Source organism: Epinephelus lanceolatus, chromosome 11 (assembly GCF_041903045.1).
Source record: "Epinephelus lanceolatus isolate andai-2023 chromosome 11, ASM4190304v1, whole genome shotgun sequence".
In the NCBI taxonomy this organism is placed as follows: domain Eukaryota; kingdom Metazoa; phylum Chordata; class Actinopteri; order Perciformes; family Serranidae; genus Epinephelus; species Epinephelus lanceolatus.
The window spans coordinates 12,241,205-12,313,293 of NC_135744.1; the positions used below are offsets into that span (position 1 = coordinate 12,241,205).

Genomic DNA, 72,089 nt, shown 5'->3' on the forward strand with positions numbered 1-72,089 from the left:
CATTCTTGTGAACGCAATATCTCAAGAACACCTCAATGGAATTTCTTCAAATTTCGCACAAATGTTCACTTGGACTCAAGGATGAACTGAATTAGTTTTGGTGATCAAGGGTCAGAGGTGAAGCAGCCATCTCATTCTCAGGAACGCGATATCTAAGAAACGCCTTGAGGGGATTTCTTCAAATTTGGCACAAATGTCCACTTGGACTCAACAATAAACTGACATTTTATATCCAAAAGGTCAAAGGTCAGCTTCACTGTGACATCACCATGTTTAAACGTCATATCTCAGGAACACAAGGAGAGACATTTGGTCAGATACTGAATTGGTGACTCTAATCTTGAAACTGTGGTGATTCTATAGATCTTCTGTGGGTGAAGCATCCATGTTTTCACTGACATGAATGGAAACTATGGGAGGATTTTTTTTGTATTTTATGTTTGTTAGATTAGTTGTTTGTCTATATTTATATCTTCATGTACTTTCGTTCTCGATGCTGTGTGTATACGTATGATAAAGTATATCAACAACCAGAGTCAAATTCCTTGACGGGTTCATTCTAATTTTGAAAATAGTTTACATGTTATAATGATGAGTTTGAAGAGGAGGATGTGGATGTTTTTCTCTGTGGTCGTGGGGACATTTTGTGGCTGATGCTCCTGCCTGACACTCATCAGTGTGAATGTTCAGCATCTTAATTAGTGGCGATGGGACACTCCTCCCTGCTGAAGCCCCACTTTGTGAAGGCAGGTGCAGCTTTAAATGACTTGACATTTTTTGCAGTGTGCAGAAGGTGGCAGGTTGTGATCCTACAACCCACATCTCATATACATAATCCAGCAGGCAGGCGGGCCCCTGCTCTTGTTGAATGGGGGGACTCTCCCTTCCTCTAGGGACGTTTCAGGGCTGAAAGAGAACCCTCACCACCCGGCTACCGGGGGCCGGTGGGCGCAGTGAGAAAATGAAGACCTCTGCGCCCCTCTAAATCCCCAGGAATTTCTCATTAAGCGAGGGTCCCGGGCTGCCGAGGGCCCTCTGGGCCCTCACCCACCCCCGTGAGGGGTCTCCCTCTCTGGCAGGGAGAATGGAGCTCTCCACTCCACTTTGTGCTGGCTGCCGGCTACCAGGGCCTGTTATTCACCTTCTCCTTTCTCACCAGCACAAGAGCTTTCTCCCAATCATGCTTTCAAAGCCCTCAGGACTTCCTCTTCCTTTCATTCACTTTCTACATAAGTGTGTGTGTGTGTGTGTGTGTGTGTGTGTGTGTGTGTGTGTGTGTGCGCGTGCGTGTGTGTGTGTTATAAGACCCAAAAGAGAGAAAGGCATAATTGAATTTGACATTTTTTTAATGGTATCCTGAGATATTTTTGTCTGGAGGCGCCAAAGCTGGAATGAAGCGGACTCTCATTTCAAAGAGTGTTTTTTTCTTCTTTTTTTCACACGTTGTTCACGAGTACAAGGAGGATTAATGAGGATTATGTATATGAGGAGAGGTAATGAGTTTTGATGAGAGTAGAGAGGATATTTAGTGTAAGATTTCAAAACATCTCAGCGAGTCAGGATTTGGCAGCTTCAGCTGCTCCTGACTTTTCCTGTTGTGGAGTCACGTTATCCTCATATTTTTCTGACGGCAAACACGGGACACTTTAAAAAGGACCAAACATATTACAGGGATTTTGTTTTTTAGATAAAAAATGTACAAATAAGTTGAAGAGACAAAACATCCTGTTTGTGTGTTTGGTTCTTTCCAAAGTGAAGCTGTTACCTCCCCTGTGTGGAGAAAAGCTGCTGCTACAACAACACTGACTGACTTCAACCCAAAAACGTATTTTACCTGCTCATGACTCAATATAGAAAATATTAATTTGTTTTAAGATATCCTATAATTTAAGAAATAATCTACAGACTTTTATACAGGGTATGTTTCATACAGTTTTCACGGTCCTTTGAATTTTGTGATCATTTTACTCAGAAGTCTTTTTATCATTTTAAAACACATTAAAACATGTTATATATTGGTATGAAATATATTTACTGATGTGCTATTACCTTTTATGTAGGTCCTCATGCTTTTAATGTACTAATTAATGCTAAATAAAACATGTTTACTTTAAATCTCTGTAGCTTCTCATTACTGAAATATTTTTCTGCATATTTTGGTTTATTTATTTTTACTTGTTCCTTTTTAATATTTACTGTTCTTCCTTGTGTGAATTTTGGTTTCCATATAAATAAATAATTTTAAAAAAACGTAATATTATTTTATTTCTATAACGGCCCAAACCAAACCCAACTTGGTGTGTTTGCAACCCGCAACATACGTGCCAGATGGGAGATTATTCAGCTGAGAGGAAACTATTAAAAATTAAAGTACATTTACTCAGGTATCTTTAATAATAATGGCTTCTACTTCTTCTTCTTCTTCTTCTTCTTCTTCTTCGTGAAGGTGCTGGATTAAACAAGTAGATCAGTAAAAGGACTTTAAAATCAGTCTTTACAGATACAGGTAGGAGCCCGGTCTCACTCCAAAGTCGCTGAAATCCAGTGCTTGGGTAGTGACTTGCTGCATCAGAAACCAAGGAAAAAGGTGTCCTTTAACGTCGGCATGGTACGTGGCCTGTCGCTGTTACAGTGTAAGGGTGCACGGCAGCGTCAGGGGGAAACGCAGCAGGACAAGATATATTTCCAAGGTGGCAATCTGAATCTCCTGCAAGGGCCCACTCTCTCAACGGGCCCCTGCACCTCAGGGGTCCCAGTGTAATTGCACTGCCTGCACTGTCTATATTTACGCCCCAGCACCCGACCCATGTAACCACATACTGCAAGTTTAGGAGCCATTTTATGCACTCAGAGAAGACACATCGCTCTGCTCTGAACTGCACCATTGTCTAAAATATGACAGACACATGATTATACAACTGTGTATACGTTTTATAGCTGAGACAACTACATGGCTTACCCTTTTTAAAGACTGCTCCCAAAGCCCGACCTGCTTTTATTCCTGTCAAAGGTAAGATGGTCGTTTAGAGTAAGTCCTAGATGAAATTTAGATTGTAAAAATAAAAAATTTCATTAAATATAAATGACATATTTGGCTGTAACTCTCCTGTATATATTTCTTTATGAATTTATATAATTCTGTGTTTATTTCAGCATTAAGTTATTTTTTGTTCATTTATTTCTGTAATTATTAATTGGTTTATTCCTCTATTTACATTTCAGTCTGTTATCCCTTCATAGAACAGAGGGGGGGATTCATTACACAAGATACAAGTGGTGTGATACTGTAACTTACAAACACCTGGCAGGTGTAAAGCAATGGTTCCACTGGGGCTCGAACCCAGGACCTTCTGCGTGTAAAGCAGACGTGATAACCGCTACACTATGGAACCATATGATCTTCAAATTTGATAACATGTAATGTAATAAAGGAATAGTAAGAGAAACATACAGAAGTAAAAGAAAGTGCAGATGGGAAAGAAGTTCATACCAGCGGTGATGTCACCTCAGGGTGTTTTATATTATATAACCACTTAATCTTCATTCAGTTTTTTAAAACAACATGTCAGGTTCAGTTGACACAAAAACGCGTCCCTTGGGAGCTTGACGTAATATTTTCATGTTAAATCAACCGTTTTGAGTTAATTTAACTAAAATGTATGAAGCTGATTTCACTTAATTAGTTCAAGGCCAATTAAAAACACGATCTTTGTGCACTTAACATATTTTCTTCAATAGAAGTTCAGTAGAATTAAGAAATGGCTGTAAATATGTGCACTCAATGTTTTTATGTTCATATGACAGAGGATTTAATGCTCAAACAACAAAAAAGCTATGTTAAACTGACATTAAATTCCTGAGGTCATATCACAGTGAGAGGAGCCAGTCTGCATGACGGTTTTTACTTTTGATACTTATTACACTTCTGTACTTTTACTTAAGCAACATTTTGAATTCAGGACTTCTACTTGTAACGGAGTAATTTCAGACTTCAGTATTTCTACTTTCACGTCACTGACTTCTTCACGTCGCTCTAAATAACAGCGATGTCTTCAGAGAAACAGAAGTGGAATGAAACTGAGACCAAAAAAAAAAAAGTTGATAGAGAGAGAAAGCTGTCCCATGCAGGCCAGGACAGCTGACAGCTGGGTTCAGCAGGGGTCAGGGGTCGGGGATTGGCAGCAGTGGGGGAGTGAAGTGGAATCTAAAACAACAGGAAGACACACACACACACACACACACACAGACTGACACACTGACACACACACATATCCGGGAGAGGAGGCGAGCGTGGGCCTCTGGCCGGATCTGTGGTGTGACAGACAGTTGACTAAAACTTCATCAGTGTGGTGTGAACGCTTCCTCCCACATATCTGTGTGTGTGTGTGTGTGTGTGTGTGTGTGTGTGTGTGTGTGTGTGTGTACCACTATCTTTATTAGGACCAGTTTCAGACCTTGGACAGTGACCACATTTTAGTAACGTGAGAAAATTTTAGAATAAGAAAACAAAAAAGAAAACCAAACTTATTTTGAGGTTAAATTTGAAATGTCTGGTGACGACTCTGTGATTAAAACTATAATATATAAAGACAGCTCCCAAACCTCGACCTGCTTTTATTCCTGTTTCAAAGGTAACATGATCACCTTGCTCTTTATGCAGAGTGCTCACTACAGGTGATGGTTATTTAAAGGCCATTTCCTTCTGTATGCATTAGTTTGGATGCTACAGTTGCATAAAAGCCATGATATGGACCCTGGTGCGTCATGCCACACACTGCCTCCCACTGGCCAGGTGTTGTAAGTGCAGCACAAATCTCTAAAAACCAAGATGGCCGACAGAACACAAAAAAAATGTTGAGCAGCTCAGGAGTTGATCACCAACCCTACTACAATAGGAGACAATTACAGGTAATTAACATTTGTTTTATTCATCTAAAAAGTTATACAGTTGTTAAGATTTTTCATGTTGGGAGGAAATTAAATTAATCATCTGTCCACTAGGTGGACATCATGCAGCACTGGCGATATTTTAACTACCATTACTGCAACCTTGTACCTACCTTGCAATTTTTGTGAGAAAAAATATGTCGACATGATTTTGGTATTTTTGTAGAAAACATTCATAGAAAAATATACATAGGTAAGTTAAGAGGAAGGAGCGAAATGAGGGAGGGGGGTACAAGATAAATTTTAATAGTTTCATATATTGCATCTTTTCTTTTATCGGTTTACATTTCTTAAGTTTAAAACTTAAACGCATGCTGTCACCCAAATGGACATGTAAAAAAACTCCTTAAAAAATGAATGTTTAAAAAAAAAATGAACTTCAAATTTTTGTTTTTCGTGACTGAAAAGGAATATAAACACTTAGGAAAAACATCATGACTGAAGTAGTCGTAATCCATGCATGAAAGGGCGAGAGTCAGTCCTAAATATCTATGTAATTGTAAAAATTAAAACATATTAAATATAAATGAGATTTATGGCTGTAACTCTCTTGTATGTATTTGTTAACAAATTTAACTATTTCCCTGTGTGTTTATTTCAGCATTAACTTATTCTTTGTAATTATTTTTTGGTTCACTCCTAAATTGAAATGTACTATGTCACTCAGTTCTTCCTATATAGAATGGAAGGACAAGTCATTATGCAAGGTACACCTGAAATACTCCTCTAACCTACATACACCTGGCAGGTGTAAAGCAATGGTTCCACTGGGGCTCGAACCCAGGACCTTCTGCGTGTAAAGCAGACGTGATAACCGCTACACTATGGAACCATATATATATACCACCAAGTTAACATTTAGAACAATAAATTAATATTAAGTGAAAATTGCAGAAGTAACAGAAAAGGGCGTGCAAGCATGAAATTAGTTCATACCAGTGGTGACGTCACCTCCAGGTGTTATATTTTGTTCAACCACTCCGTCACTTTAACCTCCATTCATGTGTTGTAAAACTAAACCAGCCTGGGTGAAATATTGTGTGAAGAGATCCCAGCTCACACTGACACTGACACAGACACACACATATGTGTTGGACACATTATTACACACAGACTCCGTTCCATAGTGTGTGCCGTGCTGCCCTCCAGTGGACAGGACGAGTCCTTACAAGGGATTTGTATAGAAGAAAATATTAGTGATACAAAGGCAGTGGTGGAAGAAGTACTCAGATCCTTTACTTTAGTAAGAGTAGAAATACAGCACTCTAAAAGACTTTGTTGACATTAAAAGTCCTGAATAAATACTGTTACTTTAAGCTCAATTTACTCAAAGTATTCTAAACTATTCTGGTTCTGTTGCTGAATGCATGTAAGAGCATTTTAATGTTGTAGTTTCTCAATGTGGAGCCAATTTAAGATACTAATCTACTGGGTAGATTAGTAGAATTATACTGCATAATATCATAAAAGTATATATTTTTTTAATGTGAAATGTAACTAAGTGTTAAATACATGTAGTGACATACAAAGTACAGCATTCACCCTCTGAGATGTAAAGTAGTAAAGTACAATCCCAACACCAAAAAAGCTGGGATGCTGTGTAAAATGTAAATGCAATGATTTGCAATTCCTTTTAAACCTTCAATGCAGTACAGAGACGTTAAATTTAATGTTCAGTGTTTTGTTTTCCTTGGGAATATACACTCATTGTGAATTTGATTCCTGCAACACATTACAGAGAAGTTGGGACAGGAGCAAGCACAACATAGAGGGTCACATTAATAAAATTAATAAGTTGTCCAAAAAAACTGTCTGAAAGACATTATTAAAATGTCCAAAAGAATGTTGATAAAATAACCGAAAAAGTGTTTAAAAATATCCGGAAAAATCTCAGAAAAAAAGTTAATAAAATGTCTGAAAAAAATGTTAATAAAACGTCTGAAAACATGTTGATAAAATGTCAACAAAGTTACAACAGCATCATAAAATAATTGAAAAATATTTAGAGCTAACAAAACAAAAACTGTTTGGGTAAATACACATTTTTACAGTCATAAGGATCAGTATATCTGCTGTCCAGTCCAGTCTTTTTGAGTCCTGTATAGAGTCCATTTTTCCCATTTTCTTTCTAGTTGTGAGTCTTGTTGTCTCAGTATGTGTCAGTTTCTCTGTTAAAAAGATTTCTTCCACAGTTGTTTGCCATTGGTCCTTCGTTGGTGGTGTTTCTTTACCCTTGTTCCTGGTGATAGCTTTCTATTTTGCTAGCAGCAATATTTTGATCAAATATTTATAACTAACAATAACATTTTCTTCAGAAAATGTACATAGATAAAGCACCAAACAACTTTTAGGAACCTCATATCCTGGTATGAATCAGCAATGAACTTAACTGGGGGGACTCCAATGAACAGGGCTCGTGGCACTGGAACACTTGATTGAGAGGGACTCCTCTAAAATTATTGGATTATTGGATTTCATCATGACAAAAAATAAAGAAATCAGTCTGGAACTCAGAAAGAAGATAGTGGATGCTGTACTGCCAGTTCTTAGCATTTCACAGTGTCTAGAACAATTGTACAAAGCACAATGAGACGTATTCTGTTGGAAAATAGTCAACAACAATCCCCAGCAGAATCCACACTAAATGTTTGTGTACGTTCAAATGAGAAAATGTACGTATGCCATGAAGTATTCTGATTGATAAAAACATGCGTGCATCTGCCAGGAAGCAAATTTATTTTTTAAATCCCAAATCAACTTGGAAATGTCCACACGTGGACTCAGCCTCATATCCCGCCCTCTACACACCTACATTCAATCATAAATACTGACCAGTATTTGATTTGAGATTTAAGGTGCCGAAACTTTTGCAATCAAAAAGTGCTTATGGAAAAGTTTTGAGCTCCACTATTAAATCAGCAGAGTCCTTAGCCACCTCTGTTGGCCAGTCTTGAGTTTCAGTATGTACAATATGATGTAGATGCAAAATAACATGAAACAGTGAGTGATTTCTGTCGCTAAAGCCAAATGCAGCAGTAATGACCAGTCATGACACATCTACTGTATGCCGGCTCTTCTCCTCCTGACTCAGCTCTGGATTCTATTCTGGTAACATGAGACTGAGAGGGTTCTTATGTTCTCATGGCATAGATCTGCTTTTCTTCAACAGGGTTTGAACATGTGTTGTGTAGATACATGGAATACAAGTTGCACAAACAAATAACACTGCTGCATTTCAGTGTTATGAACAATCTGGCTTCAGTTCACCACCTCACCATCTTGGTCACCGATTTCCCGTCTTCAAAGTGTACTTACACATGGGTCAGAGTTTGCCTAAATTTACCCACATTACCTTGTTTTTCTTTATAAATCCCAATTTATGCTTAGAAAGTGGCATATGCACTTTTCAAGCCCTTTTTGTGCATACACAGTGGGTATAAATAAGGGCCCCAGATCTCTGCTAAGATTGATTGTTGCTGAGCAACACATTGTCACTCTGACCTCGTCACATATTGACGTTTGGGTCATGGACTTTCTATGTCCACATACGACCAGCAAGGTATCCTGGGTGCATTGGTTGTTGACTCTCTGGGACGCCGTGTCAACTTCATCCTGTTACATGCACTATGTCGGTACAACACTGTGTATTGACGTTTTTTTGCCATCAACAAACACACGTGGTTAGGTTTAGGAAAAAAGAACAGGGTTTGGCTTTAGAATCTTACAGGGTGCCGTAAGTCACTGCCCAAGCACTGGATTTGATTGGGCTCTGCTGAACTGGCCTCTTCTGGACTTGATGTTTCAAGGAGGACTGTTGTAAGGACTCTTCATCGTGATGGGCTTCGAGGTCATCCTCCAAGAAAACTCACACAGCTGCACATCGAAGCCAGGCTGAAATTTGCCCGTGAACATTTGAAACATGGGTGTGAGTTTTGGAAGTCTGTACTCTGGTCTGATGAGACTAAACTTGAGCTGTTCGGGCACATGAATGTTGCTTTTGTCTGGCGAAGGAAGGACAAAGCCTTTTACCCTAAGATCTCAGTTGCCACAGTAAAACATGCTGGTGGGACCATAATGCTGTGGGGCTGTTTTGCTGCTTCAAGCATAGAGAGAGAGCAGAGAACCTTGTTCAGGTGCATGGCATTGTGGAGAAAGAAGATTATGTTGACAGTTTGAAGGATAAGAAGAGAAGAAGAAATCTGCTGCCAGTCTAACTTCAAGTCGACGCTGGGTCTTCCAGCAAGACAGTGACCCAAAGTGTACATTCAGGGTGGTCCAGGACACCAAAATCAAGGTCCTGGAGTGGCCCTCTCAGAGCCCAGATCTCAATCCTATTGAGAATCTGTGGCGGGAGCTCAAGGTTAATGTCCTTGCTCAAAAACCACACAGTTTGGATGAGCTGGAATAATATGCCATGGGGGGACAGGCTGAGATCCCTCAAGAGACATGTGCCACCCTATTCAGGAACTACCATAAGAGGCTGCTGCCAGTTGTGAGTCAGAAAGGTTACAGGATCTGAAGGAAACATACAAATTGTCATCCAGCTCCCTTTTTCTATATCTACAATTAAGTTCTGCTATACAGGCTGTAAATATCTTGAGTGACAGCCAACTTGTTATTCATCCAATAATGAACTTAATTAGGAAACTATCTGGATTAGCTTGAGGACATGTTTCTTTAATTTAAAATAATTTGTTAGAGCACACACACTTCAATAAGAATTATAGCAATTTGGAATAATTTGGAGAATGTTTCCCGTTCCTCACAAAACTTAAATTATGAATTAACGAGCCTGATTTTCATATTACAAACTTATTTGACACTAAAGCAGTGTTATATGATGAGTATATCTACTTCTCCCAACTGTGTGATTTGAATCAATCGAGGACTTTCTTACATTTCATGAGAGAGTGTCCATGGGTTAAAAGTTTCTGGGAGCAAATAATAAAATGTCCATCTGAAATGTTGGGTGTTAAGATTGACTGCTCTCCAGCATGTATGCTGCTTAATGATGATTCAGGGCAGCACTTTAACCACACTCAAAGGGGCAGCTATGGCTATCAGCATGCATTTTCAGCTGAGCAAAAAAAAAAATTATCCAGCTGATTTTTACTCAACTCATCCACAGCCAGGTCAAAACCATGTGTGATCATTCTCAGGGTCCACTTTTCTGACCGAATTTCTGTGCAGTACAGACCGACAAGTTGATCAAGCGAGTCAACACCACCCATTGCTTCATTGTATAGCTTGACCACCTCTGGATGGGACACCTTCAAAAATCAGGCCTGCTTTTTGTCCCACTGCTGCACTTTATCCATTCTGCTGACATCATCAAAGTTGGAGGCCATGACAACTGGTCTATAGTCAAACCATTTGACCAGTGCCACCTTTTGTTTGCCTGATGAAGGTCTAGTACCGAAACGTCGTGAATTAATTATTTATTGCAAGTTAGACAGTGTGCGGGAGTCCTTTTGCAACTTTTTGGTCTTCTCTCTCCAACGCACCTGTCTTTTTTAATAGATGTGCGAAGTGTTTCCTTTGCTCTAAACCAGTGCCACCTTACCATCATAGCTTACAACTTCATCACAGTTTCCTTGCGGCTTTTTAGCCATGTCTTTGTCAGACTGTAGAGGAGGCCTGGCAAAGCAACAGACCCTTGATGCCCCAGCAGTATGAATTCTCCTCTCAGCCAGCAGCTCCAGAAGATTGTAAGTTGTGAAATAATTGTCAAAGTACAACTTGTGGTTGGCCTCTGTGATTCGCTGGCTGATTTGGTACACCACTCCAGCTCCAAGTCCCAGCTGCTTCTGACACTGTCCTGATATCTCCATTTTAGCTCCTTGGTGCAGCAGGAAATCATAGGCCATGCCTTTTTCCCCACACAGGAAGTATATTTTTACCTCCCAAGGGTGTGGCTTGCCTTTGATGTATTGCTTGACAGATAAAGATCCACAAAATGGCACCATTTGTTTGTCAACACAAAGGTTTTCCTCTAGTGGAAGCTCCAAGCATCTTCTGTGTGTGGCATTGTAGAGAGGACGTACCTTGAAAAACACATCACTGTTCTCTGCTGGCTTCTCCAAATTATTGACCAAATGCAAATGTGACTGGAGCTGGAAGAATCTGTCACGGGACATGGTGTTTTGAAAAATACCAATGTCCATCTCAGCTTCCCAGTACATGCAGACTCTTGGCATTTTCATCACTCCCATAGCAAGTTGGAGACCAGCTAGGGTTCTGATTTCTCCCAAACTAGTCATTTTGAAACCTAGTGTGCCACTTTGCATGGCATAAATGTTGGTGCTGTCGGTCATCAGATCAAAGATCTCATATACTGTTTTGAAGTATTCATAGGAGCTCATGGGATGTCTGTCATAAATCAGAGGATTCTCAAAGGAAGTATCAATGACTGTTGTGAATGTCCTATGACGCCACTTAATCTCTTCCTCCCTGGTTACTGTCATCTCCTCCTGATCCTCTGTCACTACACGGCCTTAGATCTCTTCTGTCTCAACCTCAGCTGCCACCTCAAATCTTCTGGCATGCATGGAACCTCTCCACTGTACCTCTCCCTATCCAATAACAAAGCAATCACATTTTAACTCATTTTCCATATTCTCACTCTTGTACTCTTGTGCATTTGCTGCAATTTAGAGCTTAAATATAAGGCATGAAAAAAAAGTAAACCTTGTACTATGAATTAACAATAGTCTTTACTTCTAAACTCACCATCTATCTCATTCCTGTTCTCATCTGCCTCATTTCCTGAATCCAAGCCATCAAGATCGGATAACTGTCCATTTAAAAGGTGTTCAAGGAAGTCTGTGACTTTATACTGTACATACAATATACACAATAATCACAGTTTAGCTATGGAATGCTTACAGGTATTTTGTTTCTTTGCACAGTGACACCAAATATGTTGTGCAACACCTCTGATACCATAGTGTTCACATTTCTGAGGAAGGAGGGAATGATCAGTTGTGTCAAACGCTTTACATAAATCAATAAATACACCCACAGTGTGCTGTTTTTTTAATCTACTGCTGTTGCTATATTTTTTACAAATCCATTACTGCTAAAGACGTTGATCGATCACTCTTACACCTCACTCAGTAACTCATATTTCTCATCAAAGTTGTCCAGTCTGTTTATAGTTGAACTGCTTCTAAAATACTTTAAAAACTATTCATAAACACTTTTGGTCATTTCCATGGAAACATTCAGGGTTTTGTTTAATTTCATAAAGGGAGCTATTCATTTTGACCTTTACTATCCATTACATGGTGTTTTCAGGCTCCAGCAGTCCTGATAATATTCAGCCCTGAAGCAAGACCCTACCTCCGTATATTTACACAACACATATTCAAAGCCTGTTGAAGAAAAGCAGGTCTACGCCATGAGAACACAAGAACCCTTTCAGTCTCATGTTACCAGAATAGAAACCAGAGCTGAGTCACAAGGAGAAGAGCCGGCATAGATGTGTCATGACTACTGCTGCGTTTGGCGACAGAAATCACTCACTGTTTCATGTTATTTTGCATCTACATCATATTTTACATACTGAAACTCAAGACTGGCCGATAGAGGTGGCTAAGGACTCTGCTGATTCAATAGTGGAGCTCAAAACTTTAAAGTAGGGGTGGTGGAAGTTCTCAGATCCTTTACGAAAGTAAAAGAACATAATGCCGCACTGTAAATAGTCTTATACAAGTAAAAGTCCTGCATTGAAAATGTTACATAAGTAAAAGTATGTCAGTGTAATCAGGAAAACTTCAAGTATTAAAAGTAGAAAAATATCCCCATGACTGTTGTAATGTATGTATTAATGTTGAGTAGCTACAATTACTGTTGTAGTTGGCTGAGGTTGAACTGATATTATGATTAAAGGGGCCACACCTTTGTTGTATGTGTTTAAAGCCCTGATATGAAACATGTTGACACTTTCAATGATTTAGCCACTACAATAAAGGCTGTTTAATACCTCCTTCCTCGTTTTCTATCCTTTTGGAGTGTCTGGATTGCCTTCCTGTGTATACTGATATTCGGATTATATTCATTATAGGTTAATCTGCCACTATTTTCTCCATTAATTGATTGATTGTTCAGTTTGTAAAAATTAGTGAGAAATGGCCTCACAGTGACTCAGAGCCTAAAGTGACACCTTCACAGAGTAAGTTTTGTCCAACCAACAGTCCAAAACTCAACATTATTATGTATAAATTACAACTATTGAAATAATTAAAGCAAATCTTAATTTGTAAAGTAACTAAAGCTGTTAAGTAATTGTAGTAAAATAAGAAGTACAGGATTTGCCTCTAAGATGTGATGAAGTATAGCATGAAAAGATACTCAAGTAAAGTACAGGTACCTCAGATTTGTACATAGTTACAATCCACCACAGCTTTTATAGTCATGATTTTTGTCTAGTTATTTTATTAATTTTTTATTGTATATTACTGAATTGTTTAACTTTATGATCTATGAATACGTTGCTGCTTGTTATCTTTAAACTGTGTCTTGTGGCGTGTCCTTGAGTGCTTTGAAAGGTGCCTAGAAATAAAATGCATTATTATTATTATTATTATTATTACTAGTAGTAGTAGCAGTAGTAGTAGTATTAAAGTACTCACTGTCAGGAAAAACAGGCGTGTTATTATATGTAAAGTTATCAAATGGTTAATACTGATTGATCAGTGTGTGAGCAGCATTTCACTGTTTTCACTAGTTTTAACTACTTTACATACAGTTTGTTAGTTCAGGTCAGTGATTACAAAGAGGGGCTGGACAGCCTCAGTACTTCCCTTTTCACAGTGAAATGTTGTGTTTTTACTCCACTACATTTATTGGATACCTGAAGTTACTTTACAGAGTCATATTAATAATACTAAATATAATAAACATACATTATAATGAATTATTATAGATTAAATCAAGACTTTCTTAATGCCGGGGTATGGCATTACCCTGGCATTAAGTATTTAAATGACTTTAAATACTTGGCAGTATTTAAAGTCATTTAAATTAGCTCCACTTTCACAAGTCTGGTCTCACTCCAGTTGTCAAAATCCGGCGCTTGGGCAGTGACTTGTGGCATCAGTAACCAACGAAAAAGCAGTCCGTTAACGTTGGCATGATACGTAACCGGTTGCCGTTATACTTTAACGGTGCCTAGCAACATCAGGGGAAATGCAGCGGGACAAGGACGAAAGTTAAAGCAGCAACAGTTCAACTCGGGCAGGCAGGAGGGGAGATGGATAGGTCCAACAAACACCAGGAGGGGTGGTGTTCGCATCCCGTAAGATTGTAAAGCCAAACCCTTTTTCCTAAATCTAACTACGTGTGTTTGTTGTTGAAGGAAAAACACGCTGATTCCCGGTATTGTACCAACATAGTGCTTTTATTTTGAAAGAGACTGTATGCAAACTGTACATTTCCTGTGAAAACAGAAGTTTATTTTGAAAACAGACAATGCATGTAACAGGCTGAAGTTGACACAGCGTCCCAGAACGTCAATAACCAACACACCCAGGGTTCCTTGGATGTCATATGTGGACGTGGAAAGTCCATGACCAAATGTAGACATGTGACGAGGTCACAGTGAGGATGTCTTCACCAACTGTAACTTTCATTCATTCAACTTGACTTTAACTCAGAAATACATTAAGGTAGAAACCTCATTTATAATAAAGACAAGTAAAAAGAAAAGTTCATAGCTATCAAGGACACATTTAAGAAACTTAGATAAAAAGAGCAATAAAAGAAAGAATAATACAAAGCCAGTTTAATGAAACAATAAAACCTTAACAATAACTAAAGTAGTTCAAATTAAACAAATGAGACTGAAACAAGAACAGCTGGAAATAAATGAGACTGGATGAAATTACATTTTTGATCTGCCCAAAGAATGAAAATGAGAAAAGCTTCAGACTGTTCTGCATGTTATTCTGCAGGTGCACACTCCGAACTAATTGCCCAGGGCCCCAATAGGGAGGCCCTTAAAAAGCCCAGAATGAAAGTTTGGTTTTGTTTGCAGTTATTTTTTTCTAAGAAATTAGTGCCATAACTAAATTAAAATTGAGTAATATATCAGTTAAAAAGTTAAAAGACTGAACTTTGTGTAAGTCCTCTGAGTTGTCGCTCCACCCTTAAATGTGCAAAATTGTTAAGTCTGCCCCGGCACTATAAGTTTATTTACACAGAGATGGCGCTATAGAGCCGCTACGAAGTCCCTTTTTTATTCCTGCTTAGCATTTTTACACAGAACCAAACACCGGCAGTATCATGACGCTCCAATGTGTGATTTCAGACAGCATGCTGGTGTTGTGGAATCAAAAGAAAAGTCGGCCTCTAGTGTGACATATAACATAAGCGTCAGCAGCACTTTATAAACAATAACAATGACATTAACATGGCAATAACTATGATTTACTGTCTCTATTACATGGCGGCTGATCTCGTCGTCTGCTCAGAGGGTAAGGAGCTCATGGACCTTATTGTTTTCCCAATTTGTGGAGCTGCTGTTCTTCCTCTTTGAGTTAGTTGCTAACTGCTAACAGCTACTTTTAAAATCTCCAGCGGTGGGTTGCACACATAACATGTTGCCAAAATGTTACACCAGTGCCGCCATGATCCCGTCCTGCTGGCTGTTCTGTTTATACAGACATCGTTTCGACACTGTTACTACCTTCCATGGTGGCTTAAAAGCGAGACAACTCTGTCCCCTCATTCTACGATCGTACTGTACATACAAAACAGCGAGGCAGCATAATGGCACAATTTTCCCGCCTTCAACAGGCAGTGTAAAAGAGACTGTTGTGTCAAAACACAGCTAGAGCTGAGTGAGTGAGTGACTGCTACTGGAGGACCAACCTATGCCGTCATGTCTTTCACCAAGAAAAAGACATTTGGGTTCTAATAAAAGAAAAGAAAGAGAGAAAGAAAGCAAACTGACTGTAAATAAATTAATTATGTGTATATACATCTTCTTGTTCCAATGCATTGTTCTGCTGGGAAACCTGGTTCTGGCATTCATGTGGATACCACCTGGCATGTTCCACTCACTCAAACACCGCTGCAGACCAAGTACCCCCCCCCCCACACACACACCTGCAGTTATGTCTGCAGTGTGGCATGGTGCATTATCCTGCTGGTGGGCCACTGCCATCGGGGGTACTTGGTCTGCAACGGTGTTTGAGTGGGTGGAACATGTCAGGTGGTATCCACATGAATACCACAGCCAAAGGTTTCACAATATACATATGTACAGGCCCGGTTCTCGACTGCTGTGAATGAGGGCAGTGAGAGATGTTGGTTGGTCATGGTTAATACAGGTGGTCTTTATGTTTGTGAGCTATAAGGGGCACTGTTTTAAGTTTTTTTTTTTTTAATTCTGAGGACATTCAAGGCTTATCATGGACCCCATACCACCCCATAAACAAGATCTATTTTGATGCTGTTTTATGCACTTTGGCGCCTTATTTACATTTAAAGAGCATTAAATCATTGTTAATTTAAATGTGTACCTCAAAAAGTGTCATTTCCTTTCTAGATTAGTTGTCAAATTGTAAATGTAAAAACACTAGTGTTAGTTTTGAGTAGAAACAGAGTCATAACTGCCATCATTAAACATTTACTGACGAGAGTTGTACTTATGCTAACAGTGGTGGAATGTAACTAAGTACATTTACTCAAGTACTGCAGTACAAATTTGAGGTACTTGTAGCCTACTTTAGTTTTCCCATTTTATGCAAGTTTAATGTACTTTTTACTGCACTGCATTTATCTGACAGCTTTAGTTACTTTGAAAATTCAGAGTACTAAAACAAAATATAAATCAACTAATAAATGATGGTGTATTAATAAACTATACCAGCAGTATATAAAGTGATTACAATGAGCTACACCTGCACCAGCTGCAACATTAAAGTTCTATCTATGTATCTGTCCAATTTAATTCAATCAATAGAACTTTATTCATCCCAAAGGAAATTATTGTGCCAGAGAAAGCTTCAAATTACAGTAACAATTTAACAATGACACAACCAGTAACTACGAGTTGGTTCCCCAGGTCAGGGTCACTGGGCCCAGTTTTAAAAACAATAGGATATTAAATATCTGGCAGAATATACAACATAAGAAGTGTTTAAGGAGCAAAAGCAAAAAACAGTGACTCACAGAGTAACAATAGAAGTCAGGTCAGTACAAGAGTAACTGAAAATGAACTAAAATGGTGGAAAAATCAGTTAACATAAACAATGTTATATTGTATATGATGTAACAATGAGAGCTGGTATTGCACATGAATTGAGAAAATGATATTGCACTACACTGACAAGTGATCATGATACTGAAAAGTAGTAATTTACATCATAATAGAGTAATAGATTGTATTATAATATGATGTTACTATTGAGACTTGGAGAAGTTGTATTAATGACTTATTAACAGGAGTTTTGGTGTCACTGTGGTGTGACATGTCTCAGAGGACTCGTGTCTTCTGTGCTGAGACTTTAGGTTTCTTTATTAGGGTCAGACTCAAACACAAGTTTTGACTTTGACGCTACGTCAAATGAAACCTGCTGTGATGCAGCAGTGGAAACTCCTGTGGGCGGAAACTCACGCTGACTAACCGGCTCCCGGCTGCTCTACATGAGAATGAAACCACGTTAATGGTCATAATGACGCCGGTTCACCGGGAGATGCGCGCTGCCGCCGGTCCGTGGCGCTGTTCTGCGCTGCGTAAAACCCCGCAGCACGCGAGGCCCTGTCCTGTCCTGTCTGCCTGTCTCTCCCTCCTGTCTGTCTCTACAGGTCTGTCTCTCTCTGTCTCACCAAACCCTCTCCTTCTGCTGAGATCGAGGCTGAAAGCAGAACGCATCCTGAATGTTCCGAGCCTCCTCCTCAGCTGAGGAAAAAAAAAAAAGACGGGGGAAAGTGAGGAGCTGATTTTGACCGAGAGGTTTCAGAAACCGTCAAATGTTCCCACGGACAGTCCTGCAGAGACTCGTGTGTGTGTGCTGTGGGCTCAACAGTGACCCAGCCGAGCTTTATTCTGCACTGGAGGAGGAAGAGGAGGAGGAGGAGGGTTTGCTGTGCTGCGGCCATGTCGATCATATCCGCCGTCTCCCATATCGCCTCCCGATGACAAGAGTGGAGTGTGTGTGTGAATGTGTGCGTAAAGGGGGGCAATTTCTTTTTACACATGAACCCCCCCTCTCCCCGCCCCCTGTCCTCACTGACACATCGTCCCCAAATCTCCAGATCTCACCTTTAACAATCAGACACACCACAGCAGAGCAAACCTCTCGCAGCTCAGCTCAGTCTCACCGGCCGAGCAGCTGCAGCTGTTTGCAGCTTCGTTTCTGGAAAAAAAAAAAACACCCCGTGTGTTTCTTTCTCTTCACATGCACAGAGTCAGTGACCAAACACCAGTATTGACGACGCTTTAAGTGCCATTAAATGTGTGTTTTAGGCGTGCGTTTGGCACACACACATACAGACACACACACATACAGAGGATGCCTCAGTCCCCCCTTGTCGTGGCACAAACGCTCATAAGACAGTGACTTTGGGAGGCTGAACATATAAAGACAATTGTTCCTGTCGTGGCATGAGGGATCCAGGACTGAGAGCAGCCTCCAGAGACCCCTCAGAGCCCCGCAGAGGTGCGCTGTGAGCCTCAGTCCCTCCGTGGCTGGGTGAACTTTATATCGAGCATATATTAACACTTTGTGGCCTGTTTTTTTTTCCTCCTCTAAGGCTGGAGGACTCCATTTTGAAGGGACCGGGTGTGCAGCCACAGACTACACAGCAACTCGGCTCAGGGAAGGAAACCCGTCTGTTTTTCCGGGTAGCCTGCTGCACCATTTTCACTGCTCCTCAGACGTGTTAGTGGAGGACATCTTTGAATTACTTCCATTTGTTTATTGTGTCGTGTCAGGGCGCATGTGTGCTGCCACAGGAGTGCGTGTCGGGGGGTTTGGTGGAGGAAGAAGATGCCAGTTTGTTTGGCACAAGTTTGGCATGTGACATGTCAGTGGTGTTGACAGCCTGCTTTGGGTTAATAATTGATGCTTGTAATTAAGGAGAGGGGCGGGGTGGGTTTTTGGAGGTGTCGTGTGGTTTGTCCGGTGCGTTTCTTCTCTTATCAGTGGCTGTCAGCTCAGATGTTGTTGTTTTTTTAATTTTTTTTTTTCTTGAAGAGAGATTCACGGCCCCTTCTGTGCTCCATGCTGTGGAGCGGCCGGGGAGGGAGGCAGTGGTGACGCCTGGCAGTGCGCACAGCAGAGAGAAGACTGACTTTGAAGGGGGCAGGCAGAGTGTGCGGGCAGGAAACAGCCATTCAACAGAGCACAGATCTATACACGGCGATTTATAAAGTTGTAGTTATCACAAAGCAGAAGGGGGAGTGTCGCTGGAGGAGCTCAACACGCCTGAATCTGTGTTCCCGGGGCCGCTGGACCAAGCTTTAGCGCATGTAGAGAGGAGGAGGGAGGAGGAGGAGGAGGGAGGTGGAGGGGGCAGTGAGTGAGTACGTTTCAGAGGATCCAGGCCTAGTAGTATTGCCGCTGGGACTCTCCTCATCCGCTTTCAAAAAATTGGAAATTGGCACATTTAAACGCCAAAATGAGCAGGTTGAGGGTCACGGGCGCGGTGGCCGACACCGGAATGGTAAGATTCTCGCGACAGATCCCGTGTCATGTGGCGTTTTCTCCGTGATTTTGTTGTTTGATGCACACATAGCCTGCATCTGTCGGGGAGGGAAGCCTGTGAGAGTGTGTGTGTATTTATGAGTGTGTGTGTGTGTGTGTGTGTCTTTGCGCGTGTGTGTTGAACTTGTTTTGTGTCGTCTCGTGTTATTTGGCGTTTAGTGTCTCCGTCTCGTGCAGGCATGGAAGCCCAATGCAAGCCACGGCCGACACACTCATACACAACACACATGCAGTTGCACACACCTATGAACACGCGCGGTATGCACGCGCGCGCGCGCACGAACGGGTCCATTTTAATTCCAGTTGGTGGTTGCACCGCCGGCGCGGCTGATTTTTGACGCTGTAATTTATTACCTTTATTGTGTGTGTGTATGTGTGTGTGTGTGTGTGTGTGTGTGTGTTTATGCATGCGCGTGAGCTTACAGGCTGATGACCTTATCGGAGGCTACTTGATGTCATTTTCATCATATCGCGATAATTGTTTCCTTAAAGGCTGTACGGCGGGAGGCTGCGGTGTTTACTCAGGGTCGGTCCCCAGGAAAATGTCACGTTAGGTCGATCCGCTCGTCGCCAGTGAGTGTTTACGGTTTATTGTGACATCATGTGAAGGCAGATCATGCTGTGTGTTTCACGGATTTCATGTGTGAGCTGTGTCACTGTTAAACATATCTCATCAGCAGCTGCCGGATAACTTCACATAAGCTGCAGAGATGTTGTGACAGATTGTAGAAACATGCTGTGCAGGAAAACATGGACGTAGTGTCATTTGTTTCAGGAATGTTGTTGCAGGATTGTGGGAAATATTAGCAAATGAAACTCTCAGCTGAGCCTCAGTGTTGGGGAGAATCTGCAGATTATATTTAAAAGTCAGCCAAACTTTGATGTTCAGAATTTTTTGGTTCACACTTATAAGTTTCTATTTGTGTTTCAGGGAGGAACCATGCCAGCATGAGTGGGCCTTACCCAGGCCCTGGCAGGGAGACTCATCAGTCCAGCTGCCCTTTGACCCCTCGTCGCGACCTCTCCACCCACTCCTGCACCTCCAGACACCATGACCACAGGCTCGGGCTAACCATGTCTGCCACCGCCTCCTCCCTCAAGCATGCATCCGTCTATGGATTCTCACACAGGGACCACTCGTCCTCCTCTTCTTCCTCTTCATCCTCCTACAGTCCTCTCAGGAGGCTGCAGCACCTCACCACCATGGTGAGCCAGCCTGACCTGGTCCTGCCGGTGAGGGAGCCCGAGAGGAGCTGGGAGTGGGGGCTGAGTAAGAAGGAGAGGGGGAAGGGGATGGAGAGGGACTCCTGGGCTGACAGTGATTATTCTGGCACCCAGAACACCAACAGGGAGGAGAGCTTCAATAGCTCCTCAGCTGGACCAAAACAACCTGTGGTCCAAACTAAAAGTCGAGACATGCCAGCAGCCAATCGCAGCGACCCTGTTGTCTCAGAGAAAAAGAACGAAGGTTGTTTCTCCGGCCCGCCCAGCCCGGCCTTCTCTCTCGATAGCAACAGCCCCTTTGCTAACGGTTTCCTCCACTTTGAGTCCTCTTTGTTTGAGGATGATGACAATGATGAAGAGCGGGAGAAGGTGTCGCCTCTGGGAGGCTTGCAGGACAAACACGAGCAGGCGCGGAATGTTCTTCCGTCCACCCCTGGACACTTGAATTCGGACTCCAAGGATGCTCCCCTGTCATCCGCCAAGGTCATCACCCGGTCCCAGTCCTCAGGTCAGCGCAGGAGATACTGGGACGGCTCGGATGACGAGTGGGAGAGTGACACCGAGCTGTTCCTACTCGAGGATAGTCCCTCAAGGCATTCACTGGCAAGTTTTACCCTCATTACACCACGCAAACTTGTCACAAAAGAACAGCTTTACAGGTCAGTCAGCGCCAACAACACCTCTGTTAGACAGACAGCTGTCCTGATGCAGAGAGACAGTGAAACAGTGAAATTTCAAAATGGCGCTCATTCAAAGGCCTGAATAGAAAATATGTGGTATGGTGCTGGATTACACACAAACCCAGTGAATGAACACCAGCGCTGCCTTTCACCTGCTGTAACACAATATCAGTTCCTAGTGAATAATGGTCGGCTCAGGCGAAACACGGCTCCACAGCCGCAGCTCTGTCACTGATAAATATGGTTTCCTTCTTCTTACTAAGAACTAAAGGAAACCTTCAGCTTCTCCAGAGGTTTTCAAACTTTGAGGAGAGCTGAAGGAGCAGAGCGTGAGGCTTTATTGCGTAAGTAGGTGAAAGTGACAGGTGTGTGCAGGTGTTTTAGAATCTACAACAGGAAGGTGGTTATTGTGGATTGGACAGTGATTTGGCCTGTTACAGCTGCAGCAGCGGCTCCCACTTAAAGGGATACTTTGCCGAATTTAAACCAAAACAAATCAAAACAATGTGGGTAGTCTGTGTAAATGAACTGTGGTAAACTTCCCTGGATCTAACCAGCTCCCAGATCTCCCCACTCATTTCTCAGCTCAGATTTTCACTGGCTCCTGGGCTGTTGATCCACAGATTGTACTTTGCCATTTTTGTACCCCGCTGCCACAGACACAAAAGCCCCCTTTCCCACTGCACAACAAACCCTCCAACACCCTCTAACATCTGACTTTGTATGTAGTGGTAGGGTGAGGGTTCAGGAGCAACGTCACCAACTTCAAGGTGCACAAAGAAGGGAGATAAATCAAAGGTGTTGAAACTCCAGGAACACTTACAGTTTTTAGAACAACTTAATTGTGAAACTGACATAATTTGGCTGGTGGCCTTGTGCCTTGATGACCCTGATGAAGGTCGTGTTGGTCTTGTAATGAAGTTGCTCTAACTACTATGAGTGTTGCTGGAGTTTCATCGGCTTTTTTTGGGCAGTGATGGAAACACAACAACTCCTTTACTGTTGAGTTGCAGTGACCTGTCACCTCAAAATACCATCCGTCTGTGCCCGAGCAGCTCTTAAACATCGTCCCAATTAGTCTGCACTGAGTTTGAAAGAGAGACAGAATAAGTGGAGTAACCACCATAACATTTTCACCTGCTACTCATCTGCTGCGGAGCTGTGTACGCAGCTGTCGTCTACCGGCAATGGAAAAGTAGTCTATCGCCTATTTCAGCAGGTTTTCCTGTGTTTAAAAAAATGGCATAAACAGAAGTGTAAAAGGGCTAAAAGAGTAAAGTGGATTGAGCAAGAGAGCGGCCCGTCTGTCTCTTAAATTCAGACCAGACTGCGATCAAGCTGTAAAAATAGGCAGTGTGATCAAATATGAACCAAGACTGTCACTGCACTGCCTTTTTCTCGCCTAAAATGTTTTCAGAAACATATTTTAGTGCACTTTTTTGCTGTAATATGATCATTTGCGAACAGGAAGTGGGCGCTATTCTGTTTCCAGTATTGTAAAAACGGAGGCTGGAAATACTGAGATCAAACGGTAAAACTAAGCAGCACTAATCAAATATGAACCAAGATTCTGTCACTGAGTTGCCTTTTTCTTGCCTCAGACATTTCAGACACATGTTTTACGTCACTGTTTAACTGTAATACGAGATGGTTTGTCACCAGCTGGGCGCCATTGTGTCAAACAGACAGTGCAGTGCAGTGCATTCTGGTAGTTATAGCTTTTCGCGCTCTTGAGTAAAACCAAATGCCACAGCGATTTTCTTTTTTTCTCTGGTCATGTCACACCAATTTGAAAAGTATTTGCATCGTTGTACTGCAGAGACAGTTTTATGAAAAGACCGACTTTCCAGCAGTGAAATACTTCTTTAAAAACCCTTAGTGCCTGATTGCAAAAATCACACTCCAAAGTCAAAACTGAGTCGCATGTAAATGCGCACACACGATACATATTTTGTATTCGGTGGAACTTATGTCATTACCTCTGATGTCCATCATGAACAAATTTAAATAAATCCGATTAGAAATCATAGAGAAAAGACGCCCCTAATAACTCCAGAATGTGTCGAGAATCAGTACATTTTTAAGTTTTCCTCCGTTTTTAAGTCATCCAGTAATGATCGTCTGTACGTCCATGAGTACATTTGGCATACTTTTAAATGTCTTTTTGCTGAAATGTGAACAAATATTAGTGGAAAAACAGTGTGTTTAAGTTGTAAACTCCATACTACCTGTTTACAGCCCCAAAGCATTATGGGAACTGCAGTTCCAAAACTTAAAGCATGATTATCCCTCAAATACAAGTAAGACGAAGAATATTGACAGGAGTGACAAAATCCATTAATAGTAACTCTTTGTATGTTGCACTGTAGATATTGTTTGATAGTTTTAAGTCTTAAAACATTCCATCATCAGTTCTTATATTCTGGGAGCATGGACAGTCTCCTTTGTCTGTTCGCTGTCACAAGTTTTGCTTTTATTTCGCCGCCTGCCTTGGGGACATTTTCCTCCACAGAAAATGTTGGCACTGCTCAGGAGGTGACACTAACTAGTTTTACTTCTATTTATCAGTGTTTCAGCACAAATCGCCACTTATCATCTGAGAGACAGGTCAGTCAAATACAGCAAACATTTTGACTTGTCACTTTAGGAAAATCACCAGTGTCACTAATAACATTACCAGTGTCTGTGTTCTGTTTAAGTGTCCCAGTGAGTTCGTCATGATGCTGTGACAGTGAGCCAACATGCATAGTACCAGGACTGTGACACTGAAGCAGCTCAACAGAACTCGGCCATCACTTATTTCTTTATTTACACCTGTGACATATCAAAATCTCTGTTGTGAAAAAGGCCCATGGAGTCCTCAGAATGAGTCAGCCATAGCAACAAGATGAATAGAAACAACACTGAACTGTTTTCAGTGGTCATTTGACTAGTAGTATCGGCTCCGCAGCCTCTCTCCAGCGGCTCCCTTTGGCTTTGACAAAAAGTTATATGGGAGTTCTGGTGCGCTGAGCTGAACTGCCAATCGGAGTGATTTCATTCAGTGACAGACTCCACCGTCGCCACTGCTGATTCAGCATGTTGAATCGGCTGAAAAAAAGCGGACAAGGGCCAAGGATGCAGGACACACAGCAAAGACTAGGGAGGCTGTGTGCCACCAGCTTGGTGTGTCGGGGCCGCAACACCTCTACAGACTAGCTCTTCCCACACTTCCTGTTTTATTACTAAGCTCAGCTAATCATCCCCTGGCTGTCTTTATACTCGAGGCAGACATGAGAGTGATATTAACTTTCTCATCCAACTCTCTGCAAGAAAGCAAATTAGCAGTTTTCCCAAAATGTTGAACTATCCCTTTAAAACGCTCCGGCCAGGGTTACATCATAGCTGCAACCAGTATTAGCCCTCAGGCTGTTCCTGCTTCATGCCAGTCATAACTCAGGCCTGCTCATTTACCCGCCAGTCCACCCAACCTGCCGCTGTGAGCAGTAACTCCTGTTAACACAAAGGAAACAGTCGCCACCAGGTTGGAATGTTTCTCTTCTGTGGTTTGTGTTGGGGTTTGAAGACAAGACTAAAATTAGACCTCAGAAAAAGCCTGTTAAGAACACTGTTGGATCGAAGCTGAAGCCTTTGACCTATTATATAGTGTTACATGTGTAAAATATATATATTTGCTAAGATTTTATTTAGATTTCTCACTATATTCAGTACAACAAAACAAAAGCTTAAAATCTCAATGACAAAACAACACAACACAGGAAGTCAACACATACAACATCCATGGCCGACCCATCAAACAAGTGAGCTCACCCCCAGTATCTTCATGTCTGATCCACTAATATGAAATATATTAAACATAAATAAACATACATCATGTTTAATTCTTCAAAAACTGTTCACCTCGATCAAGTACCCCCCTCTTTTATCCTTCATCCACTGAAAAAAGATTCCACATCCACAAATGTTATAAAATATTAAATCTTGAACTACGTGCAGCAGAAAATGTTAAGCAAACAATCCTTTAGATTTTGTGTCTGCCTGTCCATTCAAGGTCCACATAGTTTAATACATACGGCGTCATCCTTGCGTTTGGCTGTGTCGTCAAGCTAGTTTGCTGTCTCTGTCAAGTAGACCGCGACCCACCAGTTGGTAACCATTGCTTTACAGCTGGGTACTCAATATCTTTAAAGTATCAACCAAAAAAATCCAATTCCATGTCGTATTGAAACTTTTCCAGCCAAACGTTACCTGCATTTGATTTTTTTTGTACCAGGTCTAGAAAAAAAATGACCGAACACCACAAGAATTCTTCAGTTTAACATGTTGGTGATTGGCTCACGACAGCAGCAGCTACGACCCAAATAGTCTGTGGTGTGATGAAGTCGAGCGCGGTGTGTTTACAGTTTGGCACTTTAGTGTGCCAAGAGTCCGCCAATGTTCCAATGTATGGCGATACGACACACCTGTGACATGTGGTAGCATTTTACACGTTAGTATCACTTTAAGGCTGCTGGTATTGGTATCGTGATTTTTTGAACAATACAAAGCTCGACTGTCCTTTGCTGTTTAGTCAGTTGAAAATAATGGATGAAAAGAAAGCCAATATTGGTTTATGAATGTTCACTTTTGAGAGATTGTAAACACACCAGTTCAGTCAAACGCCTAAAGAAGCCAAGACAAGTCATGCAAGATCCAAAACATCTTATAGTGTGTGTTCACATTAAATAAGATGCAAATTTTTGCATATATGGCCGCTAGTGTTTTTTGGAGCATTTTGCAACTCGCAGAAATTTGCCTTAAAGGTTGTGCTAGCTAACGAACTGGGGGAGCCAGCTAAATGCTAACTTGGTTTGCAGTGAAGTACAACTGATAGCTGAGTGTTAACATGGAGGCTCCATGCCCTGAGCCAGTGTGAACCAAGACGGTCACACTCTTTGTCATTTATCATACTGTCATGGCAGCGCATTACCACGTCACGCCTTCCATTGTTTACTTTCCACAATAAAAGACCAACTTAAAGAGCAACTCAACAAAACAGCTTAGCATGTAAAGTTATGGCTTTGCTCACTAATCTCTGAGTCTTTCTAGTCCGTATTTGTTTTTTCTCTGTACAGTACTGATTTTGAGTGTAGCTTTGGTCATGGACAGCAACATTGTTTCTCCTTCATTTCTGAATCTCTGTAACATCAGAAGAATCTCAGCCAGATCTCAACACTAATAGGCTTTCACGACACAGCGAAACAGATATCACATCTTAGTGTCAGTCACGTTCTGTGATTCACATCCATCACTTCGCCTGGTGGGAATTTGTGTCCATTCACGTCTTTGCATTGACTTTTTATGTAATCTTGCTGCCTGCTGCGTTTGGTATGAACACACCGAACGTACCTCTCAAGCCGGGCTCAGGCTGCTGGAGTTTTGGGCAGATTTTCCCTGATTTACCTCTCCAAAAATGGGAGAATAAATCTGGTCTCAGACTTTGGTCGGTGCCGATGTTTGGCCCAGATTATCTGGTAATATGAGAAGTTTACTGTTTGCAGGCTCATCAGGGTTGCCCTAATAATTTCAAATGATGTTACAATTTAAAATCTGGTTAGCTAGCATACAGCTGTTGTCCCATACTAATACTAACAGTTAAGATCTCACCTCCTGTTCTTGCTGACTAGACAACCCGTGTTGACATCTCCCCAACTTTTTTCTCGTCCAGACTCGTTTCGCTTTCTGCTGAAGTTTTCCTCACTGCAAAACATTGTTAAAATCGCACCACGCCAGTCCCTGTTTTGTTTACATCTGCTTCCCCATGAGATCACGTGATATTGGGGGCTACCTGTGGCTCAGGAGGTAGAGCGGGTCATCCACTAATTGGAAGATCAGAGGTTTGATCCCCAGGTCCTCCGTTCTACATGTCAAAGTATCCTCGGGCAAGATACTGAACCCCAAATTGCACCTGATGGCTGCTTCATAGGTGTGTGAGTGCATGTGAATGGTTGCTGAGTAGTAGGTGGCACCATGTATGCTAGCCTCAGCCACCGGTGTGTGAATGTGACAGGTGGTGTAAAAGTGCTTTGAGTGGTCAGAGGACTAGAGCAGCACTATACAAGTGCAGTCCTTTTATATTAGGTGTTGCATTCGGGCTCCCTCTGGAACAATAATCAGATTAGAGATAAAAACATCGATGAAGTTTCTCTTTATATGTGTGATGCACCCTGTTTTCACATTCAGTATTTTAGAACTCCTGCAGTCTGAGCCCGGCTGTACAGGTAAACAAATCCCTAGCAGTCTCATATTTTGGAGCTTCAAAGTAAGCATTAACTTTTATACGTTTTAGTGATTTGCACTATTTAAGTTACTTTGGCTGTTGTTCATGAATATAACATTAAGGATTTAAAATGCACAGTTTTGGAGGATCGGGCAGCCATGTATGATCGTCATCTCTGAATTGATGCCTTTGAAAGTAGAATACATGCACATTTAAATGCAGTGGGTGACAACAGATAATCAAATGAAACAACACCTGCAGCTCTGATACACAATGTTTGTAGAGAACACAAAACATGTCACTCATTTTCACTTGTCTGACTGCAGTGTTTTTTTTATTGTCATGTTGTCAACAGCCAAACAGCCTCAAGAAAAAGTCTTTGCCGCCTGTGAAGTTTGTGGAAGGTGAAGTTATTTGGGCAAAGTTCAACCGAAGACCATGGTGGCCCTGTAAGGTGACCGTTGACCCCGTACAGGGAATCTATCACCGAGTGAAAGGTGGGCCTGAGACACTGTTTACTTCATGAGATTACTCAGACTGGGGGTAGGCAACCTGCAGCTCTGGAGCCACATGTGACTCTTTAGCCCCTCTCCAGCGGCTCCCTTTGGCTTTGACAAAAAAAAATCATTTGGAAATAAATGTCGGCTAAGATGTTCATTTATCATTTTTGTAGGCCCAAACAAATAATGCACTAAATTAAAAAAAAGGTTTAAATACTTCATCAACTAAAATGTGCTTCAGATGTTTACAGCCTGGCGCCTTTTCCTTCTGTTTTTGCCAAACCTCAAGAGCGGCAGTTAGTCTTAAATCTTCCTAGCTAGGCTACCTATGATTCCAAATCCCAAAAATTGAATCATGTGTGAATAGCTTCATTTGATTTCACCACCAGCTCTGCAAATTTGAGTAGCCACCACATAGTAAAGCATATTAATGAATGCTCATTTAGACCTCAAAGTAATTTTAATTGACTAATTTAGATGTGATAGGCTGTGTTACCTTCATTATAAGGTTCAAATATATTTTGTGGCTCCAGACAAATTTTTTTATTACTATTATTTGTGGCCAAAAATGGCTCTTCACATAGTAAAGGTTGCTGACACTTGACTTAGACCAATGCACTGTGTAAGGGCTGTTTGCAATTGTGTGATGTGCTTTATGGATTGTTTTTGCAGTTAGTTGACATCTCCAGCTGGTAAAAGCTGAGCATTAATGGTGATTGATAATACATCAAAAAGCTGATGGATTATTTGAGATAATAGTTCAGTACATGATACAGGACACATGCTGAAAAACACATTCAAAATGCACAGTTATTGTGTCTTGAAATGTTCCATGTCCTACAGTTGCCATGCCAAATGCTGCATTAGATCAGGTCACCAAGCAAAGAAAAGTGTCACATTTCTTATGCTGCCATCAAAAACTACATTATATCTTCAACCCATGGATCCCCTTCATCACTCTCTGTTAATCATGTTATGTTGTACTGACATGCCCACTGTCCGCATCATACGGTCATGATATGTTTTTCCTTTGCAACCGTGGATGCCGATACATATTTAAAGGGACAGTTCACCACAAAATCAAAAATACACATTTTTCCTCTTACCTGTAGTGCTATTTATCAACCTGAATTATTTTGGTGTGAGTTGCAGAACGTTGGAGATATCAGCTGAAGAGATGTCCGCTTTCTATTAGGGCTGAGTCCGTGTACACGTTTACACGTGTACACTTGTTTGAGATCATAAACGGTTATGAAAAATTTGTACACAAAAAATGTGATACTAATTGTTGACTAACTGTGATAGACTGTGAATATGAAAAGAAATGGTGTGGGACTGGGTTTGGCAACAGATCAGTAGCCTACGTGCTCCATTCTATTAAAACGGCGCATTCGTTAAGGGGGTTGTTTGCCAGTGGGCTTCAATGAGTACCGCACACAATTTCGTGTCCTCTCACCTCAGATGCTGTGATTTGATGGCCCGGTACTCATTGTAGCCCACTCTTATAAGACCCAATAATAATAATAATAAGTTACTGTGGACCTATATGCTATGCTTTTTAATAAAATTACCAGAGGAGTTAGCTGAAAAACAGGTAATGTCAGCCTGAATTACTCGCGTGCGTCCCCGGTGAAAATCGCTGACATGCATGGGAAATACGGCTTCTACAGGCTCTCCATAGCTTACTGTCAGGACTCAGGGACCAGAAATCGGAATGGCAAACCATCGGAATGGCGACATTTCGGAGTGGCGGCCTGTAACTGTTGGTTAAATGGCCCGTTCGGTTGGTATTCGGATAACTGGGGCTTAGAAGTTATCCACATTTTATGCCCCTGCACAGGCGATCACCCTGACTGGAGGTATTGGAGCATTATGTTTCGGGTTGTCCATCCATCCCATTCTCAGGCCATGATCTTGAGAACGCCTTGACAGAATTTTCTTCAAATTTGGCGCAATGTCCACTTGGACTCAACAGTGAACTGTATAAATTTTGGTGGTCAAAGTCTTGTGAATGCGATATCTTGAGGAGATGGAATATATCTAGGTGCAGAGACGTTCACTTGGATGAAGCTCAATCATGTGAACACAATATCTCAGCAGCACCGTAAGGGAATTTCTTCAAATTTGGGTGGTAATTCTTGGTTTAAAAAAAAAATGAATAAAAATTTGTGCCATCTACTTCCATTATATTGGAGAGAAAGCAGACATCTCTATAGCCAATATTGCCAACGCTCTGCAACTCACACCAAAACAATCTAGACTGATAAATAGGAAAAGATATATTCTTTTGGTTTTGGGGTGAACTGTCCCTTTTAGACTAGTCACAAACGCTATTGCCGGATTGTCCTAATGTCTCAGCAGGTTGAGAAAATTGCCATGAATCTACAGCCATTATTTCAGCTGACACTAGTATGCACATTTGATTGTCGAGAGTTCAGTGTCCTTGCATTTTAAAGCTCTCTTTGCCTAGTTGATGCACTCATCTTCTTACTGTGCAGGATGATGTAGTTTTAATTTGTGTCTCATGAGACTTTGTTGTCGTCTAAGAACCCAGTGACCGGCCCTGTCGGCTCTACCATGTCAGGACCTTTGGGGAGCCTGTGGAACTAACCTGGGTGGAGGAAAAAGCAACTCACAGTTTCCATGGAGGGTTTGAATTTGAACAGCTGCCCCTACTGCGCCGGAGGGGGAAGCAAAGGGAGCAGAACTACAAATACACTGTAATTACTGTTTTATGAATGATGAGTAATTAATTGCATGCCCTAATAAAAACCTGATCTAAAACATCATAGGTTATCATCGTGCTAGACAATATAAAAGTTTGTAGACCTGTTCAGGAATACTTTCAGTTACATCGCTTATCCTAAACCAGTTCTTCTGTAAACTGCCATGATTTGTGAGCAAATATTGAGCAGTGTTTACCCTTTGTCTTCCTGCAGATTGCAAAGCGTTATCAGGACTCTTGGAAATCCAGCGTGGCAGAAGCGGAATTTTTTCTCCAAGAAAAACCCAAAACAGATTCCTCCATTCCTTCCTCCATAGACGATGCCTTCCACGACAGTCCCACAGTGGAGAGCGAGAATAAGGCCCAGCCAACCTTTCTTCCCTCCCCTTCACCACTTCCACTTCCTGAGTCATCGCACTTGACCAATGGATCCATTTCATCCCCAGTTACAATTCCAGCAAAGCCAAGCACTTTAAGGAAATCTGGCAAGAAGAAACCAAGTAAATCGTCAAAGGACATGAGTAGCAAACACTCTAAAAAGACGTTGCATAATAGCCCTGACCAGTCAGATAGAGGCAATGGAGAATGCCCATATTCTGACCTCGACTCAGTCCCTAAGATTTTGTGTCCTAAAGCACTTGAACGTCAGTCTAAGCTAGCTCCAACTCAGCCATCCGTTACAGTTGTCAAAGAGGTGAAGAAGCAGCCAGAGATTCAGAGTGGTCTGTGGTTCAGTAAATCAGGCAAAGACAGACGACCCAAAACAACCAGTCCGATGCCGGACCGCACTCTCTTTAGTAAGGTGCCCTGTAAGAAGAAGAACTCATCTGTTGTAACTAAAAAGACACTGGTTCCTAGTGCCTCCTCTTCCAGTGGTGGGCTCAGTGACCAGTCAGTGTTGTCAGACAAGCATAAGACTCCTGCTGAAACAAATCTGTCACCTGAACAGTTGGGACATTCAAAGTGTAAAAACCCCCTGGTTGCTAACAGGCCTTTTGGTACAGCTGGCAGTCCCACTGAACAGTCAGGACTGTCAGACAAGCAGAAGTCCCTCGTCTCTGTTGAGACTGGTGTGCCCTCTGACAAGTGTGGATATTCAAAGGGTAGACAGATTGTCAGTAATACAACTGACACTACTACTGGCTTGCTGTCTGACCAATTAGATAGCTCAGATGTTGAAAAGGCCTCACAGCCGCCAAGCCCAGTCACTGTCAATGACCAGTCCAACCAATCCAGATTGAGAGTTGGTCGAACTGAACATTCAGACATGATGGCTAATAAAAAGATCCATGTAACTGACAGGATTTCTGACCAAGCAGAAGAAAAAGAAACTAAAAAGAGTCCAGGGTCCCCTTTAAATATTGACACTACTGACCCATTAGTAAAGCTAGAAAAGCAAACAAGTCTGGTCTCGAAGTGTAGGCTGCCATTTGTCAAATTAATACGCAAGGACATAAAGGGTAAAAAGTTCCTAAATTCCAGTGTAACTGTTAGCCCTGGTGACCATCCTGGATGTACAAAGAATGAAAAAACACCAGGTACTGATGTGACTAAAGTGTCTACTAAACAATCAGAGTGGGTGGACGGCAAAGCAAGTGTCTCCCTAGAGCAGGTAGTCAGTTCAGAATCAATAAAGGTCTCAGTTAAGAAGTTGAAAGCAAGTGGTGGGACTGGTGTTCTGCGTCTCTCATCAGAATCAGGAAAAGCTAAAACTATTGTTGCCTCCAGTGTGGCCAGTGTGTCTGATGAGTTACGTAGCCAAGAAGCAGAACAGGTTTTAAATGTGAGCCCTGGCAATGTGACTTACTCATCCTCTAACCAATCAGAACAGCCAGAAGGAGAGAAGGTGTCTGCATCCAATGGAACAAGCATGTCCTCTGAAGAGTTAGGCAGCTCAGAGCAAAACAAAACATCTGCCACTAGTACAGATTTTAATGCAACTCCTCTGCTTTTGCACCGGCATGGGGATTCAGTATGTAAGAAAGCTCATGTGCCTGAAGGCCCATCTTCTGCAAAATCGAAGAAAGTCATCCACAAGTCAAAGCAGGTTCAAGAAGAAGTCAAGAAAGTCCTTCTCCATGAGCAGCCTGCCCACCTCCCAGCTAGCAGTCGGCTGATGACCAGAGCCCTGAGGGCCATGCAGGAGGCGGAACAGAAGAAGCGTGAAAAAGCCAGGAAGGAGGCTGAGCAGAAGGAACTCTTAAATCCTTACAGAAAAGCTGAGGATCTTGTGTGCAACACTGCGCGCAAGTCCAAACTGGACTTTAGCAATAAAATTAAATCTCTTAAATCTCATCATAATGACAATGGTGGGTATGATCAGGACACGTTTTCTAGCTGTAGCACCCCCTCTTTGACGTTTTCTGATACGGTTGACTTCGAAGTTGATGTCAAGAGCGAAGATGAAGACCTCTCAATATCCTCAACTCCACCAATGGACTTCATACCCCTTACTTCTAAGGTAAAGGCCAAGAGGGAAGATCATTCCTCTGATATACACTTCTCTTCCTCGCCTCCCTCACCATTTGCTTTTATGAATGCCTTTAAAAACGTGGAAGAGGTGTCCTTCCAGTCCCTGACAAATGATAGGGATGGTAAACCCATCTCTTTCAAACCAGATGCAAACTACAAGTTCAGCACTTTTCTCATGATGCTCAAGGACTTGCATGACACTAGAGAACGAGACGGGACCCCCTTAGAACTGGAAATTGGGCCCCCAAGTGCACATGTTAAGGAGGAACCTTTAGTGATGCCTGGAGAGGTTACACTCACAGGCCAAGCTCAACAAATCGAACATGTTAAAAATTCAAATTCAAGTCTAGACAAAATTGAAATCAAACACAGTGAGGAGAGCACAAGTCAGGCGTCCAAGAGGCCCTACAACAGAAGGGGCAGTTCCACTGGCGTTAGAAAGAAAGCCAACCGTAAAGTGCCTTGTCGTCCTGCCAGGTCTGGACCTGGTTTCCCAGGACTGGAGTCCTTGCCAGCAGTAGACTCTTCATCAGGAGTGGATTGCTCATCAAGAGTCCAGTCCCTGTTGGGCATACAGACCAGTGGCTGGAAGAAGCAGCCTGGAGATAGTGAAGGAGTGGTGGGGGAGGAGGAAGACAGGTGGAGCAGAATAAATGCGAATCTACAGAACATGGTGCCTTTGGAGCAGAGGGGGTGTGACACTACGCTGTGTCTGGAAAAGCCGAATGGCCTTGTTGGAGGCTGCACTGAGACTAACACAAACTTTATGTACAAGGCTGGAGAGGGCGACAAGGCTCCAAAAGGTAAGGACAGTCTAGTTTATCCCAGTGGGCAGTATTTTTGCCTTTAATGGATAGGACAGTTTAGCATGAAAGGGAGGGAGATAGAGGGGACGACACGCAGCAGGGGACTGCAGGCTGGAATCAAACTTGGGCCGCTGCAGCAAGGACAGGGACTTTGTACATGGGGTGCCTTCTCTATCCACTAAGCCACTGATGCCTCACTGAAGCACAGTGTGACCCAAATCCTGGGAGTATTCCATTTCTCTGAAAGAGAAGTTGTAGTTATTATAGTTTTGTCCCCTGATTTTCAGAAGAAAAGAAGTTTTTCTCAGAGTCGAATTGCAGGTACCAGCACTGGTACCAGTTCAAATGTGAATGGTACCAAACCCTAGTTGGCTGTACATCCACAGGTACATGGCAAATTTTTACTTTAACTACTTAAATGGTGCCAGTTTGCCAAAATTTTAACAAATTTACACAGACATTCAAAAGTTTGGAATTGCCTCTCCTAAAAGTTTGATTGGGTCATACACTGTATTAAGAAATGGAAGTAGCCACTATAAAGTCACCTAGGGGTTTCTGGGCTCCTGTTTTTAAGCCTAAAGTTTGGCTTTTTGACAGTCGCAAAGAGAAAGGAGCTGTGGAGGAGCGAGGGGTAGATCTGACTCAAAAGCCCTTTTTACAAAGAGATTGCATTATAGTGCCACTACTACTGCGGGATTTATACTCCTGTGTTGAATCGATACAGTACCTACAGTGCGTTATTTTAAACAGCATGATGACATTGCAGACTCAAAAGAGGTGTGACAAGCATGACATGTAACACAACTGCATAGGCCTCTAGTGTGACATATAACATATGTGTCAGCATATTACCGTCTCTTTTATGCAGTAGCTAATCTTATTCTCTGCTCAGAGGGTACGGCTCTCCCAGACTCCATTGTTTTCACAATTTGCAGACATTTTTGGCCGCTGTTCTTGGTCTGTGAGTTAGCTGCTAACTTCTACCAGCTACTTTTCAAATCTCCCAGGTGGGGGGTGCATGCATAACACATCGTCAGAATGTGACATAGTGCTGCCCATGATCTCGTCCTGCTGGCTGTCCCATTTATACAGACATTGTTTTGGTGCTGTTATTACCTCCAGTGGAACCTTAAAGGCGACACAACTCATTTAATTTCTCTATTACTCTACTGTAAACATCAGGAAGTAAAAAAAGCAAGTGTCTTTTCTTATTTACTTTCTTTCAGCACATAAACGAATTAGGAAACCAAGCAAGAGGCTGATTGAATGGACTGAAGAATATGATCAGATTTTCTCCACCAGGAAGAAAACCAAAAAGCCTCTCCAGTTGATTGGAAAGGTAAAAATCACACAAAGTAAGATCTTTTGTAACTTAGTAATTATATGTTGTTGGCACTAAGCGTCACTTGTTTGCAGCTACACACAAAGCTCGCATCACTGAAATCATTTTGTTTTCTCAGGCTGCTCAGCCCATAACGTCCACGTCCGAACCCCCGGCATTGGACAACAGCGCACACGACCACCCGTCCTTGAATTTGCTTCCTGAAATACAGACCCCACCTCCTGAGGAGATCACCGCAACAACACCCTCTGAAATACAAATTCCCAGCACTGAAAACACAACTACCCAAGATGCACCGGTGCTTTCCATCGACACACTAACCCCTCCTCCTGAAGCTGACCCCTCGCTGTCAGAAGGCCTCGTCAAAGACAATGGTGAGGACATTATTGTGTTTGTTTGCAGCTTAAAACAGAGAGTGTGAAGTTTTCTCAGAGAGAATAAAGTCTTCAACACACTGCATGGCCAAAAGAATGTGGACACCTGAACGAGGACTTGCAGTCAGTCTTCCAATGCATCATAAAGGTGCTGGATTAGGTTGAGATTAAATTCTTCCACACCAAACTGGGAAAATCATTTCTGTATGGACCTGAGTTTGTGCATGAGCGATTAACATGTTGAAACAGGAAAAAAAACTGTTTCAAAACTGTTGTCACAAAGATGGAAGTTCACAGTTAAAAATATTGTGTGCTGGAGGAAATAGTAGTAGTTGTAGTTGTAGTAGCAGTAGTAGTAATGATATAGTGATGCCTTAGTACGTTTGCAGCATTTTACAGTTGCTGACAGATGAATTTGTTGTTGGTCATGAGATGATTAACAGGAGAGGAAAGAAGGAAAGAGACTTTAATTTCTGCTCCACAGATCATTTTTCGGACCTTAATCTTTGCTGTTTTTTTTAAATCTTAGGTAATTTGACATTTTTAGGTCTCAAACGGTCATTTAAACAAAACCATCAGAGCAGTTCAGGGGATTCACTCTGAAGAGGAAGACGTTTAAACATTTCCCCCTAAAACACCGCTTTGCTTTGTGTTATTTTTTTGTGAAGGATCACAAGCCAAAGTCAGGGAACTACTGGGTGAATATACAACAATGAGTGTTTTTATTTATCATATGTGATTCACAGGAAGTGCTCCTGTGCTGGAGAAGAAGCGGAAGAGGAAACCAACGCAGAAGATCCTGGAGTACTGTCTGGAGGCCGAGGCCTCAACAGGCCCCAAGAAGAAGGTAAATGTATCTGTTGTTTGTACATGTGTTCATCTGTGGTACATCTGTGTGAGTGTGTGTCACGTGTGTGTATTTATTCTCTCAGGTACCACTTTACAGTCCAGTCCCGTCCAGAGCAGTTGTCCAGCTCTACAGTAAACTCAAAAGTGTTGTGTTTTTGTAAAGTCTGTGTATGTTGCACTGGGTTATCATGATATGTTTTTTATATTATTACATAAATAAATATTTTCAATATCTAAATATTGTTTTAATACAGTTCAATGCAACATCAGCACCAACTGCAGCCTCCAAAATGATAATTAGATTAATTCAGTCAAAAATTAGCCACAAAACAAAATAATTCAGTTCAGTCTGCAGCAACATGGAGACAGAGAACAGCATGTTGGACAGACACAGTATTCAGGATCAGGGAAGATAACACAAACGCAGTATCACGTATGAATGGATTAGGACGTTTCAGTACAAAGTTTTAATGCTTCAGTTTGACAGGAAGAGGTTTTGTTCATGTTTCTCTTTTCACAGGTCAAAACACTGAAGAATAATTCAAATCCTGTGGCTCACTCAGGTCAGTGAATCACCTCACAGCATTGTGTTTTCCTACTGTGGTGCAATTCATTATAGTATATGTTGCTTTTTTATTTGTGTACATTTTGTGTGAAAATGATTTCCCTAGGAGTTTGTCTGGCTAACTTCAGAAAATTGAAGAGTGGAGAATTCAGCACTTTTTACTGTGAAAGATCACCAGTAAAAGTTTCTAAACACAACCACACATGTTCCAACCAAAATCAGGAAGAAATTAACAACATGGGCGACCAAGTTGACATGTTTCCCTGATGTAAGCATGTAGCTACATGTAGCACTGTACTTTCAGCCAAAGAATGACCATGAAAAAGTCACTACTAAAAGCTTTTAAACCCAACTAGACATGTTCCAGCAGGAATATAATCTTAAACTGGAGTGAAATTGACAACTTCAGCAACCAAGATTACATGTTTCCTTGACATTAGCGTGTAGCTACATGTAGCAGTGTACCTTAAGATGAGGAAAAGCTATAACAGAGAACAGTGGCACTTTCTACCAAAAAACAATACCCAATAAAAGCTCCTAAACCAAAACGTTAACAATTAAACTTGTTCGAGCAGGAATATGATCTGAAATCAGATCAGGGAAACATTTACAGCATCACCAACCAAGATGACATGTTTCCTGACGTTAGCATGTAGCTACATGCATGTAAGCAGTGCATTTGCAGCCAGGGAATGACTGTAACAGAGAACAGTGGCACTTTTATCTGTAAAAACTCACCAAGACAAGCTTCTAAACACAACTAGAAGACATGTTTAGCAGAAATTGGGTAGAATTTACAACATCAGAAACCCAGATTACATGTTTCTCAGACATTAGCATATAGCTACATGTAGCAGTGTACTTTCAGCAGGGGGATGCCTGTAATGGAAAATCTTCCAAGGAAAATCCCCAATAAAAGTTTCCAAACCAAAATCTTGACAACCGAACATGCTCCAGCAGGAGTATGATCTGAAATCAGGGAGAAATGTACACCATTAGCGACCAGGATTACATGTTTCCCTGATGTTAGCATGTTGCCACATGTAGCAATGTACCCTGTAAAGAACAACAGTGGCACTTTCTACCAAGAAAAATCCCCAATAAAAGCTTCTAAACCAAAATCTTAATAACCAAATGTGTTCCAACAGGAATATGATATGAAATCAGGGAGAAACTGACAACATCAGAAACAGGTTTACATGTTTCCCAGACGTTAGCATGTAGCTACATGTAGCAGTGTACTTTCCAAGGAGTGACTGTAATGGAGAATAGTGGACCTTTCTACCATGACAAATCCCCAATGAAAGCTTCTAAACATGTTCCAGCAGGAATATGATCTGAAAAACTGACAACTTCAGCAACCAAGATTACATGTTTCCCTGACATTAGCCCGTAGCTACATGTAGCACTGTACTTTCAGCAGAGGAATGACTGTAACGGAGAACAGTGGCACTTTTATCTGTAAAAACTGACCAATAAAAGCTTCCTAACGGAACTGGACATGTTCCAAACAAAATTGGGAAGAAATGTACGTCAGCAATCAAGATGACATATTTCCCTTATGTTAGCATGCAGCTACATGTAGCAGTGTAGGCTACATAATGTAAATACTAAATCCAGCACACCATGACATCATACTGTAGCCAGAGTAGAAAAACTGTTGGAAACAGTGTTGTGAACAGTCTGAGGTTTCTGCCTAAAGGATTACTTTTACACACTTTAACATCATTATTTAAAACGTTGGCCACATTTATGAACTTCCTTTATTGTTACATTATATAAAAGACACAAAATACCCCTTTAAAGAGTTAAATGTTACTCATAAGGCAAATAGGATTTAAAATAATCCAGATTCTTAATCAGAATAAATTGTTTAACTCTGAAATTGTATTGCAGTGTTGTGACTTAAATGAATAATTGTGATGAACACTGCTTAAATATGGTAACTAACACATCTGTCTTGTAACTAACACATCTTTGTTACACCCAGATTCTGGACCGCCATCTTTTAAATCAAAGAGTAAGCAGCTCACAGCAGCCAGCTCCGCACCGACACCCACAGAAGCTTCCACCTGTGCGCCCAAAGATCCCCCTCCCACCTCTCCTGCACCTTCCACTCCAGCGCCAAACCCACCCGAACCTGCCCCAGTGGAGACGGCGTCAGAAGGCATAGATGCTCCTCAAGCAGAGGACAAAAAGGACACAGCAGAGTCAGAGGTCAGTTGTCTTACTTTTGTTCCTCTGTTCATTCTGCACACTGAAGGAACTTTGTTGCATTAAAGTGAATGATTTACTGTCACTTTGCACACTGTGCTCTTCCACTTGCTCTTCTCTTAAGTTGCTAAATTTGATTTCAGGATTCATATTTATCAGTGATGCATATTCGCTCCTATTTTAAGTCTTGAATTAAAAGATTTTATCAGCTTAATTTACACCCTCATCAGAGCTGATGAAGTTTCACAGTAAAGTGAAACATTGCGTAGATGTAAGTCTGCGGAAATCTTTTCTAACAGTCTGGACTATTTCTAGCATCTTGCCAAGAATGCGCTGGGTGAAGCGGTGGTTTGCCTGCATCATCAACTTAATTTAGGAAATGAATCTTATCTGGGCCGATATTTAGGAGAGCTCCAGAGGTGTCCTAGTCTGTCAGCAGGTGCCAGGAGACAGTGTTCAAACAGAGAAAGAGCACGTTCTGTGGGAGGAAAGATATGTTAATGACAATTAAAAGAGATGATTTAATAAAGATTCAATCTGTTTTTTTTTACGGGCAAAAGGGAGCAACTTCCCAGCAGGGAAACAACAGCTCACATCGAATCATTTTTGCAGTAATGTATCAAATTTAAATCCTGCTCACAGATCGTTTCTCCACCACTGAGTTTGTAGATATTGAAAAACAAGCTGAATGTTCAATTAGTTATTCGTTCATTTGTATAAAATTCCCTGAAGAGGAGCCAAATTTAAGACGTATATGTTTATATTGTTGCAGTGGATTTCCCAACACTGAAATCATATACTTTCTCCATCTTTGAATGTGAATGAGTTAACAGGAGGAGTAGTTGAAAGGTGGGAGAGAAGATTAAAAATCCAACAGCCCTCCTGAGGTGATATTTGATGATTAAGATGTGTAAAACAACTGCTGCATTTGTTGTTGTTTTAGTGGTGTACTCAAACAACACATCGTTACAAAGCAATGCTCCTTGTGGTGCCATTAATGCTGACCTTTTTTAAATTTTTCAGGGGGGCTTTTTTTAGCCTTTGTTTGGTAGGGCAATGTTAGTGTGAAATGGGGACAGAGAGTGGATGACATGCAGCAAAGGGACATGGGTCGGAATTGAACCTATGACGCTGCGGCAACACGCTGACATTAGTCCAGATCTAAATCCAGTGAAATATTTAAAGGTGCTGTATGTAAGAATGTGGCCAAAACGGTTACTGCACTCAAAATCAAAATGCTGCCGCGAGTTGTGTCCGCCCCCCCTCCCCTACAGAATCGAGGTTGCTGGACAGCGGCACGCTGGAGACTGATTTGTTTGCCCACGGGTCGCTGCGTCCTTGATCTTCGGTTTTTCAGCGGACCGTTGGAGCAAGTCCAGCTTCTCTGCTGCTAACGCTGCTGCCAGGATACAGCTGAGGAGGAGCCGGCTGCTAATGCTATGTACCGGTACACTGCTAATGCTGCTTGCCGTGCTGCTAACGTTTGTTGACCCACCTGCACATGGGTTACAATGTATGATCGAAAATGAATAACAGTTGAAAGTATTCGAAATGTCCATCCCCGTCTAGCTATGATGCTAGTTAGCCAACTTTGGCTAAAGCTTACCTGTCGAGGAGAAGAGTAGCCACTCCGACATCCGATTTCAAATTCTTCTCCTCTTTCAACCGTTTCCACCGTTCAAAAGCATCTCCTATATAGACCCTCGCTTTGCCTCGAGTTTTGTCTTGGCGTTTTTGGGAATCATAACGAGGTCATTTGGGTTTAGTCGTACTGTCAGCCATTGTAGCGCAGTCGTAACTGTAACTGATGCTGAGACTCTACTGACTGTGTGACTGGTAGACAGCGGTGGGTGGCGCAACAGGCCAAAACACAAATTCAAAACATAAACATGATTTGCGGACCGTAAAAAATTTTTTTAAATGCGAATATTCTGGCTGTACAATTGTTGTCGGTGAGATCAGTATGTTATATGAACATTATTCCTTAGTCTCTGTGACATATTAGGAGGATTTTACAACTATTTGCTTTAGATTTCTTACATATAGCTCCTTTAATCTAAAGAAATTATTACATCCACATACAGTACAGGCCAAAAGTTTGGACACACCTTCTCATTCAATGCGTTTTCTTTATTTTCATGACTATTTCATGACATTGTAGATTCTCACTGAAGGCATCAAAACTATGAATGAACACATGTGGAGTTATGTACTTAACAAAAAAAGGTGAAATAACTGAAAACATGTTTTATATTCTAGTTTCTTCAAAATAGCCACCCTTTGCTCTGATTACTGCTTTGCACACTATTGGCATTCTCTCCATGAGCTTCAAGAGGTAGTCACCTGAAATGGTTTCCACTTCACAGGTGTGCCTTATCAGGGTTAATTAGTGGAATTTCTTGCTTTATCAATGGGGTTGGGACCATCAGTTGTGTTGTGCAGAAGTCAGGTTAATACACAGCCGACAGCCCTATTGGACAACTGTTAAAATTCATATTATGGCAAGAACCAATCAGCTAACTAAAGAAAAACGAGTGGCCATCATTACTTTAAGAAATGAAGGTCAGTCAGTCCGGAAAATTGCAAAAACTTCAAATGTGTCCCCAAGTGGAGTCGCAAAAACCATCAAGCGCTACAACGAAACTGGCACACATGAGGACCGACCCAGGAAAGGAAGACCAAGAGTCACCTCTGCTTCTGAGGATAAGTTCATCCGAGTCACCAGCCTCAGAAATTGCAAGTTAACAGCAGCTCAGATCAGAGACCAGATGAATGCCACACAGAGTTCTAGCAGCAGACCCATCTCTAGAACAACTGTTAAGAGGAGACTGCGCCAATCAGGCCTTCATGGTCAAATAGCTGCTAGGAAACCACTGCTAAGGAGAGGCAACAAGCAGAAGAGATTTGTTTGGGCCAAGAAACACAAGGAATGGACATTAGACCAGTGGAAATCTGTGCTTTGGTCTGATGAGTCCAAATTTGAGATCTTTGGTTCCAACCGCCGTGTCTTTGTGAGACGCAGAAAAGGTGAACGGATGGATTCCACATGCCTGGTTCCCACTGTGAAGCATGGAGGAGGAGGTGTGATGGTGTGGGGGTGTTTTGCTGGTGACACTGTTGGGGATTTATTCAAAATTGAAGGCACACTGAACCAGCATGGCTACCACAGCATCCTGCAGCGACATGCCATCCCATCCGGTTTGCGTTTAGTTGGACGATCATTTATTTTTCAACAGGACAATGACCCCAAACACACCTCCAGGCTGTGTAAGGGCTATTTGACCAAGAAGGAGAGTGATGGAGTGCTGCGGCAGATGACCTGGCCTCCACAGTCACCGGACCTGAACCCAATCGAGATGGTTTGGGGTGAGCTGGACCGCAGAGTGAAGGCAAAGGGGCCAACAAGTGCTAAACACCTCTGGGAACTCCTTCAAGACTGTTGGAAAACCATTTCAGGTGACTACCTCTTGAAGCTCATGGAGAGAATGCCAAGATGCAGCTTCTTTTCTCAAGAAAATATTCAGACGAGGATTAAAAAAGACGTTTATTTCAGTGTGTTGAAACTTGTGTAACTCAGTGACAGGAGCACTTACAGTAATTCTGACTGTTGGGGAAAAAGACCATGCATGTACATGAACTGGCTTTCACTCTGGGTGTGCCTTGGATTGGCATTTTAGGTGAAACTTACAGCACCTAATTGATCTGTTGAATATTTTCTTGAGTCGTTTGGTCCATAAAATGTCAGAAGATGGTGAAAAATGTCGATCAGTGTTTCCCAAAGCCCAAGAAGACGTCCTCAAATGTCCTGTTTTGTCCACAACCCAAATATATCCAGTTTACTGTCACAGAGGAGCAAATAAATCAGAAAATATTCACATTTAAAAAGCTGGAATCAGATAAATTTGACCTTTTTTTCCCCTAAAAACGACTCAAACCAATTAATGATTGTCAGTTTAGTTTGCAGTAAATGTAATGTTTGAAAACTAATAAATTAATCGTTGCTGCTCTACATTTACTGCTCAAGCTCATGATCGAGTTATTGAGATTTAGTATGTATTAATTTTGGCATCAGAGTTAAGTCACAGATTGTATTTGCTTCACACACAAAGCTTACACATAAAAGAGCTGTGATACATCATCACATATCTGCACACATCAAAGATAATTTGTACTTTGTGGTTGTGAGTGTTGTTAAACTGTAACTTCTGTAACTGTAGGAAGCTTCCTGAATAACTTTCAGGCTCTGATTTATGAATTCTTCCGTTGTCTCTGAAGGGTGACCTGTCCGGCTTGGATCACAGCTTCTCCTCCATGAAGGATGACTTGTTGCTGTGCGATGATCCACTTTTACCCTCGAGGAAGATCATTGGGGACCGAGGAGGTCCTGCCTCCATGAAGGAGAATATATGTCAGGTGAGCGTTGGGTGTGTGTTGTCACTACCTCACTGGATAACCAGGTGCTCAGGTGACAAGGGAACATTAAAATATCTGTTAGATAGTTTTCATGTCATAAGGACATATTTTTGACATGACTGCACACCAGGTTTTTCTGTCTCAGAACTTTTCTTAATCTACCACAGAAGTTTCTTGGTGTTAGGAGCGGGTGATATGGCCCTAAAATAATATCATGATATCTCAGGGTATTTTTGTGCTAATGATATTAGTAAAAAAAAATGTATCATTAATTAAAGAACATAGAATTGTGATCTAGTTTTACACTTTGCTTCAAATATTCAGTAAAAACTAAAATGATCTCTCATTTCTTTAGTTTGTGAACAACAGTAACTCAGAGTGAGATTCAGATTCTGTCACAATATTAATAAAATCTACCACAAATGACACATTTAAACAGCTCCCAAATACAAAAAATGTCCCCTGGGATCTATATATATAAATCAACAGGCGATTTCCTTCTTTTAGTAAAATTGTGAATGTAGTATCTCAAGAACAACTTCAAGGAATTTCTTCAACTTGGGCACGAATGTTCAGTTGGACTAAATTAATTGATTAGAATTTGGTGGTCAAATGTCAAGGTGAGTGTGACCTCACTATAATTAATTTGCTAATTATGACAAAACGTCACACAGATGTCTAACAGGATAAAATAATGAAGTGATGACAATTTCTATCCAAAAGGTCAAAGGTCAGCTTGACTGTGACATCGTCATGTTTTAACGTCATATCTCAGGAACAGAAGGGGAGACATTTGGTCAGATACTGAATTGGTGACTCTAATCTTGAAACTGTGCTGATTGTATAGATCTTCTGTGTGTGAAGCATCCATGTTTTCACTGACATAGATGGAAATTGCAATTTGACAGGTGTGTGAAGGCACATAACCACAAGGCTGTAATTCTAGTTTATGTTTTATGCCTGGGGTAATTATGGGTAATTATTGTGTGAGAATTAGATGTCAGATTAGATCAGTGATTGTCAGTGATGGAGGCTGTTACTTCTCTGTGCAGTTTTGGCCTCTGCTATCTGATCTCCACCTGCTCACAGATTGTTTTTTTTTTTTTTTACATTATTTTTTAATATTTGCAAAAAGATAAACTATAGAACAGTCATGTTGCCATTTCTTGCCTCCACTGTCAGCTATGTCTTCTCCTCAAGCACCGACTGGATAACTTGTCTCATTAGAAAGTACACAAGTTTCTTGTTATGACAACATGTCACACTGCAGGGATAATTGCACCAAGTGAAACCTCTACATCTCTGCAGGCGTCCATTTAAAATAACTGACTTCCTGCTGCTTCCTGCCATTGTAGCTACATGTCTGAACGTACCAGACCACTCTCTACAGACTATGGGACATTACTGTTTAAGTTCCAACCGGCCTGCAAGAGGAAAATACAGTTTGTTACTAAACACACCAAAATATATTCTCCCATTTTATCAACATAAGTGACACAGTTACCCCACAGGTAAGGTTTGTAAGATGACAGTGGCCCTAAGTATGTATTTTGTATCAGTCTGTGGATCCCCAACAACAGTCCCACCCTAAAACCATCAGACTACACAGAAAGTAGACATCTAAAACACTTGACTATATTCACAGCTACTTTGAATCATCCATCCATTTTCATCCGCTTATCCGGGGCCAGGTTGCAGGGGCAGCAGGCCAAGCAAAGCACCCCAGACGTCCCTCTCACCAGCAACACTTTCCAGCTTCTGCTGGGGGATCTTAAAGAGTTCACGGGCCAGATGAGATATGTAATTCCTCCAGTGTGTTCTGGGTCTGCCCGGGGCCTCCTACCAGTGGGACATGCCTGGAACATCTCTAAAAGGAGGCGCCCAGGAGGATCCTGATCAAATGCCCGAACCACCTCAACTGATCCCTTTCAATTCAAAGGAGCAGCAGCTCTATGCCGAGCTCCCTCCAGATGTCCAAGCTCCTCCCCCTATCTCTAAGGCTGAGCCCAGCCACCCCATGCAGGAAACTCATTTTGGCTGCTTGTATCCACAGTCTCGTTCTTTCAGTCTCTACCCAAAGCTCATGACCATAGGTGAGGGCTGGGATGTGGTTGGACCAGGAAATCGAAAGCTTCGCCTTCAACTGAGCTACCTTTTAACTACGATGGTGTGGTGCAGCGCCCGCATAACCATACTACCCTCAATCGTGAACAAGACCATGAACTCCTTCACTTGAGGCAGTAACTCTCTCCCAACCCAGACTTTGAATCACTCTTATTGTATTTGGTCTTTAAAGTATGGTGTGTTTTCTGTCCAGGTGTGTGAGAAGACGGGGGAGCTGCTGCTGTGTGAGGGTCAGTGCTGTGGAGCCTTCCACCTGCCCTGCATCTCTCTGGCCGAGGCCCCTAAAGGGAAGTTTGTCTGTCCGGAGTGCAAATCAGGTACATCTGTGTCTATAAGTATTCTCTGAAAAAGGCCTCCAACTGAATTAAATAAATATACTGTGTAAGTAAACAGCCTGGGAAAAACCAGCCAATCAGAGAGAGCCAGCAGCGTCTCTAAGCATCAACAAAAACCCTGCTGAGCTCCTCCAATTGTAACTGTAGTACATTAACATAAACTTTACAAATAACAAGACTCCAGTTTATTGTTTGTATGATTTACAAGGCTTAGTGGTCAGCAGGTTGGTTATTGGGTGTATTTGTGTTATAATAGTTCCCTTGATATAAATATAAATTTCAAAAGTATATCTGATAGATGTTAACTTGCTCCTCTAAAGGTTCAAAAGGTGAAAATTATTATTTTTTCCTAAGGCATCCACACGTGCTTTGTCTGTAAGAAGCGCAGTGAGGACGTGCGGCGTTGTATGATTCCTGTGTGTGGGAAGTTTTACCATGGGGAGTGTATCGCAAACTACGCCCCAACCGCGCCTGTGAACCGAGGCTTCCGCTGCTCCATCCACGTCTGTCTCACCTGCTTCATCACTAACCCCAACAGCTCGTCCATCTCTAAAGGTCAACCAGGGGACACTCATTTCATCGTAATTACCTGTGTTATTTGGTGCGCCGTCCACACACTGACTGCCGATTTGTTTTTCCATAGGTCGCCTGGTTCGATGTGTGCGCTGCCCAGTAGCCTATCACGCTACAGACCTGTGCATGGCAGCAGGCAGCGTCATCCTGTCCAACAACAGCATCATCTGCCCTAACCACTTCACCCCCCGCCGCGGCGTCAAGAACCACGAACACGTCAACGTCAGCTGGTGTTTCGTCTGCACTGAAGGTACGACTTTGACAGCTGAAACTTTCAGCCTGAAGCCAGTAGTTTAAAGGAAAAGTCAGACATTTGGGGAACTACGCTTATTCACTTTTTTGCTAGGAGTTACATGAAAGGATTTATAGCAGTCTCATGTCTGTCCAGGACATTTAAAGCCACTGCTAGCTTAGCTTAGCAGTAGCAGGATCTAGTTGCCTGCACATAACCTCCTGTAAAACTTACTGATTTTTTTATTTGAATTGATTTGTCATTTCTACACTTCAGGTTTCATTCATACTTACACATATGTCAATAAATTAGAGGTGCTTGTAGGCAGATTTTGTTACTGCGAACAGAGCCAGGCTGTTTCCTGCAGTTTCCAGTCTTTGTGCTAAGTTAAGCTAACCAGCTGCTGGCTGTTGCTTCCTATAGTACAGTCACAAGAGTGGTATTAATCCTTTCATCTAACTCTCAGCAAGAGAGCAAATAAACTCAGGACACAGGACCAAAAACCTACATGTAACTTCAGTGTAGCTCTGGCCAAACAGTAGCTAGCAAACGTTCACATGCGCACCTTAAAACAGTGAAAACAGTGCAGTTCCTCCTTCCTTCCTGCAGGTGGCAGTCTGCTGTGCTGTGAGTCTTGTCCTGCTGCGTTCCACCGGGAGTGTCTGAACATGGAAATGCCTAAAGGCAGCTGGTACTGCAACGACTGCAAGGCTGGGAAGAAACCTCGTTACAAGGACATCCTCTGGGTGAAGGTTGGCCGTTACAGGTCAGTTTTCTCTTTTAAACTAAATTAGATTTATGTTACAGTAAGATATTTTAGGATATTTTATTTGCCTGTGCCTTTTGTGTTTCGTCCTCTCTTGCTCCATAAAGGTGGTGGCCAGCAGAGGTCAGCCATCCCAAAACAATCCCAGAGAACATCCAGCGTATGAGGCACGACGTCGGGGAGTTTCCCGTCCACTTCTTCGGCTCCAACGACTACCTGTGGACCTACCAGGCCAGGGTCTTCCCTTATATGGACGTGGACGCCAACAGCAAAGAGAAGATGGGGAAAGGTGTCGATGCCACCTACAAGAAAGGTATCCTGCGTGTTCAGGCAGATGTTGGTTGTGTCTTCAGTTTGTACCTGCGAGGATGACCGATTCTCTGACTGTTGATCTTCCTCCTCAGCTTTGGAGGAGGCGGCTGTTCGATTTCGTGAGCTGCAGGCGGAAAAGGAGCTTCGGCAGCTTCAGGAGGACAGGAAGAACGACAGGAAGCCTCCGCCCTACAAACATATCAAGGTTCAGACTTGTGGTCTTACTTTGTCTTTCTGAACTCTGAAAATGCTTCATTGATCCTCCAAGTGTCTTAAAAAGTGAATCAGTGGTGACTTAATCTTTTATTATCGTTAACTCCACTTCTACGCCGATGACACCCAACTCTATCTATCCACCAAGCCTACTTCCACTTTTTCACCCACTTCCCTGTCTGACTGCTTATTGGATACTAAATCTTGGTTCTTGTACAACTTCCTCAACCTTCACAGTGATAAGACTGAGGTTCTCCTTGTAGGTACTAAATTTTCCTTAGCTAATGTGCACAGTTTATCTCTGACCACTGACAACTCCAAAGTCTGTCCGTCCCCTCAGGTTCAGCGTCTGGGTGTCATCCTGGACAGTACATTGTCCTTTGAGGCCCACATCGATATTGTTACTCAGTCTGCATACTCTCATCCATGTAATATTAATTGTTGTAATAGTGTTCATGTTTTTTTTCTGATTCATTCAGGTGAATCGACCAATAGGAAAGGTTCAGATATTTACGGCCGACCTATCAGAGATCCCGCGCTGCAACTGTAAGGCAACAGATGAGAGCCCGTGTGGGATGGACTCAGAGTGCATCAACCGCATGCTGCTGTACGAATGTCACCCACAGGTACAGAAACACCTCCGCCACACTCATGTTAATTGCTCCACGTTAAGTGACGTTCAAAAATCAAGAGCAAATGAAGCCTTGTGTCTTGGTGTCAAGTTCCCCACGGCTCAAAAATGTAAGAACTGCACGGAGAAGTTAACACCCCAGTTCAGACCAAAATTTGCAACAAGACAAGTTGAAACATGCAACTACCTGCAACGTGCCGTTCTACAACGCTCTAACTTACTCTTAACTTATATTATGGCTGAATATAATTTGTAGCTTTTTAAAATCTGAATGAGGATAGTGATAGTGAGATACTGGCTACAGTGATAAAACAAAACCAGCATCAGATGGACTGTATTCATAATCAGTACGGCACAATAATATAACCAGCGCCAATTCATCAGTCAATGAGAATGTGTGTGTGTGGGCGGGGCATAAGCACATACAGCCAGCAGCAGCAGCGACCCACTGTCCAACACCGGCACACCGTGAGGACAGAAACAGAGGGCTCAGTGGGGACGGAGCACCTGCTGCAGCAAGCCGTCTGCGGTCATTTTGACTTGACCAGCGGGCTTCACTACAAGCTGATTGGCTGTTGAAACAGGTGACGTGCTTTAAAACCAGCCACCGGTGATTTGACCAGCTGAGTGTCAGGTGACACCATCAGCCATCTTGAGTCGCACTCAGACTGGCCAGTTCACACCGCTGACACTCTTCTCTGCAGCGTTCTAAAACGTCACAAATCTTTGGTCTGAACTGGGCTTTATGGTCATGAAATGAACATTCAGTTCACAGGCAGGCACGTCAAACATTATAAACCTCCTTAACTGTTCCACACACGGAGCTACAAAGACAGGACAGACAGAACATGAGTGAATTTTGGAGCTTGAAACAGCCTGATGAAAGCGCTGAAACTGAACCAAAACCAGTTGAAGCTGTGGACGGTAAAACCAAAACAATGATCTCAAAAACACTAAAATGTTTGCAGGTTTGTCCGGCGGGCGAACGCTGCCTCAACCAGGCATTCACCAAGCGTCAGTACAGCCAGGTTGAGATCTTTAGGACGCTCTCTCGAGGCTGGGGGCTCCGCTGTGTCCATGACATCAAGAAGGTAACTGGATACTGTCATTAATAATAATACTGGCACTACTGTACCACTGTAGAGCTGATATCAGTGAGACTGGGTCGGGCTAAATAATGGATGTTTGCTGTGTTGTATTATCTCAGGGTCAGTTTGTGAGCGAGTACGTCGGGGAGGTGATTGATGAGGAGGAGTGCAGGTCCAGGATCAGACATGCCCAGGAGAACGACATCTGTAACTTCTATATGCTGACACTGGACAAGGTACAACTCTGGAGCCAGACTGTGTGTGTGTGTGTGTGTGTGTGTGTGTGTTTAAACAGGAACTGTGTCCTCGGTTGACACTACGGTACGTACTGACACTAAAAACCAGGGCTGTTCCTCACGACTAATTTCCCTGACGTTCAAACAGAGGTAAATGTGGTTAGTCAGCTCATCTGAAAGTAAGAAAACACTTGACAAAAAGGTCTAAGTTGAATCTGTCAGGGTTAATATTGTTAAAAAAAATGTATTGTATATTATGAGCCATTTTAAATTGTTAATCACATTTTTCAATAACCAAATGGTGTCTGTTGCTGAAATTCGTGGCACTTTGCATCGGGCGTATGAACACTGCACATTATCCTACAAAACAAGACAATTTAGCAAAAATAAAAATTAACAAATAATATTTATTTACTGTGTCTTCAACGTCCTGACTGTCCATTCTAACACACACACATATTGAGGCTTCTCAGGAACTTCTGCATGCCTAACTCCAGACAAGCCCAAAGCCTCGGACCTACTTTCGGCAGATCTTCGCAGAGACATCGACGTTCTGTGTATGCTGTGGACATCATGTAGAAATACTGTGTGTGTGTGTGTGTGTGTGTGTGTTTGTGTTTGTGTTTGTGGGTTAGGATCGAATCATCGATGCCGGGCCGAAGGGGAACGAGGCTCGCTTCATGAACCACTGCTGTCAACCCAACTGTGAGACGCAGAAGTGGACGGTGAGCGGAGACACCCGGGTGGGACTGTTCGCCCTTGTTGACATCACTGCAGGTACGCTGCTTCAAGATCAGAGCTGAGCATTAATAATAACCTCTGTGATCAGCTGGTTTAAGAATCCAGGCTCTGTCCTTGAAGTCAACCTTTAAATTCAGTGTTTGGTCAACAATCAAAAATGACCAGTTTAATGATTTTTATGTGGAGATAGTTGATGCTTTTGTTTTTTGATAAATGTATAAATATTCAAATAATAATAATAATATGCACATTCAGCACATCCAGTGCATCAAAACATAGTTTTCTAGTTGGAGCCGCGCCTCGTTTTCAAACTGTATGGTTTGACTCAAATGAACAATGACAGCAATATAGTCCACGATGAGCAGCGCTAAAATCAACCTGCGTAGTTGTCCCTCCATTGTGACATTAGAAAGTGTCACATTTATCTTGCAAGTGTACTCTTCTTCAATGTTTGCTTTACTTCCTGGATTTTTCCCACATGGAAATTCTGACCAATCAAGAGCAGCGTTCTCGCGCAAGGCATTTGATCTGGTCCGCTTGTAAATGCTGCTGTGAGAACATGAACCAACTCTAGGCAATTATACAACTTAGTGACAAAATTAGTCCCTGATTCAGACCAAAGGAGATGACTCTAGGGGTACGTCCCAAGTCCCTTAAAATTACTGCTAACCACCTTACCTAGCCACCTTACCTAACTGTTTAGTCCCTCCCACTTAGGAAAACATGCAAGGAGTCAGGAGTTAAGAGTGAGGAGTGAGGATTGCTGATAAGAGACATGAGACGGCCTTACTCTGAAGCGTCACGTAAAGCGACGTCCTATTCTGATGACGGCGGCACAGCTGGATCTGCTGCATAACGGAGCCAGCGTTTGGCGTACATCCCAAGTCACATTATATTCGCTGATCAAAGCCGTAACCGCCGCTGCCATCATGACTTTGGTCACACACTTTTGCATGTAATACCATTGTTATTGAGTCATTTGCCGAAGTTTGTGGCAATTAAAGAACGCTCTGTAGCCCTGCCACTGTCACTGTGATGAGCATCATTATCATTATTATTATCATCATTATTATTATCACTATTATTAAATCCACTCGCCATTATTCAACAAGTCAGCTGCTGAGTGAATAAGACATATCAGACCTGTCAGTCTACCTCAATCAATTCAATTTTATTTATAAAGCCCAATATCACAAACCACAATTTGCCTCACAGGGCTTTACAGCATACAATGTCCCTCTGTCCTTTGGACCCTCACAGCTGATCAGGAAAAATTCCGCAAAAAAACCCTTTAACGGGGAGAAAACGGTAGAAACCTCAGGAAGAGCAACTGAGGAGGGATCCCTCTTCCAGGACGGACAGACGTGCAATAGATGTCGTACAGAACAGATCAACATAATAAATTAACAGTAATCCGTATGAGACAGAGAGAGATGCAGGACAGACGGTAATGACGGTAGCTTACAACAACATTAATGAAAGTAATAATAATAATTAATATTAATATTAATAATTAATATTACCTACAGCCTATTAAACATTATTCCACTCACATGACATGCAGTACAATTAATGATGGGCAAATGTGTTTGTGTATGTGTTTGTGTATGTGTGTGCGTGGTGTTATATCACTCGAGCAGATACACATTTAACAGCCACACATCACAGACAGTCCGCTGAACACCGCAAAGGGTTGTGAATGAAATAAACTTAATTACAACATGACAGTCTTGCACGAAATATCATTAACGTTACTTTTTGTAGTCATGTAGGCATGTGAATTACAGCGTTGCATTACAAAGAATGCATGTAACGGGTACACTTGCACTATTTCTCCGCCATCTCGTTCAAATGAGACAGACGAAGGGGGCGGGTATTTATACGTCAGGGCCTCAAGCTGAAAAAGACTTCCTGTTAGGAACCTCTGGTGTTACCTTACTCATCACACCTAACAGATCCCTCCTAACTCCTAACGCTAACTCCTTACTGGCAGGAATAAGAGACGTGAGACGGCCTTAAAGATGGCGGAGCTCGAACGACTTCCGGTTCAAGTAAGGAGTTAGGAGTTAGCAGTATATAAAATAAGGCCCAATTCCAATCCGGCCCCTAAAGACTCAAGCCCTGAACCCTCACTGACTTAACTGACGTCAGCTGTAAGTGATTGAGTGTGAGAGTCTGAAAGGGCTCCGGATGCTACAAATAGGAATGGGACAGCACTTATCCCCCTCTCTACAAAATGTTGTTAACATTGGCGGCTCTGGGCGTGATCATTTATCGGTTATTGTCATCATATATTCCACACACAAAGAATATATATCTATATATATGTCGATCGATCTATCTATCTATCTATGTATCTAGATATCTATCTAGATATCTAGATAGATATCTAGATATAGATATCTATTCTTTGTGTGTGGAATATAACCACTGGTATTCCTCTGACTTCATGTGTGTTTATGTACCATCTTAAATCCTTGTTAATGTAATGTTTCATTGTTTATCTATCTGTTTTTTCGCTCTCCTTCCATAATGTTAATGTTTGCATATCTGCCGACCGTGTTACTTCCGGTGTTCCGAGGGCAACCCCTGTATTTGACGTCACAACGCTATGAACTGTGGGTAATTTCCTTACCGTAAGTCCGCATCGATGCTGACCTACGGTAAGGGGGCATAAAGGGCTCACTCACTGACTCACTGACTTGACGATTTGACAATGGGACAGCCCTCACACACTCACGCACTTCACATGAACGCGCCTCTAAGTCAGTGAGTCTGTAAGGGATTGGATTGGAATTGGGCCTAAGAGACTTGGGACGTACCCTCAGTCTGAGAGCAGCCTAAAAGATGGAGTGCCAAATGTTTGTCTCCCCCCTCTGGCTTTAAGAGAAATTACATAAACACTGTCGAGGCCTGTTGATGATGTGTGTGTGCAGGAGAGCTTTCTGAATCTCCCCCTCTCCCAGGAGCATTGTCTTGTGTGTGTTTTTTTTTTTTTAACTTAATTCTCCCATCTGAACACTGAGTTTATTTTTATCTGGAGCCTCCACTTCAGAAACTTTTCTTGGACGTTTCTTAGGATTTTCTGCCACAGCCTCCACCATCTGCAGCGCCGTCGTTACTGGTCTCTCCCCTCTTACTTTATTTTTTACTTTGAGAAAAAGAAGAAAATGTGCACATACAGATGAAACATTGAGAAAAGAAAATCAGTGCCAAACAGAAAAATACAACAAAAACAAATCTGATGTAACATGAATAAATTAATCTCTCCCCCTGTTAGCTCTGACTGGTTGACATAAAACGCATCACTTCCGGTGCGTCTGCATAGAAACATCGCCACAGAAACCCGACACCACAGCTACACACTGTGACTAAGTACTGTATCTGTACACTGCGGAACACAAGAGAGCTGATTCAGCCTATCACAACCAGGGAAACTTATGTGACCTTGTGTCGCGAGGGCTTGAATGTCACAGACGATTAGTAAAAGTCCTGCACTCGAGCTTTACAGTACTCACATGATGTGTAGATTGATAATTAGTCACTGTAACTTGTCCTCCTGTCCACACTGGCTGTGAAACTTTCCCCTCCTCTTGTGAGTTCAGTGTAATGTGATGAGAACAAACTCTACAGTGCATCTGATCGAGTGCACACAGTTGACTGACTGAAGCTAAAATGAGGCTTAAACATTTGAGCTTTATTTGTGTGTTTGTGTCCAGGCACAGAGCTCACCTTCAACTATAACCTGGAGTGTTTGGGGAACGGGAAGACGGTCTGTAAGTGTGGAGCGCCAAACTGCAGCGGCTTCCTGGGCGTCAGGCCAAAGGTGAGGGCCACTAACAAAATACAACTCTGTCTGATTCATCTGATTCAACATCTGAGGTCAGAGAGGGGAAGAAGAGCCTTTAATACTGCACTGAAAATAGTAAAGTGAAGTACATTGAAGTTTAGTGCAGTACTTGAGTAAATGTACTTAGTTCCAGTCCACTGCTGTCTGAGCTACAAGTTATTTTTAAGAGCTGAATTCAGTCTGTAATTGAAGGACTACAACATGAAGTCGTCTAAATAAACGCAGCATTAAAACCTCCTCTCGTCTCCAAACCAGAACAACCCTCCGTCTGAAGACAAAGGTCGTAAACTGAAGAGGAGGGGCCACGGCAAGAGGAAGAACAAGGTGGTGGTGACCAAAGAACGAGAGGACGAGTGTTTCAGCTGCGGAGATGGAGGACAGATGGTTTCCTGTAAGAGACCCGGCTGTCCCAAAGTTTACCATGCCGACTGCCTCAATCTCACCAAGAGACCTGCAGGTCAGTGGCTCCGCCTTTAACAGAATAACCCGCTTAATATGCCACAGTATGAACAGTGGTTACATGAGCCCCCAAACCAGACACAACTCAGCCTTGAGCAGAGTGACCGTCCTCTACTGACCAATCAGACTGCAGTGTTCACAGCTCCACCTTTTAGTACCAGATCTGTGTGCTAGGTACCCCAACAGAGGGGGGACCAAACATGGGGACGGTAAGGAACGGTTCTGTTGGTACCATCCACAACTTTTACAGTGGACACAGAAAATAAGTGTACCAAACTGAACTGAACTGCTTGGTGGAAATAGGGCTTTAGATGTTCTTGTTGCACGGCACTAACTACAGATAAGCACCTCATGCAGCCCCACTAACTATCCCTTTAAATCAGCTTTCAAAGTCAGATCTTCAGTCACAGTTGATGTTACACATTCTTTGGCCTTCTTGTCTTTATATTTATCGCAGGTCGTTGGGAATGTCCGTGGCACCAGTGCGACATCTGTGGAAAGGATGCGGCGTCCTTCTGCGAGATGTGCCCCAGCTCCTATTGCAGCCAGCACCGCGACGGCCTGCTCTTCATCTCCAAGCTGGACGGCAAACTGTGCTGCAGCGAACACGACCCCTGCGGGCCTGAACCGCTGGAGCCAGGGGAGATCAGGGAGTACACCCCCGAGCCCAGAGCCCTGACCTCGGGGCTGGGCATGGCCATCATCCCCTCTGCTACTCCTAACGCCAACACTAATCAGATCCCGACCGCCAGGAAGGTCCAGGAAATCAGCAGCAGCGCCGGCACGTGTACCTCTGAGCCGCTTCCTGCTTTCTCCATGCCGGTACCCATCACTATCCCCGTCGCAGCGCCCGCCTCTTCTCCTCCCCCTAGCAGCTCAGATGCCCCCAGCAGCCCACCGGTGTATGAGCTCCCACACTACTCGCCCATCTCCTCATATGAGGAGGAGAGGGATGTCTTAGAGGAGGATGAGGAGGACGAGGAGCTGCTGGAGGAAGTGGAGGATGAGTCAGAGGAAGAGGGTGAGGTGGGTAGGCAGAAATCAGATCCTCACGAAGAGGATGGAGAGGAGGTGATGGAATACCTGGAGATCAAAGAGGATGAGGAGGAGGAAGAGGAGGACGATGAGGAGGAGGAGGAGGAGGAGGAAGAAGAGGAGGAGGAGGAAGAGTGACGCACAGTGGATTATTATTTACAGTGGAACAGATTAACTGCTACACAAAAGCAGTCACTACAGCGGGGACGCAAATGAAGATTAACCAATCACACGCAGCCCAGTCTGTCACTGTACCCAGCGAGCAGGTGGACGTACGGAGGGCTCTTTAGGACAAAACTAAATCAACACATAAATAAATTGTCCATAAATAAACAGCATAAATACTGTATAGACTCATATATACACAGACAGGTATTACTGATTTAGTTTTGTCCTATGAGTCGCTCCTCGTGTGGTGACACAGTGACTTTGCACACACTGGCGCTGACTGCACCTTCATGTGGGAGATCTGACAAAGAAAATTATCTGGAACTTCTACAGACCGTAGAACTTGGGATTTGTAAACATATTTCACGTCACTACTTGTTTTCTCACCTGCTGGTTTGTTTCAGTATTTCTTCTCACTAGTATTTCAGCAAGTTGACCTGCAAAAAAAAAAAAAAAAAAAAAAAAAAAAAGCTTCATGTAATTGGAGACAGTTCCTGTTTCTGCAGAGCCGGTGTGTACTGTAGGTGTTTCGTGCTAGAAAAGACTGCACTGTAGCTTCCTGTCAGGGCGGGGTGAACTCTCCGGTCTTCGGTAAATGACCTCAGCTTGGTAACATTTGAATCAGACGGTGGCCACGTTTGCAAAATACCTGATTTTTCCCATAAATAGATCAGTTCTCTGTCCCTTCAGGGATCACCTTCAGTTTGGGTCGTGTTTTAAACATGGATGTCGCTCCAAATCAGGGCCGGAAAATCTTGGTCGACTGAAATTCTACCAACTCTTCAAGGAGAGGGAACAGATTAAGTAAATTGGCTGCTACCTGGTGGTGTCGGTGTCCACCACAGTGTTTCTTTCATGAGGCTAGTGTATATTTTAAATCCTTTGCAGTGGGCACTGAGCCTGGGCGGCATGGCGGTGCAGTGGTTAAGAGAGTTATGGGTTCGCCGGGGTCCTTCTGTGCAGAGTTTGCATGTTCTCCCTGTGTCAGCGTGGGTTTCCTCCAGGTGCGCCAGCTTCCTCCCACAGTCCAAAGACATGCAGGTTAATTGGTGACTCTAAATTGTCCGTAGGTGTGAATGTGAGTGTGAATGGTTGTCTGTTTCTATGTGTCAGCCCTGTGATAGTCTGGTGACCTGTCCAGGGTGAACCCTGCCTCTCACCCAGTGTCAGCTGGGATAGGCTCCAGCCCCCTGCAGCCCTTACAAGAGAAGTGGTTATGGATAATGAATGAATGAATGAATGAATGAATGGGTGCTGAGCTGAGTTTGACATTTTTTCTGGTTGCTGGGAGTTGAAAAATGTTCAGCTTTAATTAAAACCCTGCGTCATTCGTCACTGGTACTTTAGGCTTGGGTGGTATCAAGGTATTCCCATATACCAGGCCTTTTAGAAATCCCAAAGGTCTGATTTTAACTACCATCAAAAATAAAAATGCATCTCTTCTATTAAACTGCTGCAGAGATGTTGTATTGACATCAGAGTTTACACTAGACTTTGACGGCCAATATAGCTGTTAATATTCCAGAATTCCTGCCACAGAGAACAACTGTCAGACACACTGTATGTTTTAAATATTCATATAAACAGCCCACATTTATACAGCAACAAAACACTTTGAATTAAGTAACCTGAAAACAAGCTAAATGAAGAAGAAGTGGCCTGTTGAACAGAGTGACGAATCACAAGTTTAGTGGCAGAGGAGGAAAAGGACTTGATGAGCCAAGCATCACTATAAATTACCAAGTCTGCTATTCACCATCGGGCTTGCATTGGAGGAGTGAAGCATATCTCTGGTCTGAGACTTGCAGTGTGTTGAGCAGTGCCTGGCAGCATTCTCACTGAACATCTGCGGCTTGCAAGCGTAGTGTTTACACAGACAGCGTTGCTGCTGTAACTACTGTATTTCCACTATTAAAAGCTAGTACTCTACAGTTTTTGGAGCTGTGCAAGCAGCTGCATCGTCAGCAACACAGTCCTGCAAATATTTCACAATAGAAAGCCTCGTGTTTACAAATGAAGGGATTCCGTCCACAGAAACGCTGTTAGAGTGCTTTTATTTTTGAAATGTAAACAGGAAGCGTTGAGTTAGTTGTGTCAAATGAAGACATCAAAACTGTAGTGAAAGGTGGTATAATGTCAGTATGATCAAAGACCATTTTCAAACTCTATTTTTGCTGAAAACAGCGCACGTCACCCATGGAAAATAGGCGAGATTCCTATTCTCAAGATGTTCCACAGCTGAGCAGCAGCCACACTGCACCTGAACAGCGCTGCTCACGGCAGCAGTGTGGCTGCTCTGACTTGTTGACACTGGCGCTGGGAGAAAAAAAAAAAAACCCAAGAGGTTCTGCCTTGCACACGTGCTGCTCATGTAGGCAATGTGGCCTGGGAAAACCGTGACCGACGTGGATGAGGCGTATGCTCCAAAGAAAATCTGGTCTTTATATGTTTATATTTAAGTCGCTTGGCAACGAATCTTAATAGGTCACACAGTGTTAGGCTATTTGATGTATTTAATTAGTATTAGTATTAATTAATTTATTTATTTGTCATATTTCCCACTGGACAATTTAGCCGCTGATACTTTGATCTCCCGGACAACTACATGTGATGCCAGCCAAAAGCCAGCTTACAAACTCTGATTGAACTGATGTAGTTCACAGCTCACACCACCAGAGGTCAGTGTCTACTGGGGGAACAGGCAGCTGAGCTGAGAGAGATTGCAAGTGGTGGGGATAACGTTACAGGAGTAGTGTAAATTAGAATGCCTCTGCCCATGTTTTGGAGTATCACCGCATATAAATTTTCATGAGATGAATTCTTCTAACTACAAAAGCAGTCACAACAAGTTTTACCAAGTTCTCGAGCAAGAGGGGCGCTTATTTCCTATCTTGTCATTATTCTTTGGGACATAAGTATTTAAACCCATCAAGACTTTTCTAAGTCTTAAGTCTGCGTATTCGAAACACATTGTTGGCCAGACAATGTCAGTACATGCTACTGTGACTTTTATCACCAGCAGCTCAGCTTTATATCGTTCACCCCAGTGATATGTCAGGAAGGAATGAAAAACAGATACCGCTGAAGCCTAGTCCCTTGTTACCTGCTGTCTAATCACAGTGAAGGAGGGACGGGACAAATACTGAAAAGACCAACCGTTGAACACACACAAACCCGCAGGTCCGTCCTCTCTGCCTATGTTCCTCATCCAGAGCAGGGCTCTACATTGCGCCAAGGCTTTTACTTTGGCGGGTATTCCGTATCTGATCAACCACTGCACTTCCAGCCAGGCGTTTTCAAAGGAGTTCCTGGCCTTTTCAAAGTAGAAAAAAAAAAACTTTGGTGGACACGCGGCCTTTCAAAAGTAACGACGACCAATGACATTGGATAAGAGTGTATCGACAAACCGACCGACCAGAAGGTGTCAGCCCTACTCAGAATGAAACAAAACCAGCTCCACTGGTGGTCAGAGCACTTTGGGTTTTTTTGGAAATCAGTTCAACAATAAGGATTTTATTGTCCACAGGAGTCGTTGCTTCCATTTCCTGTGGTCTCAGTTTCAGTCTCCAGTTCTCCTTGACGCCTCAGATCATTTGACGGTGCTGGTGATCATACCATCTACGATAACTTGAAAGTGCCACATGATTGGCTGCCTGGTGTAGCCTCAACAAGAGTTCACACGACTAGCGATACTGCCAACAGCAGGCATCTCGAGTTCTCTTAATTTTACGCCAAAATAAACGGACGAGGATTCAGTGTTTGACTGAGAACAGTCTTCATGCCTCAGAGAAAGTGTTGATACCAGGATGGGATGCTGAAGCTGTCTCGTAGGTTCTTTAGCAGCTCTATAAGGAGACGAGTTGGACGCTTCTGAGACTCATATCCTCCGTCACAAAGAGTCAGTCTCGCCCTGGTGGTCTGAATGCAGAGATAGTTAGCCTCAGTGTGTATGCTGTGCTCTGTAGTCATTATTTATCTACTGTTCAGTGACGCACAAATAGTGATGATGAAGAGGAGGAGGTGGAGAGTCAGGGGAGTGTTAGCTCCTGGTTCCCTCCTCGTCTCGACTCTCAGTCAAACTAAAGTCTTCGATGGGATGCTTGAAACAACGGACTCCTGCTATGATGCTTGCACTTCAGTATGTGTTCTTGCGACATGTGTTTTTTGCTCTGTCCTCAAGCTTAATATTGTCTGTGTGTTATCTGCCAATGCCTTAGAGTGTATTTCTTTGGAGATATTTTTAAGGAATGGTTTGGCGCCTGTGAGAGCCAAGTGTCCCTACTAATGCCTTTTTACAGTCGCCCAACAAGCAATGTTTCATTCCAGTGTAATTATGACCTGTTAGATCTCAACCATTGACCTGTTCAAACAACTGCTATATAAATATATAAGAAAAAGAAGTTATGGAATGAGCTTCGTACCGGCCTCGTTCTTTCTTCGTCTGTGTAGTCGTGTGTTTAGAGTCCACAAAGTTTGTCACACCGCACCAAAGCCAAGTAAGTCATGATTTTCTGTACTTTTTATTTATCCCACTTGTTTTAAACTTCCTGTAAACGACTCGATGGATTTGTTTTTGCAGCAGCAGGAGGGCGGAGGTGGTGAGAACGACATTGCCGACAGTGTCCAGGATGGGAAGTGATTTTAACAATATGAAACAAAACACAGGTATGTTTCCTCAGATTTCTCCTCCCACTTGTTTTAAAGGAATATTTCACCTGTAAAATGACCGTTTGTATAATGACCGTTTGTATAACAGTCAGTAGATTCACATGACATAAGAGCAAAATTAATTTATTGTGTCAGTCGGACTAAAATCGGACTTTTAAAATACATGTGAACATGTTAGTTTGACTGAAATCGTAGTAAATTGAATTTCTCAAAGACATACATGTATACATGCACCTTTTTTTCTCCGATAACAAACGATCCAGATGTTCAGGAGGTTTTCACCTGAAGCCAAATTATCCACATAAGTCTTTTAATCTCTAAACAAACAGATCAGGTGATTTAAACCACCAGAAACACTAAATACAGCAGTTTCATGTTACATAACAGTGTAACTCCAGCGCTGCACATTGCAGTCTGGCTTCTTACCATGGTGATCTGGAGCCAGTGTTTGGTTTGTCCATTCTGGGCTACTGTAGAAACATGAAGATGCAACATGGTGATCTCCATAAATGACCTGAGGCCTGTGCTACGAAGCCAGCTCAACTTACCCAGGATATTCTTTCATTATCTGGTTTGACGAACCCGTCAAATTGTCCATCTGGATAACTGGTACTACAAAGCTGGTTATCAACCAGTTCAGCCAACTGTGAAAGGGGCAGGGGTGTTAATTATGAGTGACATCATCAGAGCCATGAATGATGCCACACAAGAGAGTCTGGCTGCAGACCTCCAGTGTGGGGTCGCTTCCGGTGCAGCCTCTAGTCTCAGGCTGGGAAGTGCATGCAAGAAACTTCAAAATAAAATCATTTAGACACAATAAACTTCAAAATAAAATCATGTAGACACTTCCGGTGGAAGCGCTATTGTTGCGCTTTTGTCGCTGGTTTATATAGGCCAATCAAATTTTTTACTATGCTTAAATATATATAACAATGTCAGCATACGTGAAGGGCAAGAATAGTTAAATCTATTTATTGATTTAAAAACCACACATAAAATGACAAAATGATCAAACAATCAGTTGCCCTTCATTCAGCACAGCAACAACAGTCGTTCCCTACAAGGCAATCAATCATCAATTTGACATTAGCAGTATGTCAAGGGTTATTGTTGGAGTTTTAGTCTCCTGGGCAGTAGGGACCAAAGACATGTCAGCTGAACTTGACACCAGTGGTGAGGAGGCTACAGTTGTTGCTGAATCAGGTTTAAAATGGACATGTGTATCTGCTGAGAAGGGGATGGCAGAGGGTTTAGTTAACTGTGTCGAGGGAACAGCAAGCGCGTTTGTATCTTGTTGGGGAGGAGGAACAGTCAATCCTGCAGAGGAGGAGACATGTCGAATGGTGGATGGTGGAAGCAGGGGAGAGGGTGTAGCAGATGTGTCTGATGGACTAGGGTCTGGCTTGCATTGAGCAGCAGCTGAGGATGTTGTGGCACCTTGGCAAGCCTTCAGGTGTCCCTCCATGTCTGTCCTTCTAATAACACTTAGGGCAATGAAAATGTCCTCCACTCTGGCAGTTCAAATTGCATTCACAGATTTTTTTGTCTAAGAGCAAGTCACGAAAAAAAATTTAAATTAGCCAATGACTAACAAGACACAAGAACACACACAGACACATAAAGATACATACCTTTGAATGTGATGGCGTTTTTGATGTGTACATCAAGGTGCCGCTGGAGCTTGGCAGGTTGGCTGGGCTTATATTTAGGGCAAAGGGGGCAGTAGAACAGCTTACAACAAGTTGTGCAGCGTTCCACTGTATGCCTTCCATCTGCCTGAATAACTGAGTGATGCATCTACATATCACAGAAAAACTGATGTTGAGCTCATAGTACATACATTTCATGTTAGATAAGATTAACATTATCTTATATGGCCTTTACACGCTGGGTGAAAACTTCTTATGTGGGCCGCTTCATATCATGAAATGGTAGCAGAAGTGTCTGTGACTACAAGACAGTAAAATGTCAGTGACACGGGATGTAAATGACACTCTGTAATCTTAAAATGGAAAATGTAGAAACACTGAAAACTATCCGAAAATACACCGTCATCCGAGACTTAAATTACGTGCAGGTATCACTGAGCTGTATGTGACATTAGTATAGAATATTTTTTGCTGTTTAGTCGGATGCTGAAGAAACTCCTCTGAATATGTCACATAAACACTTTAAAGTAGGCTAATGTCAGACTGTTTCTGCTACTGAAGTAAAGTAGTTGATGACTGACGACGTCTGTCTGACCAAAATGTGGCATTTATAATAACGGGAGCCAGTTAACAGTGTGTGGATTATTTTACTTGATATATTATCTTTGTATCCTAGTTCTCTAGGATCTCTAAATCAGTCTCTGATAGACCTGCAGATAATGTTTCTTTGTGTTCCAGAGGTGTGATGATAATCAGTTCTAACATGTCAGAATGTCCCTAAATGCACCACAGCTTTGGAAATGCTCTCAACCTGTAAGGAAGCTGAAAACTAACAGGTGTTATTCTTAAAATAGTTTGCAGTATAAAGCACAAGTGACAGGTTTAACCCTTTAAACCACAGTATGGAAGGTTTAACTGTAAACACAGGTGATTTTTTTTCCTTGTGTGGTGTTTAGTCTAAGTGACAGTTTTGCTGTTTTCAACCTCCATTTTCAAAGCACAAGCTTGTATTTAATTATTTTTTCCCTTCTCAGATGGCACAAGATTATACTACGGAGGTGAGACATTCGAACCCAGCAGAATATCTGTGAGTGAAATAAGAAGAAGCTGCTGCAAACACCAAACTGAGCACAAAATTCAGTTCTGTGGGCTGTGATGCATTTAAGATCTGCGATATTTACATTACATTTTACATCCAGTAAGTTTCCATTATTTTTAACTCAAATGCATAAGAAGCTCAGATATTAAATCCAGAGGAAAAACAAAATGGAGGATCAATCACTGTAAAATCTAACAGAGCTTTGAAACATTCAGCTTTTAATTTGACAGAACATAACTGTACTTTACACTGGTCCGTCTGAAACAGCCCTCAGTATAAAATATTGTGCATCAAAATATCAACACATGAAACATCAACACGTCAAAGCAGCAACATGGAGGAAACTGACGCTGTGTCCATTTATTTCCCCCGTGTCTTCTGGCAGCACAACTCAAAAGGCAATAAATTAGAGTCTTTAAGTTAAATACAACTGTAAATATTGTTCTGAGGACACTGAGATGACGGTTTGAACCATGTTACAACATTCACCCACAATGCTTCTTGTTTTTGCTGTGTTGGTGAAATCTTCTCACCACAGCCGAGGAGAACTTTAAACAACTTTCTGCAACAGTGTGTCTTAAAACCTTTCAGAGCTTCGGAGGAATATTTCACCGCCACAGGAGACTGAAAGAAAATTTAACAGTCACATTTCCATGTGTGCACTATGAATTTTAAATTACAAAATAGAACATTTAGAGTTTAAACGTAGAAAAGTAACTGTCCCGAAAATTTTCTTTCAGCGAGCTCACACGGTGCAATTTAATTACTTGGCATTTTAGTAACCGCCACCTTAAAATCAGAGTCATAGCTTAATGCTGCACAAGATTAACGGACCAGAGACATGTTGCTCGTGGTGTCACTATGGATGTATTACAGGAATTGGATACAGGACTCCAAAGATGGCCGCCGTTAATTTGAACAAAAGATGCTTATTAAGAAGGGTTCAGCTTTACCTGCTGGTCCCATCAACACGTTCCCGCTCATCCCACAGGCTTCACAAGTTTTACAAATATAAAACCTTCCTGGATTAAAAATTCATAATACAAAGATTCAATAGTTTTTTAGACATCTCCTTTATAATGGTATTTTTTAGGAAAAATGCCTTTTGGGTCACTGGGGATTTTTTTTTTCTTGGTGCAGTACCATGAGTGACCACCAGTGATGCCGTATCCAGCTCTCTTCAAGGTATGCTATGCAGGATTTGTTGTTTACTGTTTGTAAACTCTTGCCATCAGTCACGTAGACACAAAAACATGAGACAGGTTGAAAAATACCAAAGTTTCCCCTGAGCGGAATATGCTAAATTTGGAAAAATGCCTAATTACGTATATATTTAAACATAATGTGCTGTTAACATGAGCTGTATCAAATTCAGAATATTGTCAAATTTGGAACATTAGTGTGTATGTAAACATACTCAATGTCTCCTCCACACATACTTCTTTGCTATTGGCCAGTCAAAGTTCACCAAAGTTGAACTCCAACATGAATATTAATGTAGGATGTACGGGAATGTAGGAAACAAGAAGATACAGCCTGTCTCCAAATAAATAGATCGCTGATGACTGAGAGGGATTACGTTTGTATGAATCTATATTTAGTTTTTTGGGTTTGCTTTTTTAGGAAAATTCTGCATATTATACCTTTAATACATCCATAATGTCGTAGTAAACACTGAAGAGCCAGTGCTCTGGAGAGTTGGACACTCACACGGTCCTGACATTACTACTGTGGGTAATAAGGCCTTTATAAAGATCATTGGTATCATTTCATTTACAAAGGTATAAGAATTAATTTGAATTAAGACTGGGAACAAAGGAGTGTGTTTTTTGACACTTTATATCCTAGTTGGCTTCACTTCATTCTTGTGGGCTTCATCGAAGATGTGCAAGACTAACAGACAATTTCCATGACAAGGTTAAATAGGGTTGGAGGTAAACAAAAATGAACTGCTGTAAACAAACCATCCACCCTCCTAAAGCGCTGCTACAACAGTCACGTTCTCTAAGCCGGTCTGAGTCCAGCGGGATCCCTCTTTTTCACTTCTGATTGTTTAACAGCGCAGATTTAAGGGTATGTTCACTTCCACGGTCCAGCCCAGAGGAAGCTACAGAGGGGACCTAACAGGGTGGAGAGCAGGAGCGCTGTTGTTTTTAAATCCCACTCCACCCAGTAACAGTTGCAGCAGGAGTAGATCCTCTTCCATAAAGTCTTGCAGCCGTTAGTTCTTTATGGCACAAAAGAAATAAACATATCTAACAAGGTGTAACAGCAGATCCCAGGACCAGAGCTGAGTTATGTGACCGCCCATCCAGCATATTCAGGTTTTTACTTCAGCCGAGGGGAAGGTGACCACTTCTGTTTCTCTTCCTGTTGCTTGGCGTCAGTTGTTATGGCAACAGGAGTAGAAATATGAGTCCTTCTTCTGGCCCAGGTCCACGCCTGTTTCCTCTGCTGAGACACAGGAAGAGACTTTATGTTCAAGATCTACATATGTACTTAGAACAGCTTTGGGATCATTTCAGGAGGTGGAGGAAAATCTGGCCCCTTAGATACTCAAGTTATTTTTCATGAACACATTATTTGGATTTAACAAATGAGATATAATGTAGTGACCATAGACTGTAAATACAGATGGACGATGCGTCTCCACTTCTCCCACTGTAGAAAAATTAAGCCAAAATATCCCCGACACCACTGCTGTTGTCTTGGGCTGGCAACATATTTTGGAGCCAGAGTCTGCGCAGCACAGATCGAGTTCCTGTCCATTCACCCATCTGACCAATCACGAGCAGCACCACTGATAGCGAGCACACCGATTGGCACACACAACTGTCAATATCCACTAACATGGAGAGGGCGGGGCTTATGACCATTACTGCAGCCACCCACAAGGGGGCGATCAGGATGATCACTTTCAGGGAGCTGTCATGTCATCCACCTTTTATATACAGTCTATAGTGGTAACCTTTAGAGGTGCTGGTAGGAAAATTTCGTTACCTTTGGGGAGAGCCAGGGCAGCTGTTGCCCGTTCCCAGGCTTTATGCTATGCTAAGCTTAACACCAAGCTTGATTTTTAAAATACAGATTTAAGAGAGATATCGGCAACAAATTAAATAAGTGTATTTCCCAAAATGTTAAAAAATATTCTATATTATAGCTCTGAAGTAGGAATTTCTTCATTCTGGTGTTCCCCAGGGATCAAGTTTAGGACTGCTGCTTTTTTCTGTGTATAAGCTGCAACTGGGCCACACTCTGTACAGTATTTTATTTCTAATTCTATGTTATATCACCGTACTATACTATATTTTATCGTCTCGTCTCGTCGCCCTCCGCTTATCCGGGTCCGGGTTGCGGGGGCAGCAGCCTCAGCAAAGAAGCCCAGACAGTCCTCTCCCCAGCCAACTCCGTCAGCTCTTCTAAGGGAACCCCGAGGCGTTCCCAGGCCAGCCGGGCGATGTAATCCCTCCAGCGTGTCCTGGGGCGGCCCCGAGGTCTCTTCCCTGTTGGACATGCCCGAAATACCTCCCAAGGGAGGCATCTGGGAGGCATCCTTACCAGATGCCCGAACCACCTCAACTGGCTCCTCTCAATGTGGAGGAGCAGCGGCTCTACTCCGAGTCCCTTCCGGATGTCCGAGCTCCTCACCCTATCTCTAAGGCTGAGCCCAGCCACCCTGCGGAGGAAACTCATTTCGGCCGCTTGTACTCGCGATCTCGTTCTTTCGGTCACTACCCAGAGCTCATGACCATAGGTGAGGGTTGGAACGTAGATCAACCGGTAAATCGAGAGCTTCGCTTTCTGGCTAAGCTCCCTTTTCACCACAACGGACCGGTTAAGCGTCCGCATCACTGCTGACGTCGCACCAATCCGCCTGTCAATCTCCCGCTCCATCCTACCCTCACTCGTGAACAAGATCCCGAGGTACTTAAACTCCTCCACCTGAGGCAGGACCTCCCCCCCGACCTGGAGTGGGCAATCCACCCTTTTCCGGCTGAGGACCATGGCCTCAGATTTGGAGGTGCTTATTCTCATCCCAGCCGCTTCACACTTGGCTGCGAACCGTCCCAGCGAGAGCTGGAGGTCACTGTTCGATGGAACTAGGAGGACCACGTCATCCGCAAATAGCAGGGACGAGATCCTCCTGTCACCAAACCAGACACCCTCCACCCCTCGGCTGCGCCTAGAAATTCTGTCCATAAAAGTTATGAACAGAACCGGTGACAAAGGGCAGCCCTGGCGGAGTCCAACCCTCACCAGGAACAGGTCCGACTTACTGCCAGCCACGCGAACCAGACTCGTGCTCCTTCGGTACAGGGACTGGATGGCCCTTAGCAAAGGGCCACCAACCCCATACTCCTGGAGCACCCCCCACAGGATGCCCCTGGGGACACGGTCATAAGCCTTCTCCAAATCCACAAAACACATGTGGACTGGTTGGGTGAACTCCCATGCCCCCTCCAGCACCCTGGCGAGGGTAAAGAGCTGGTCCACGGTTCCGCGTCCAGGACGAAAACCACATTGCTCCTCCTCAATCCAAGGTTCAACTATCGACTGGACCCTCTCCTCCAGCACCCTGGCGTAGACCTTACCGGGTAGGCTGAGGAGTGTGATCCCCCTGTAGTTGGAACACACCCTCTGGTCCCCTTTCTTGAAGATGGGGACCACCACCCCGGTCTGCCACTCCAGAGGCACTGCCCCCGATGTCCACGCAATGTTGCAGAGGCGTGTCAGCCAGAACAGCCCTACAACATCCAGAGCTTTGAGATATCCAGGGCGAATCTCATCCAACCCCGGGGCCCCGCTGCCGCGCAGTTCCTTCACTACCTCAGCGACTTCTGCCCCCGAAATTGGACGACCCGCCCCTGAGACCCCCGGCTCTGTTTCCTCACTATATTTTATGTTTTCTTTATTTACCTTTTGTACACATTTTTTACATTTTTCATTGAGGATTCAGCACCCATTCATACCTCTGAGGGTTGAGCGTGTTTGTTTGGACTTTTGAATGTTTTCTTTATTGGCACATTTTGCCTTATTAGGGTCCGGGCAGCTAAGCTGCCAGGACACTATAGTAATCCTAGTTATTCTTCTTCTTTCTTCTTCCGAGGAAATCATACTTCCCATGGGTGCCAGATATCCTCAGCGCTAAACTCAAGCCAATAGTCCTGATGGTGGCGCTACAGCAAGCGTCTAAAGTTCAAAACTCTGAAAATTCATAACAAATCAACCATACGTGCTACAACTTCACAGCTTTCATCAAACTGTAGCCCCAATACTTTTTTTAACAAAACTTTTGTACATTTAAGCCTATTAAAAATTATTAAGTTCATCACTGTTTTTTTTTTTCCAAAAAAATGTAAAACTTCTTAAACCTATCTCCTCCCACAATTTTTGCTCAATTGATACCAAACTTGCTACAGAGCAAACTGTCTTCAGACTGTCTACTACTTTTCTCAGATTTTTGATTTATCAAAAATTGACCCTACAGTGCATCAAAATGTTTGACTGTAAACTAGGGATGTCCAGACTGCATGGAAAAATGCCGATCCAAGAATTCCGATCCAGTTTTTCATGGCGTCTGATCTAGGTTTTCCGGCCAGCCCAGCACTCCGCGATTCAAGCAGTCTATTCCAGTGATCCGCTCCAGCACTATCAATCCACCAGGCCAGCATGCAGACACACAGGAAACAGCAGCACCAGGCTGGCACTGACACTAAAGAATAACTGAAAAGAAAAGGCTGCATTGTTTGTTAAATGTCAACAATGTCTTGTGGTGTTAATCTTTTTTTTATTTATTAATCTTTTTTTTATTTATTAGGGGGCCAAAGCACAAGTGTGTGGAGTCTTGCTGCTATTTTAATTTCAATGTTAGACATTTTAAAGATTTCTTGTGTTGATTTATTTTCTATTTATTAAGGGGCCAAAGCAGCCAAAGCAAACCAGCTATATTTTTTATTTAATGTTAATGTTCAAGTTTAAAGTTTGTTTATTTAACCCTGTTAACAATAAACAGGTCAGATTCTCATACCAACTGTTGTGGATCATTAAGTTGTTCTTGTTAGAGTAATATTGCTTGATCAAACCTTTTCTAACATGACTGACAACAAAATAAGTGAATATGTATAATATGCGCTTGGATCGGACTGGTATCGGTAAAAACTCAAGGCTGCAATATCGGTATCGGATCGTAAGTGAAAAAGCTGGATCGGGACATCCCTACTGTAAACGGTACTGGAAACATATACATGCAAATTCTTGCTAAATAAATCTTCAATGTTCATGAAAAAAAAAGACAAAATTCTAGAGTCATGGTAGATGATGTGTGGCAAATTTCAGAATTTTATATCAAAAACTGAATTTTTGACAGCATTTTGAATTTTGCTCTAATGTGAACAATTGGAGTCAATGTAAAAATGGCAATTTTAAACATCAGTTTTTCACTTAGGGAGCAAATCAATCATTGTTACAAACAAATTACCAACATCTCCATGCTGTTGAGATGCAATATGTGTATTTTCAGATTTTTGTTTCGATAACTGAATTTTTTTACAGTGGTTTGAAATCTGCTTTTCCATGCATGGACGGCTGCTAAACCTGCACGTCTGGCTTAGTCAATTTGTGAAGCTACACATGAATTGTCACTGACTAATTAGCTCAGTGAGATAGAAATTGATTCTTAGTCTCAGAGGTTGTGAGTTCAAGCCTCAGCTGATGCAATTCCTAAATGTCTTCCAATTCTTCTGCTTGTTGCTCAGAATTGCCTAAAAATGCCTGGACCCGACCCATCGCTGCGCAGCAGCTATAATTTTACACCTTACATTCCATTGGTGGAAGTACTTCTTTAAGTCAAGATGAAACAGCATTTCGTGAGTATCCAGTTTCAGTATTGTGACATATTTCCGAGTAAACAAGGACAGGCAGGCAGGATGTGACTTTGTAAGGAATTTGATTTGATCTTTCAAAAGACACCATGTCAAAACAGTCATTACAGTGAGGGACCCGACAGTGTAGCACTGACAGGATTATAATATCAGTCAGGAAGAGGGAGACGAAGTCTATTGCATGCTTTATGTAATGTTAGTTGCTGAAGATGTCCACTCTAAAATGCCTTACGCATACCATAAAACATTTATATTTTATCTTGCTAGACTTGCCCGGTGTTTTTTAAACATATCAGCTTTAAACTCTATTCAAACATAATGTCAGTTAGCCGGCACATGTGGAGGGAGAGGGAGAGGCAGAGCACGGAGAGAAAATGAGGGGACGTACGAGATATTTAACAAATGTCACACATCAACACATAGTAGAGCTACGTTGCGCCGACAGCAACAGAAAATATATTTACCGTTATGTTACATTATGTGGAAGGTTATCCACGTGGAAGATTACTGCAACAATTTCATTAAACGCAACAAACTTCCATGACTTTTCCAAAACTTTTAATTATTTTTATTAATTCCATGACATTTCCAGGCCTGGAAAATGTGACTGTAAAGTTCCATGACTTTTCCAGGTTTTCCATCACTGTGGGAACCCTGCACTCTATGTAACCAAGGGCTGAAACACTAACAAAATGCCAGTAGCTAGCCCAAAACATTAGAACATTAGTACTCGTCTTTGTAGCATGTAGTGTGGCTTATTTTTCAGCCAATTCAGCATGTTGAATCAGCTGCATGTGAATTAAACGCTCACCTGTCATATACTGGAAGGCAGTGCTGTTGTAATCCTCGGCAACTTTCTGGAACAACTCATCTGTCGAGTAGAAACATAACGAGGCCTGTCAGTTTCCATCAGGTCATTCACAACCACAGCTCCACTCACAGTCA

The 72,089-nt window shown here is 42.4% G+C and overlaps 2 protein-coding genes and 2 non-coding genes across 8 annotated transcripts in view; 1 reads left to right on the forward strand and 3 right to left on the reverse strand.

Moving 5' to 3' along the window:
* Positions 1-3,319: 3,319 nt before the first annotated feature.
* trnav-uac (transfer RNA valine (anticodon UAC)) lies at positions 3,320-3,392 on the reverse strand. The gene has a single exon. It is a non-coding gene; the product is annotated as a tRNA-Val (tRNA).
* Positions 3,393-5,706: 2,314 nt separating this feature from the next.
* On the reverse strand, positions 5,707-5,779 carry trnav-uac (transfer RNA valine (anticodon UAC)). The gene has a single exon. It is a non-coding gene; the product is annotated as a tRNA-Val (tRNA).
* A 12,901-nt stretch (positions 5,780-18,680) lies between these two features.
* On the forward strand, positions 18,681-57,321 carry nsd1b (nuclear receptor binding SET domain protein 1b). 4 transcript variants are annotated; one of them, XM_078172268.1, is made up of 24 exons: positions 18,681-18,799; positions 20,593-21,488; positions 28,180-28,321; positions 30,872-31,044; positions 31,264-34,324; positions 35,554-35,666; positions 35,788-36,043; positions 36,790-36,890; positions 37,413-37,455; positions 39,448-39,674; positions 43,947-44,084; positions 46,402-46,525; positions 46,898-47,098; positions 47,187-47,366; positions 47,958-48,114; positions 48,222-48,427; positions 48,519-48,631; positions 49,119-49,265; positions 50,239-50,361; positions 50,478-50,594; positions 51,230-51,371; positions 55,055-55,161; positions 55,441-55,642; positions 56,102-57,321. In XM_078172268.1, the coding sequence occupies exons 2-24, from the start codon at positions 20,610-20,612 to the stop codon at positions 56,815-56,817; spliced, it is 7,668 nt and encodes a 2,555-aa protein (XP_078028394.1). In that variant the 5' UTR covers positions 18,681-18,799; positions 20,593-20,609; the 3' UTR covers positions 56,818-57,321. The 4 variants fall into 4 exon arrangements, with proteins under 4 accessions (XP_078028394.1, XP_078028396.1, XP_033497280.2 ...); XM_078172270.1 differs by having other exon boundaries at positions 18,745-18,836; XM_033641389.2 differs by lacking the exon at positions 18,681-18,799 and adding an exon at positions 19,450-19,620.
* Positions 57,322-65,873: 8,552 nt separating this feature from the next.
* The window catches only part of rab24 (RAB24, member RAS oncogene family), a 23,386-nt gene continuing 17,170 nt past the window's right edge, over positions 65,874-72,089 (reverse strand). The window contains exons 8-9 of one of the 2 annotated variants that reach the window (XM_078172267.1): positions 71,956-72,015; positions 65,874-66,714 (exon numbers count right to left, since the gene is read on the reverse strand). In XM_078172267.1, the coding sequence (XP_078028393.1) occupies positions 66,647-66,714; positions 71,956-72,015 (128 nt within the window). In that variant the 3' untranslated portion in view covers positions 65,874-66,646. Of the gene's footprint in view, positions 66,718-71,955; positions 72,016-72,089 lie in introns of both variants that reach the window. The other variant, XM_033651428.2, reaches the window with a different exon arrangement.

Coding starts and splice junctions, on each gene's coding strand:
- nsd1b (XM_078172268.1), top strand. CDS start 20,610: ATGAGTGGGCCTTACCCAGGCCCTGGCAGGGAGACTCATCAGTCCAGC. Junction 28,322..30,871: donor AATCTATCACCGAGTGAAAG/GTGGGCCTGAGA, acceptor TTGTCGTCTAAG/AACCCAGTGACCGGCCCTGT. Junction 36,044..36,789: donor AGGCCTCGTCAAAGACAATG/GTGAGGACATTA, acceptor TGTGATTCACAG/GAAGTGCTCCTGTGCTGGAG.